Below are 68,718 nucleotides of genomic sequence, written 5' to 3'. Positions count from 1 at the left end.
ATCAAAGATTAGTGTAATTACACATAGGAAGGATCTGTTCACCTGTTGATAAGAGTCACAGGCCTAGCAGCACCAAGAACTACAACTACCCTGATTTAAAATTTTCAAATCAGTTAATTATTTAAAATCTGAAAGTCTTTTTCTTGTTACTGCTCTGTTATTGTAGTGAAAAGAGCAGGAAGAGACTTGTTGTAAATAGGCAACCCATTGTCTGACAAATACTAAGATATCAATTAAAAAAAAAAAAAAAAAAAAAAAAAAAAAGACCAAAAAAAAAAAAAGGCATAAAACATTTCCTCCTACCCTTGCACATTAAACTTTATCATATTATCTTTGATGTTTACGATAAAATCAATCCCAATCCCTCACCAACATACATTTCCATTTCCACCAATTTAGACAGTTATGCAGCACTGTCTCACAACATTGTCTCACCTTCCTGCCACAGCAGTAGCCGAGGCTCTGCATGACGGGGTCAATCTCCTGCTCGAAAACCTCGGCCAGCTTGGAGCAGTACTTGTACACTCGGGATGTTTTGCGGTTGTACAACCATGCGTTGTTGAACATCAGCCAAATGTCATCCACGTACTGCCAGGGATCCTGGTACTGACCTGCAAACAAAACACAAAGCATGGGATGATGGAGTAAGAAGACTCCTCTCCAAACTAATGATAGTAGCCTAACTGCAGAATTTCTTAAAAACACATCAGCTACTAGTCAGATGTACCATTTCCCATCATATAAAAAACTGTCAAAAAAATGTCAAATAAAAGACCTGAATTTCTGTTTTTAGTCTTTACTTGGACACAAATTCACTTCAACAAAACTGATCCACAAACTGATTCAACTTGAAAAGAAAATTCATTGTTTATTGTTTATTTAGGTCCATGGCCAGAAATGACCAAACCATCTAAGATTTAACAACAAGTACTAACCAGTGTCCAGCTTTCGCTTGATAGTTGATAAGTCCATTGGATTCTTCACAATGTCAAAGTAGTCCTGCAAGATCAAAATGTGTAAATGTCACAGTTGAGCTGTTAAAAAAAAGTTCTATCAAAAAAAGACTGAGCACTTAAAACCTGTTTTCGTGAGTTAATTATATACACAAGTAAAACAAGAGATAGTGAATTTCATCTGAAGTTCTTAAGGGCAATACATACAATCCCAAACACAGACAAAAAAAATGCATAACATGGAAGAGGAACAAAGACTTCAGCGGGGATACATACAGGTATGCACAGCAGTTGTGGGTCAACAGGCATTCTGAAGGGCAGAGACTCTGGATCTTGTCTGTAGAGAGATTCTAGAGTAGGCATCAGGGCCTGACGAAGCTCCTCTGGCTTGAAGACTGGGAGGAAAGGGAGATTAGAGTAGATTGGGATCAAAGAGGAATCAAAAAGCTCTTATTTTTCAATCAATTTTAGACTGCTTCAATGAACCCTTTGAATACCATGACAAAAAAATGACACAATCCAATTTATATGAACAATATAAACTGAAATGTAAAAAAATCGCATATATGATTCAGAAGTTTAGGTTTCTAGTAAAAACTCAAGTCCTCCTTACTCTTCTTTTTCACCGGGGCCTGTTGAACTGCTGCATCTGATGTCTCCTCTTCCTCTTTCACCTCCTTCTTCACCTCCGGTTTCCTGTCTTCTGTTTTTACGCCCGACGTCGGTACTGTTGTTGACGTGTCCATGGGAACACCTTTACCCCCCTCTCCAGAACACTCCTCCTTTTTCAGCTCTAATTTCACAGGCTTTTCCTCCGTTTTGAGGTTGCTGAGCTTCCCTCCTTTGGAACAGCTCCCAGCATCACTCTCCTCCTCTTCATCTTGCTGCTTCACCTCCATCTTGGGGTCGAGGTTGGTCGCTGAGGTATCTGACTGTGGCTGCTGGGAGGAAGTGTCCAGGCTGCTGACAGAGGCTGGAGTCAGGGCCTGACTGTCTGCTGGAAATGAACCCTTTTGGGACAACTGGGGAGAGAGACAGAAAACAAACTCAGGTGCATGGAAACAGTAAATATGATAGTGATGCATGAAGTAAGCAAACAATCAAATAACAGGGTGCAATGTAAAGATGAAGATCAAGAATAGCTCAATGGGTACAGCATGGCACGAAACCCCAAAAACCCCAGGATGACCAGTTTGGAATGGAAATGGTAAAAATGTTTGGTCTTATGATAAAGACCAAATGGTAGCAGAAGTTAACATTAATCCTGAAAGACATGAGTTACTGCTGCAGGAATCAGTGACATAAGATGAACTGGTTTTTATGTTAAACTTTGCAACATTAGATCACACTGACCGGAGTGCGTGGCAGCTGAGCACCATGCGGTGTTGAGCTGGAGGCCAAACCAGGGTGAGACGGAGTGGTCGAACCAGCTGGCCCTATATGCTGCTGCTGGAGGGACTTGTTAGAGCCCGGGCCCTGGCTAAGCTGGTTTTGCTGGGGGGCTGGAGGTGGAGCTAGCTGTGGTGCATTAGGGGTGTGTGGCTGTGGGGTCTGGGAGCCGGCTAGCCTGGGGGGTGTTTGGTGAGGAGTAGGGGATCGGCTATGAGCAGGGGAGGGCGAGCTGCCACGCATGGCTCCCAAATGAGGGATGGAGTTGGGTTGCTGGTTCGTGTTAGATGGAGTCATTGAGGAAGGAGGGGCTCCAACAGCTGAGTTGGGACCTCCACTACCCACGCTCTGAGGACCCATTGGCCCCACTGTCGAAACACCACTGGGACCACCAGCTGAACCTGGCTGCGCTAGAGGACTAGCAACTGGAAGAGAAGGTGGGGTGCCCATCTGCGTCTGTGGACAGACAAGGATGAAGGTAAAGCCACATTAAACGGGCATAGGGCACAGAGAAGCAGCATTCTTAGGTGTCTCTATGCATATTCATAATTTGCACTTTGCAAATTGGGATGCTATCATCAAACACTGGCATTTTACACTACTTTGCACAATACTACACTTATTTTTTGTTTTACTGTACCTGGATCAATAGAATCATTTTTCTCATTCAAAATTATTAGGACAAAAATATTAATAAACAATTCCTTATTCACAATCAACTTCTGTCCTTAGTAAAGACTTAAGTGTACCTTGCAACACGGGCCACCTTACCTGTGCCATGCCTGTCTGTGCCCCGGGCTGGGCCATCCCAGGCTGTGTTGTACCAACACCTGGTGCTGAGCCAGGAAACTGTACCTGGGGCAGATACTGGTTCTGTATCTGATTGACATTGGGCTGTCCTATCCTGGATGCAACCATTCCCATCTACAGGCGTAAAAGAGCATTGGCAGGGTTCTTAAAAACACATGCTCAAGTTTTTCTGCTGAGCAATTTTAATGGTTCAAGTAGCATTTTTATATATTAGTTTGTAACAATTTATTTTTCTCCTTATTTAAGTTGTGTTTCGATATGCATAAAAACCCCTAAGAGATAGATGTGTTCAGTACTGACCTGGTTGCCAGATGCTCCTATGGGTAGAGGAGGCGTGGACCTCTGGCCCATAGACTGCATCCCCATCTGATTGAACTGATTCATACCTGACAAAACACAAAGACTCTTATAATACATCACATAAAATCTCACATGGAAAATATTTATCTTAAACACATTTTGTGTTTGGGTTCTTCAATAGTTCCCATACATAAGCTTTAGTGAGGTTTCTATGTTTCTACGTTCTAAACACAATGCAGTGTCAAACCCATGTCAAAAAAAAATATCACAAGCCTACAGTCTACCACTAGAAAACCTTTCCTATGAAAAGGTTTTCTCTCTTTGACTTAGATTAAGTTATATTTCTTAATTTTTAAATTAACATTTCGGATGGAACAGTAAATGCTATTTGACAAATTTTTGGTTTTGTTAAAACTGGTGAATTAACATAGTGTGTCCCTGTAATCTTTACCTGGGCCTTGCATCCTGTTAACCATCTGATTTGGACCAGCTGGTCTCACCATGGATGGGTCAGGGAGTGGACCATCTGTAAAAACACAGGCAGGAGATAAGGAAATCAGGCTTTCATCTGCGCACAGTAAAGAAGAGGTAGAACTGTCCTAAACTAGCATGAGTGGAGATGTCTGTATATGCTCTCATCATCTCATTAACCTTTGTTCTGCTTGTTTGGTAAAGAAGGATTATTGGCATTTGGACTAATGTGGTACCAAATGACTGAACAGAGACACATGGAAATGCACCTTGAGCTTCTTTTAAAATCTGCCAAACAGTTCAACAATTTGTGAATAATCTGGACCAATTCAAAAAAAATAGCATCCCATGACAGGGAACTGACAGAAGCATCTCTCTTAGGGACATTCAACATGACAAAATTAACTGAAAAACACTAACCAAGGTATAATGCATGGCAAAAGTTTCAGCAAATAAAGGGAATTGCGAATGAGATTCACATTTACTCCTCTTCACAGTTTAACAGGTTGCCAAAACTGTCCAATAAAATAGCTACATGCAAGTCTGCCAAATGCAGTAAAAAGAGGACATCAAGATAACACAATACAATACAAATAATACTGCAGTGAGCAATATGTAGTCAAACACTGTAGCTGGCATTAAATCCAATGCATGAGTTTAGATACAAAACAGTGCTAAAATGTCCCAATGTTGCATTGCAATGTGTGCTGCCCAGCATAACATTAGCCCATCCAAGTCTACATATGCTGCATGTCAACTCACTTGGAGGCAGACCAGTAGGGGGCTGACCCATGCCGGCAGGCCCAAGGCCCAGACCCTGTTTCTGGAGCCGTGTCCTCCTCTTCTCCTCCAGCTCCTTCTGGATCTTATAGATCTTCTCTGCCAGGAGGTGATAGTACTCAGCCTGTCAAAAAAAGGGGAAAATGGGACCAAAGGGGTTAAACATCCAAAAAAAAGTAGACAGATAAAAATTTGAAAATGGAAGCAGTAGAAAAACAATAGTACTTCTACAATATGTGTATTGCAGCAATAGATATTTGTAGAGTTTTTTTAATAACTATAAGTCAATATAAGAAATAATGAAAAAAGGCAATTTAGCCACAGGATTATGTATAAGGCCAGTAATAATTCACTACTCCCCCAGGATTAGAGCCCAGACTAAACCTTTGCTTTACCAACTGCAGTAAATTTAGTACTTAACCTGTTAATTCACCAAACAGGCTTATATGCTCTAGGTTTGCAGCCACATCCCACAATGGCATATAAACTGTGAAATATTTAACTTTTGAAATCAAGTTATGACTGATGGAGTGACATAGCAGCTGGCTATAGCTGCCAAATGACAGGGATCCCCAAAGTCCCCCCCTCTCTGAGCAACTTACTCTACTGTTGGCTGACTCATACATGTCTCCCTCAACTTTTCTGGCATAGGCCACCAGGTTCTCCATTCGACGGTCCTTGAGAGCAGCGGGATCTGGAGTTGGAAAAATGGCCTGAACACTGTGGATGGGAGAAGACAAGGAGGAGAAAAGGAGAAGAAGTTGAAAAATGATGTAATTGTTAGCTCCCGTCTCAGACAAAGAGTTACTTAAACACAACATGTAATTTGTGTTGATAAGGCATCTAAACACTAATCATACTCCCCTGGAAGACTTTCTGTGTGGGTCGTAAATGGGCTGGAGACTCTACAAGAGGTTCTACCTGGTGTGTGTGTGTGTATGTGTCTTTGGGAAGTGCCAGTATATAGTTATCGCACCAGTGTTTATCATGGTTAACGGGACTGTTTATCAGCACTTAATATCTTGTCAGGCTCTGAATATGGCGCAGTAACCATCAGGGCTGTGTGCTATGTTGACTGCCACAGAAGAGGAATAAATCTCTTGTTGGCTTACAACATATAACAGGTTTGCTAACCTTACGAGCAGCTACGTGCAAGAGGCAAAAACTGGGGCTGTGATTTTATTTTAAAAAAAGAACAAAAACAAACACTAAAACACCAAAAACACAATATGTGTACCATTCAAAAAAACTGTATTAACATAATACAGCAGCAATAATGTGACTGTGTGCGCAGTTTTAAAAGGCATAATGCAGAGTTTTTCTCTAGTACTTACAGTTTGTGTACCAAGTGGTTTCTTAGGTCCTGCGTGATGTCCTCATGCCAGCTTTTCCTCATGCCTGTGGCAGAGGGAGGGGCTGCCGTAGGCAAGGAGCCGACCCCACCAGCATCAGTCAACAGACTGAGAGAGACAGTATGATTTTAATGATTAACTTAAAATCATAGATGTGTGCCTTGGTCAATAAAACAGAAGCAATGGGTGTTCTTCTAATCAAACTATCCAACAAATTATATGCTATGCGGTCTGTGTTACTTCTCACCCTTGGCTGTTCACATTCAGGTGCATCATGGTATCCTGTAGCAGGTTGGCTTGTTGGTTTTGAGGTGGAGCTCCCACACCTCCATTGACTCCCATCGGATTTGCACCTACACATATAAAAAGGACAAGACATAAGTTTTTATTCCTTGTGTTTCTCTGCCATTAATAACAGTTTTATACCCTTAATGTCTTCAAAAAGAAATTAAAAGCATATTCTTGAGGTGCTGGTCAGACTGTGTCGACAGGTCTCCTTGATTTTCTTTTTCATATTCTTTGACGGCTACTTTTTCTAGGCACATTTCATACTTGACAATAAGGCCACTAAAAGCATCTTATTCTCCAAGTAATCTCTAATTTTGAGAGCTGAAAGTTCATAAAATGCTAAACTCTCACTGATATTAGTAATAGTTAACAGTATGTCTTTCTACTGAAAATACCTGAAGAGGGAAGCAAGTGAAAACACAAGCTAACTCACCCATTGGATTCAGAGGCCTCATGCCAGCCTGACCTTGCAGGCCTTGGTTGGGCATATTGGGTTGGGCAGTCTGAGCTTGGATCTGGTTGCCCTGGTAAGTGAGGCCTAGGGCTGCGTAGGCTCTTTCTATGGAGCTAGGGTCAATCTGGCTCGGCGGGTTGAGGTTAGGAGCGCTTGGCTGGCCACCAGGTACGGCCCCAAGAGAGCTGCCGAGCCCTGCACCAGCCCCACCAAGTAGAGCTGTGAGAACATAACAAGACGAGAGAAGAGGGTTAATAATACATCTAATCTTTCCGACAGAATCGAAAAAAATTTAGTCTTATGAAAACCCTGTGACTGAATATTTATGCAAAACTAAAAAATATCATGCTGCAAATCATACTATCATTTAGTACACTACAGATTATCGTCTTACTAATACAGCCTACTAATACTCAAAAGATACAGCACAGAGTAATACTGACATCACAATATTAAAAGCATTATATCAATGTATTTTTAAAGTCAAATTGCTGATAATATAATAATGACAACATGATAAAATCATTAAGATGTACAGTGTTGAGTGAACAATAATAATATCCATGTATAGCATCATTTGGTCAGATACAGACACTCACACTGCGGGTTCCTCTTGTCCCCAGCATTCTTCAGTGGCAGGCAGACAGGACAGTCATGTCGCGTGCAGTTCTTCCAATGAGAGATGATCTGCCTTGATGATGCACAGTGAGCAACTGAGGATAAAAACAGCAGAAAGAGAGGAAGAGTTGGGGAACACAGAGGTACATAATGGGAGGGGAACAAGGCAGAAGAATAAAGAATAAAATAAAGTGAGGTCGAGGGAAAAAATGATTCAGTGAAATTAGAGATGCTTGGCTGAAAACTGTTAGGAAACTTAAAAAATAAGTTTGGTGGTGTTTCATGGTTTTTATTAGTATACCAGAAACCCAAACCATAAAATTCATTGCCATGTACTGTCTCTGTAGCCAAAACATGGTGTAGCTTATGCCTTTTGTGCATCTGCTATACAACTGCATTGGGTGACAGCTCTTCAGGCTGCAGAGCAGTGTAAACAGTAAACTACAACCGTGAGCATGCACAGTAACATCTAACCAACACAAAGCTACTCTATAGAAAATAAAAATGCAGCATTGTTTCAGAATAAATTTGACTGTTTGTGTCCACTTTAATCAAAGAATATATCAGCCAATAAACAATGATATGGATTCTTCATGTCTAACAACAATGGAATTCTAAACGAGGTACAAGCAATATCAAAGTGGGTCAACACAGACAATATTTGTCACCCAGATTAATACAGAATGACTGTTATCTCACTAGGTTTGTTGATTATAATATAAAAGATAAAGTACTTGCAACTATTATCCATGATAACACTTCAATATCTCTGTAGCAAGCCTGATTGTCAAACATAGGGACTAATCTTCGAGTGCAGGCGCATGTAGGATCCATTCTACTCACCCTGACAGGACTTGCCAGCCTGGCAGTGAGTCATGTGGTTGAGAACGTTCTTCATAGTGCGGCAGTGGGGTAGGTTGCACTGCCGGACTTCACCGTTGGCCTGTTCCCTCCGCTGGCACTTGTGTGCATGAAGCAAGAGTACCAGTTGCTGCTGGATTAGCTTGCGCTTCTCAGGGTCAGCTGTGGGTGGTGCACCAGCTGCAGCAGATGCTGCAGAAACCTGTGTACCAGGACCCCCTAGACCTGCCTGAGCACTGGGCACCATCCCTGGGGCCCCTCCCACAGGTGCACCAGACGGACCACCCACACCTGTCTGTGACTGCTGGGAGCCCTGGTAAGTAAAGGGAGAGGGAATAAGAAGATGTGAAATGGATGAGACAAGAGAAGTAAACATACAGGAAACAGGGAAAGGTGAGTAAGAAGCAATGGCAGAGTAAAAAGGAAAGAGGATGGAGAGAATAAGAAGAGATGAGGGGTGGTGAATTAACAATAAGAGGAGCATTTAAAAAAGAAGATTGGGTCAAGTGAAAGGAACAGGGCATACAGAGCAGCAGAAAGGTGGAAGAACAAGTTGGAGAAAAGAGAGATGAGGTGATACCCAAGTCATATTCTTGTAACTGACAAACACTTTTGCAGTCACTTGTATTGCCTCCCTACCATAGCAGCCATTCCTTGCATGGGTTGGTTCTTCTTGTCCACATTGAACTGCGCCAGGCTGTTGGCCATGGGGCCTTTATTCTGGAGCTGAGGGCCCAGCCCTGCACCTCCCAGACCTTGATTCCCCTGCCCTGCATATGGACCTCCAAAAGGGCCCCCTGGGTTCCCCATCATCCCCATCTAGGAGCAAAAAATGAAAACAATTAAAGACAGAGAGTAGTATGAATGATGAAGAGTAAAGGAAAGTGACATCAGACAAAGAAAGAGGACAATTTATTATGTAGCAACCACATTTCATTAATATTATTAATGACAGAATTGAACTGTACATGTAACATTACTTTGTCCTCTTCCAGTGTCTCCCTAAGACCTCAAACCTTAGCTGTGGATATTTCCTCACACCATGCACTCTATCAGAGCCAAAGTTAAAGGGACGCCTCCACCTCCCAAAAGACAAAATAACATTAAATCATGTTTTTTTTTTACCACTTGTATTTCCAGTTAACCAGGTTACAGCATCAAGTCATATGTAATTAAATCAAAAGAAAATCTAAATCATCATCTAAAAACATATGCAGTGAGATTTAACATCCACAGCATTAACAGTTGTCAGAGTGTGTGACAGTAATCTGACATGACAGCAATCTGACATGAACAGTTCCCCTTTTCTTCCTTCACACTACAGGGATTATTTGAACTTTTTAAAATGACTGATTATCTTCTCATCAGTATCTCTGTCTCTCTCCTCTTCTTGTTACTCGTTCTATCACCTCAACAAGATCCAGTACCTAACCTGGACACTCTCACTGCTTTTGATCTCCGCAGCTAAATCAAACATCAGCATCTCCACCACATTCATTGAGCAGTGGCAGCCTGCCACTGCAACATTTTTATTGTTACTCCCATGGGACTGTCAAAAACACAAGCAGAGCACTTTTTGCCACTTCAGCTACAAGCTTAAGCATGCTGTGCATTGCTTATTGGTGTTAAAATACAAAGACATGGTCACAGACACAAAGCACTACTTTGTCAAACCAAAGTTTAAAGAACAACAACATCAAAATATAATTTGTGAAACAGATTTGCACAAGCACTTGGTCATATGGTCTTGACCTGCAATCAATCATCAATCATGCAAAAAGTAGCTTCCGTGAATTCTACAAATGACTACTGAGGAGAACAAAATTGAGCATGTACTTGAAGTACTGGATTTTATTTTCACCAACTATGGTGTTTACAACTTTCTTGTTTCCGAACAATTGAGAAACATTTTCTTAAATAAAATGGATGATGTGGAATGTTAAACTAAGTCAATAGGAAAAGAACATTTCTATAAACATACCTTGTTCATTGCTCCTGGCTGCTGGCCTCTCATTCCGGCCTGGCCCCCAGGTCCCTGCTGTTGTAGGGTCTCAGCCAACAGGTTGCTGTTGCCACCCATCCCCTGATTCCCAAAGCCCATCCTGGGGGAGCCATTCATCACCTGGTTCCCAATCATTCCTGGTTGCTGCTGTCCATTATTGCCTTTCTGCTGTGCTCCCATCATGGCCCTGTTCATGCCACCTATCATTCCAGCTGCAGCATTCTGTTGCTGCTGCATCATGCTGGCCTGCTGTTGAGGGGAGAGGTGCTGCTGCTGCCCCTGGCCCATCATTTGTTGAGGTCCCTGGCCAGGGGATGCTTTCATGTTCGCCAAGTGTTGCCCCATGGCAGTGGGCCCTCCTGGGCTGCCCATGGCTCCTTGGTGCCCTTGCTGGGTTGAGGTGGGTGCCCCTGAACGCAAAAGCTCTGACAGCTGTTTGTGCTTGGCCACCGCATCCTGGCCTCCGCCAACACCCCCAGGACCCCCTCCAGGGCCAAGCCCAAGACCCATTCCTCCTGTCCCTCCACTGCCTCCTCCAGGACCCAGCCCTGTAGGTCCTCCTCCCAGAGTGGTGTGCAGCTGGTTGAGGTCCCCACCATTGATCAGGCCAGGTTCATTAGAGCTGATGAGCTCGTCTGGGAGATCATGCTCCAAGTCAAACAGTGAGGCGAAATCTGAAATGGAGAAGAAATGCAAAGTTTAGGAGGGGGGAGACAATACGATAGGAGACAAAACAGGGAGAGGGTGAGAGGAGGACAATAAGGGCCACAGCCGTGTTAAGCCGGTATAATCCTTCATTTTTCAGCATGACTGAGTGAAAATGCAATTGCATGCTTGACATTAAAAACTGATAAAAGCTGTTTAGAAGTGTATGACTAATTTTCTCCCATCAGAAATTAATCACGTCAGAAAACCAGAGGAACTAGCGTGAAGCTGTGTGCACAAACATATATGCAAACATACATGTCCTCCTGGCCTTCCCACACACAGATCCATAGCAGTAAAGTGATTCAACATATTGCAAAGACAGGTCTGTACAGACAAGGTGATGAACGGACCATTTAAAAAAAAAAAAAAAAAAAAAAAAAAAGAAAAAGAAAAAAAAAGTACTGGCACAAAATGGAGACAAGTTGGTTGAGATGTACATTCAGATTTGGCAGTCCGTATTCACTGAGTTCAACAGCACCTTGCTTAGACAATCAAGAAAGATACATGATGAACATGCATTAATATATTTTTCTCTCTTTTTTCATTGTTCACATAATTTTACGAGTTACCTTACATTTATTCCTTACAAAGAGATGTGCTGAAAATGACAACATTTTGGGGGTTTTTCCCCCGTTTTATTTTATTACAAACTGAACATGTTGGATTTTTGGTTACATGTCAGATTAACTAAGCCATGAAGATATAACAGCACAGGTCACTTATAATGGTCATGTGCCATTTCTTTTTATATTGTTGTGAATTGTGACTATGTCCAATTGTTTATTACAATGAAAATAACCGGCAGATTGCAGTCCTAACCTTTAATGAAGTAAATCTGTACCAGTTCTCGATATATGCGTTTACTCCTCAATTTAACTATTCACACTCTGTTTGGCAGCGTCACACATAATGTCAAAAGACAATAAATTTGAGTGCAATCAATTGCATCCTCATATACAGGTCCTTTCCTTGACAGCACCCAAAATATATCATGCAAGGTAACGTAATGTGTCTAACGTCTGGGCGATTTCATCGTAAAAGTCTTTCAACTGATGCTGACTGCCAGTGATCACCTAATGCTGAGTATACAGCCGAAGATGCAGCTGTTCGTTGTAAAATTATTGAGTGAATGGTTAAGTGATGAAATCTGAGAGACTATTTCGTGCTTGGAGAAGCATTTGCTTGCTAACTTTACTCGCTGGGTAACATCGCAGTGGCTGGACATGGCGCTGTCCATGCTCCACAGTTTTGTTCATAGGCCACTATTCCAGCTGCTGCCACACGCCATCCACAAAAAAACACACACACACCAACAATGGCAATTTGAGCTCAACAATCAGTAACCTGTGGGCCTAAATTTAGCTTTCCAACAAGACTAGCACCATCGGTAACCTCTGCTTTCGCTAACACTATAAACGGCAGCTAACGTTTGTTGGGAATGGGTCCGAGTTATGATGGGGCAAAACAGATTGTTTTACATGTTAGAAGCCTTAAAACTCGAATAACAGAATGGATGTAGCTGTAGCTGAATGCCAATTTGGCACAACTGTTTGACACCAAAAACTTTATCATAAGTTGGCTCGGCATTGAGCTCATTTTCAGCCCGGCTAAAGTAGCCATTAGACACGGGACCGTCAGTTGAGGACCCGCATTCAGTTAGCTTGCCTAGCGTTAGCCGAAGGGCTAACAGGGCTACCTCCGGCTAAAATGGCTGTTAGCATGCGAGCTAGCTGGGGGAGCCCTCCTCACGTCCGACACACACACTCACTACTAGCACGCTAACATTAGCAAGCTACGACAAAAACAGAAGAGTAATCCCGCGTCTTCTTCCTCTATCAAGTACACCCAAGACGCCGAAAAACAATAAACTTAACGAATAACACCGTAACAAATTATATCATTAAACAATACTTACCATTTCCATCGCTGGCGGAGGCGGAAAGTGCCGGAGAGGAGAGTTTAGGCCTCTTGGCTGAAGGCGGGCCAGAGTCCAGAACGTTCTCGGCCATATTTTTTCGAAATAAAAATATATAAAGTATCCACAATTGCAGACGTTTTCACGCCCTTAGAAGCTCATTCCTCTTCGTTTCCAATATTGCGACTTTTCCCCCTCCTTTGGGGGGACTAAGAGGGGGAAAGTCCCGTGTACAAATTACTCCTCTTTCCCTGGGTTCGCCTCTCGATTTCAGCCTCGGCGTATATCAACCCCCCTCCCTCCCTCGTCGGATTTTTTGTTCTTTATAAATTTCTGCCAGCGGAGGAGGAGGGGGTCGGTGAAAGTAAAGGGGGAGACACACGCAGCGGCTTCCCTCTAAACTTATACAACCTCTTCGGATGTAAATAAACCGTCCCCGGGTCTCTCTCCCATGGTTGCATCCGTCATTTCAGCCTCCAATCCAGCGGAGTCTGGATGAAGATAATGTCGGGCAGAAAAGGCTTGTTTGCCTGCGAAGTGATGGTGGTGCTGCTGGTGGCAGCGGGTGAGGATGAGGGGATGCAAATAAAAAAAAATAATAAAGCCGTGCAGCTGCAACGATGGAGAAAGTACAATGCGTATTCGCAATGCTATGCATTTAAAAGAAAAGAAGTTGTTTTTTTAAAACCATCTATACAGGAACATGAACTTGCATCAACTGTCTGTAGAGGTTTGGCTGCAAACCTTAAAGTTGGATAATGTTCAACAGTTATCTTAAATGCAAGCACTCAAATTGTCAATCCATTTTGCAGTCAGTGCTTTTAAAAAGAGCAAATTAAACACTTGCAGCAACTTTGCTTTTCAAGTGCAGGGGCACAGATGGATTCACACTTATAAGTATATGTGTGTATGCTTCTCAGGAAACACTTGGTTTGAATTACTCAGCAGTCAGCATTCACTCATAGGCAAAATGGTGGCCTCATGCACAAAGTTCTCAACACAAATACAATTTCCTTGGTCTGTTCATGTGTAAACGCTCCCACTTTGACTTCATGGCAAGCCTCATTCATTGACTTCTCAGTTAAAAATCATCCTCCTGTCCTGTTCTTACATCTTGAGACTCAACAGCCTTACCTTATTCTGTCTTTGTTAGGTGCACATCAAGGTCTGTAAAAGTAAATGTGCTGCTTAAGTATTAATTCTGAAGTGAGGCAGTTCAGGGAGAATGTTCAAAATCAACCCAGAGTTTTGCACAGTTCTTATTGAAGAGCAATTACCTGTTTGAAAAGCCTTTTTTTTCAGTAAACCTAACAATTGCAGAGCAAGAGCTGTTACTGTGTAGTCTTATTGATATGACTGCTCCACAGCCATTCATTCACAGTCTTATTCACACAAGTTAAACTATGCCTATCAACTGTCAGTGTTCTCAGAGTTTCTCACAAATTCTCCAAATTAAATGAAATTAATAGATAAACAGTGTCACATATATTCTCTGCTTGGTCAGTGCAGTATCATGCTTATGGATCAAATGAAAATGTGTAGTCTTGACAAGAGCATTCTCTTTTACATTTCCCTGCAATTTGGCATGATTTTTTATTTTTTTAAACTACATGGCCTGCCCTGCAATTTAGAATGAAGTTTTGTGAGTCCACTTAGTATCTGCAATGACTGGCCACAAGCTGTTTGTAAAAGAGGGAAACATATCTGTTTGATGTTGGCGGTGCATTTTACAGCTATAGATGCTCAATAAAGAGCAAATGATCCGCACACTATGTTTACTGTTTAACCTTGCTAAAAATGATTGATTCAAGACTTTTGTGAGGTGCATACTGTATGCATAAGTTATTAATTGAGTATAGAAATGTACACTGCATGGCGTCATTATTTTATAATACATGGGAAACATTGCCTTGTAGGTTTTTGGTTACCACACCAAATCCATCATTTTTAAGGTGACAACATTGTTCGAAAATGAATTCAGTGGGCACAGTCAACAGTTTACAGGTTTTGTCAGAAAATAGCAACTTGTTCAATATATAGATTCTCTACAACACATGGCCTTGAGGCCTCAAAGGCCCTCTGCCCAACAATTTTAATAATTAAATCCATCTGACTGAAAAAAAATCATCTGAACATGGCAAACATTACTCCCTCCAATCCAAAAAAAACTTTGGTAGCCAACAGATTACAATCAGAAGTCTGTCCACATTTCACCAAAAACTCATAAATGTCTTCCAGACAGTTTTATTCTTACTTTGATGGAGGTACTGTATGCAGTTTTAATGGCTGGCCAGTGTAGGTATGCTACCCAGAAGATCCCAACCATGGCTGGACTAGCCCACTAGTGGGCCTGAGGCCAAAAATCTACTCCACCCACACTTCTGCCAGTGATCAGCACTGTCCACTTTGTATATTGTTAATACATGTATACATGTATATGGCGAAGCAAAGTTGTCAGAACTTGTTTGTACAAAATCTGAAAATTAATCATTGTGGTGGTGACCCGATAGCTGAATGGTTAGGATGCATAGCACAAATGCTCTTAGCAGGTGAGTCGCTAGTTCGACTCCCAACCAGCCCGACTCTTTACTGCATGTCATTCCCCCTCTCTCTGCCCCTTTCCTGTAAGTCTCCACTGTCCTATCAAATAAAAGCCCAAAAGCCCAAAAAATATATTTAAAAAATAGAAGAAAATTAAATAATTCTGTCTTATCTCTATCATGCGCCAGTTACTTTGCCATAACTTTACATGCCAAGGCCTTTATCAAAGCCCCTACCATTGCAGTTGATATTGAGCCTATGTCAAAAATAACAGTACTGCACTATTACTTTGAATACCAACCAATTAAAAAGGGGGATGGGCAGACGAATGGTAGCTTTCTCTGAATTAATGTGAAGGCTGACACATCCACCTCTGGCCTTTTGTGATATCACTGTCATGTAGTCTGAAAATGAGTACCACTACCAGGCTATAGGTATCACATAGCGCATGAATAACATGGTTAGCCAACAATGTATGACATATTGTCTAAAGACACGACTTGTCATTATCAAATAACAAAAATGAGTGATGTATCCTTTTACCATTTTCCGGTTACTTAAAGTCATCTTTCCATACATGCTAGATCCTCCATTCACACATTCCCAGTGTGCTGTGTTGCACCTTTTAAGTGCAGACATTACTGGTAGTTTAGCACTCAACAGATACCCTTCCAATCAAAGTAAATCTCATTACATGCATTTGCAGTGTATTACCTCTGCATGTATTGTATACACATATGCACGTGTGTATGTTTGCATGTAGTTTTCTGCTTAATATGTGTTTTATGTATATGAATATTGACCTGTTCTGACGTCTGTGAAATGTGTTGAGACTTGTACTGGTGATAATGCAAAATAAATTCAATTTGGTGATATCATTTGTAATGATTTGACTTGGAAATGCTGATATATTCTGACAGAAGTATTGATTTTTTTGTCACGGTGGCATAAATTCCTCTCTAAATACTTGAGCCCAGTCTATTTTTCAATACATTGGATGATTAGTTAAAACTGGCAGTGCACATTTGGAAATACTATGTGTTCTGAAGGACCAGTCTGTTTTCAGCGATGGTAGCAGTGTGGCTCTAGGGAGAGCAGTGATGGTTTGTTAGTGTGATTTTAAGTGGTACACACATTTATATTCGTATCAATTATATTCCTATCAACTGAATTTTCACTGTGGTGTTCCCCGTTTTTTGATTTCTTGAAGTTATGTGTATTGCCCAAAACAACCCCAGATAACATTGCACATGTCATGCATCTGGTACCTGAACTGGTACTACGAACCAGAGGAACAGGTACCTGAGGCAAAAACATGACTCCCTCTTAACTCCCACCTGAAGCTGTGCAAGTACAATCTCAACCTCAAGACCTGGTACAGTGAATATAGGCTGGAGTATGATGAAAACCAATCAACTCTGTACACACATCCAGCATCTGGTAAAAGTGGTTCACCAGCTTTGGGCAACCCCATCTCCATCAGCATTAGAATAGGAGGAAGACCACATGACCTCACAGTGGGGAAAGATTACGCTCTGTCATCCCAGCAACTCCGTTGTCACTCCTCAGTACACAAAGACTTACCAGAGTGACGTTATGTTCGCCAATACCAGTATACCTGTATGCCTGAGAGACATGGAGTGCACTCCTCAGCACCCCATGACTCTTCAGAGTAATGCCACACTTCCTCCTATGAATATAGTTGTACCAAGAGACATTGTGTCCACTCTCCAGAGAGCTGCTACTCACCGCATTATGCTCACCTTTATGGGTACAGCAGCCTATCAGAGAGACGTTACACCACTCTCCCATGTATTGACATCTGCCAGGAAGACATGATGCCCCCCTAGCAATGTCACTCCAGACATCAGTCTCAAAGTCTGATCTGGGGTCAGGAGCAGTCAAAACAGGGACCAACTCCCACAATCCCAGACTTTATTCATCTGAACCTGAGAGAATTCTCAAGGTTGAAAATAGCACTGGACAATCAATTGACCATCCTCATTCTTTTATACCATGGCTGCCAGCAATTCGGGCAACAAGTTGGCAGTCCAGCATATTGCTGAGCTGATGGACAGACCCAATATCATCAGCAGAGATGTCATGTCATTCCTGACTTTTGCCCTGAAGGTCCATTCTCTAATCAGCATGCTGGAGCAGCTAGGGAGGAAGGGTGTAGTGGAACTGGAGTGTGGATGCTATGTTTCCAGGCTTCTGGGAAAGCTACAACATGATCTGAGATTTAGTTTTTGCAGGTTCATCCATCCTCAGCATGTCCCAATCTCCACACTCCTTGACCCGTCCAACTGACTGGAGTTTGAGATTCAGGTGCAGTTGGACATATCCAAGTTTAGCTCCCAAAAAGAGGCCAGTACCAGGAGGGAACCCTGCAGATCTGCCAAGCCATCTGGGAAATAAGCAACCATCCTGTTGGGTACCAAGCACCCACCCAAGTACTGCCAATACTGCAACTATGGGATTTCCTCCCTCAACAACTGCTAAAATTTCAAGCAGATAACCACAGCTCCGAAGCAGTGCAGGATCAGAGATAGTAACAGGTATTGGGGCTCTGGGTGAGCCCGTGAAGTGTGATCTGAAGATGATCTGTAAGAGCTGCAACAAAGACACTTGCTCATCCTCCATGACATCAACATCAGGGCTCAGAAGAAGCCAGATAAGTGTCAAGACAATGCCCCACAGCCTAACTCCTGTCTCCTGATCACATCAGAGGAGGTCCTGTATGTTGACCGAGCACCGGGAGGATGGAAGATGCAGTTGAAGGTCATCAACATTTGGAGTCATATGCTGTCCTGGATGATGGCTCTGAATGGACAATTCTGTTGCACTCTACCATGTAGCAGCTTGGACTTGATGGCCAACCTGAGAACCTGCCCCTCAGAACCATGCCCCAGGATCTGCTAAAGACCCTGGACTGGCTGAACACACGCATCCTGCCAGCATCCTGAAGAAGTATCGCCATCTTTGAGGGCAGCCTTTACAGAACATAGAACCAGAGATGGACAGAGTACTCGACCCCAGTACTTGAGTAAGAGTACAAATACTACCGGTCAAAATTTACTCCGTTACAAGTAAAAGTAGCTCAGTCTAAATGTTACTCGAGTAAGAGTAAAAAAGTACTTGCTTTTAAAGGTACTTAAGTATCCAAAAGTACATGCTTTTAAATTTACTTTAAGTAAAAGTAAGAGTAAGAGTAAGAGTAAACTTCTTATTTTTCACATCAATGAATTACTATAATTTTTTTCGAAATGAATTTAAGGACCTTTTAACTCTTGTTTCTGAGAATTAACTCTTTGAAACTACCTGCACTTATGTGCTTGCTTTTAGAACCACAATGTTATATAAAGCCTGCAGAAACACCTATAAGAACAAATAAAATGAATGGGATCATAAGAGGACAGCAGATGTTGCAGATGCAGTGTTTATTAACAATCATTAAAACTGTAACCAAATGAACCTGCACTGTCCAACTAACTCTCTATCATTTCGCTAAGTTGGGAACTAGAACCCCCTCGAAGACCAATGTTGTCCCCAGACCACTGGTTGAGAACCACTGCTTTACAAAAAACTACATCTCTGCTTTCAATAACTCAATGTTGAAGTCACTTGACTTTACAGGAAGGACATGTACCAGTACAATATAGGAGCACAACAAACTCTGTCTCCCCATGTCTGTCTTGTCTGTCTCCGTGCCTGTCTCCCAATGTCCGTCTCCCCATGTCTGTCTTGTCTGTCTCCGTGCCTGTCTCCCAATGTCTGTCTCCCCATGTCTGTCTTGTCTCCCCATGTCCCGATATTATTATCCGCTTTTACGTAGATCTCAGTGGAGAGCGTGCACTGTGATAGGTTTTCATTCTTTGACAAACACAGCTTGTGTCCAATAGTATTTTAGAATAAAAAAAATTAAAAAAAAGAGCAGACCTGAAAGTAACGAGTACTTTTCAGCCTTCCTAGAAATTTACTCAAGTAAAAGTAAAAATATTTGTCTTGGAAATGTATTCAAGTAAGAGTAATAAGTACCAAAGAAATCTAATACTCAAGTAAAGTACAAATCCCCTGGATATGTACTTAAGTACAGTACTCAAGTAAATTTACTCCGTTACTGTCCACCACTGCATCGAACAAGTTCATCCAGTTCTGCTTATTGGTTCTGACTACCCCCATCTTATTACTCCAATTGAGCCTGTCTAACTCAGTCTGACTGGTGGGCCAGCTGGCATCAAGACCCTGAAGTGTCCAGCCTAACCTGGTTCACTTTTCCACAATACGGTTTCACTTCCACAAGGGTCCTGCCAAAAGAATTACATGTCATGTTGAGTGGCTTAGGCAGATGGATGTCTTGCCATGGCACAATGCAAAGCCCAATACAAGGTCATGCCAGGACCAGCAGGTTAACCCGTTTTGTTTTTTTTTCAGTATTAGCCAGGTGATGATCAGTGCCTGGTGTTTACCAGACATAGTGTTTGTAGTTCTGCCCATAGGGATACATTTTTGTCTCAACAGATCGCAGAATCTCATTCTGTCAGAATCCTTAGAGTGCCGTTTGGCAAACTCCAAGCAGGATGTCAGATGTGTTTTACTCAAAGTGTCTTCTGTGTAGCCACTCTACCATACAGGTTTGATTGATGGAGTGCAGCTTAGATGGTTGTCTTTCTGGCAGGTTCTCCCATCTCTGTAGAGGATTTCTGAAGGTCAGCTGAAGAACAGCTGGATTCTTGGGCCACCTCCCAGGCCAAGCTTACTCTTTTTGGCCAGACTCAAGGAAGACTCCTGGTTCCACACTTTTCCATTTCAAAATTATTAAGGTCAATGTGCTCCTGGGAACTGGGAGCTTTAGAAATGGTTTTATAACCTTGCCATGCTCTATACTTCACCATGATTTCATCACAGAGGTCTATTGGTAATTCCTTGGATTTCATGGCTTAGTCCTTGTCCTGACATGCAGTATAAATAGTGGGAACTTCTATACACAGATGTGTGTCTTTTTAAACTAGATCCAGTAAATTCAATTTGCCTATAAGGAGCTCCTAGGAGGACTTCATTCAAGTTTGACCACTGTAAGTGGCAAAACAGACACTTAAACTTCAAAATATATTCAAAATGACCCTCTCTTGGTTTTAGGGTATGGCTCCAAGAGACTTTTTTCATAACTATTGGGATGTTACATGTGCCTACAAATTTTGATGCATTTAGGTGAAATATATCATGAAGGCAACTTAGTTGAAACTTTATAGGGTGTGCTATTGAGCCATTTAACCACACCCAATCGCAAGATCCATATCAGATATCAAGTTACACCACTTCTGATGCATGTGCCAGGTTTTGTGAGTTTTTGAGCATCTGTAGCATCTCAACAAGAACTTCCTGTTTCATGACAAATGTTAAGGATTTTATGACCTTGTTTGAGGTGGAGGAGTAAATCATGTAAAATTTGTCCTGATGAAGGCCTGAGGCAAAGTCTTGGGTTCATCTTCTGGTAAGCACAAATATGTTCAGAAAATCTGATGCCAGCTTCTATCCATCAGCTATACTGCTTATACTTCATCGCAGCTGATCCCAGCTAACACTGGGCCATTCTTGCTTTGAGGAGACACTGCTTACCACTATACCCAGACTTACCCAGACTTTCAGTACGCACGAGATAATGGACCCAAATCCTTAATGAACATGTGAATATCCTCAGTTCCTGTTGAGCTCACACTATTTTTCAGACTTTCCTCTTTTTTTTCTTTTTTCCTTTTCATGTCCATGGTCAGCTGACCTTTTCTTGAAGTTACACTGGAATAGATTACTTTATGTCTCACGATACTTGTGGGATTATCATCAATCGAACAATCTGTTGTCTTACTAGTAAAGATTTTTCTCAACATTTCTGACCTTACTATCTTGGGAGCAGCCAGGATAATAATCAAATGATACAGAAAACAGAATTCCAAAAAGTGGTACATTACAACTTATGCATTTGTTGCATGTTTTCGCTAATTGTATAAGCACACAAGTCAATTAAAACATTGAAAGAGACAAAAACAAAAAACAAAAAAACAAAACAAAAAAACCCGACCACAAATACTGAAGATGTAAACAGAAAAATGGGCATGCATAATATAATATGCTGTTATTATGATAATGTGGCTCAATATTAGAAATATACGCCATATTGCAGATGCAAAGCCTCAGAGAGGTGTAGGTTTCAAAAGGCTAATGTTTCCTAATTGAACAGGCAAGACAACCACTTAAACGTATTCTGTTGCAACTACTACCAGTACTACTATTACCAACTTCTACTGTCATTATTGGTAAATTACCTTAACATTTATAGGCCTGTTTATTTATTTTTTTGTGGCTGGTGTTGCCCTGCAACCCAGATGTGCTAAAACATCATCTCCCAGATTTCTTTGGCCAACTACAATGACGTCAAATGTGGGCGACCCCAGTTCAGTACAGTACAGTGCCGGGGAGCAACGAAGATTTAGCTCCACAACTTATGTATTGGTTGCTATACGAAACACTTAAATTAGTGTCTAGATATTAGTAACTTCTGCAAGTAGCCATTTAAAGTGATAACAAGTAAATTGCTGCTTCATAACTGGAAAAACGAGGGGTTAGCAGTGTTAGCTATTAGCTTGCGTGTACAGTAGCATGTGAGTTCTACACACTTTTGTTTATGTTTTGACTCGCTTGTTGTTAACCAACAGTTTGTTTCTAACAGTGAGTTTAACAGCAAGACTCAATTAAATTGCTCGGTATTGTGCATGTTAGGCCTGGTTACTTTGTCTTGTCTTTACCAAATATACTGTATCAGTTCTCGTTTGTAGACGTTTCTCAGAAATGAAGAAACGTTTCATTGTTCGTCGTACATGTTTGTTAGAGTCTGTGTTTAGGGTCTGATATTATTGATAAAACAAATATAAAGATTTTTAACTAATCATTTCAGTATAAATGATCAAACAATAGTTTCATGGAGGTTATTTATAGAGCAACCATCTTTTTTTATGTGAATACAGTGGTCAGACAGCTAGAGGCTATATTCACTGTGTGTTTACATGGACCAAGAGTTAGCATAGGTATTAAATGACCTATCATTCAGCTCTGCCTGTCCTGGTTGACCAGCTATTTAGTCTTACCTAAAAATGAATGTTACAGTGCATTGTCTGTAGTAGCAACTAAAAAACTCTGCAAGTTGTAACACAAAGTTATTATTTTCTCTGCAGAGCTTATAGAACATTGTCCTACACTCAGGAGACGAAAGGATGCATCAGCTGTATGTCCTTCTTTGGACTCTGTTTCATTGACAGTCCCTCTGTTGACCACAAGACAGGATGCCCTACCACTGTGTGGCCTATGGATGTGGCAAAACCTCAGAAGATGGTGTTACATTGTTTAAATTCCCTAAGGATCCTGAGGAGTTTCGCAAATGGGAGAAGCAGGTCCAGCGCACCCGCACTCAGTGGGTTGCCACACCCAACTCCCACCTCTGCAGTGAGCATTTTGGCAAAGAGTACTTTGAACCCAGACCACCAGCAGGGTCTCTGAAGCTTAGGCCAGGAGCTGCTCCTACAGTGTTTGTCCGTCCGCTCTGTTCCTCCTGCAGTGGAGTTGGCTGTAGTAACTGCCTACCTGCTATCCAACGCCGGGGCATTACAGCTGAGCCAAGGGAGCATAACATTAGCGTGAGTAATTATTATCATGGACCAGTAAAGGTCACTGCAGAGAAACGGAGAGTTCCTGCCGCTGTGAAAGTTTTAAACAAGTCTCTTGGTTGTTTACATGTGTGTTGCTTTTTTTTTTTTTTCTCTTCACAGGATGAACACAATGAATTGGCACCCATTCAGTTTGATGATAGTGATGGAGGAGGTGACAAAGAACACCTGACAGGAAGAGTAGTGAAGCCAGGAGAAAAAAAACAAGATGAACGACCAGGTGAGGTGCAAAAAAGAGGAGGAAGAGCAATGTGTCAAATGAAATTTTGTTTTTCTGTTCATTTAAATGTCTTTTCATACTGTCATGTGAATCAGAAGGGGTGATGCCATCTCAATACAAAACACCTGAACTAACAAAAATCACATCAGTATACACTCTTAAGACTTGTTAATTAAGTTGGATAATGTTTTATACAATATTTATTTACTTTTACAGTTATGTGTGAGATGTGTGGCACCACTGGCAACATTAGCACCTTCTTTTCGAAGACCAAGCGGTTCTGCAGTATATCCTGCTCACGCTCCTATTCATCAAACTCCAAGAAGACCTCCATACTGGCGCGTCTGCAGGTGAGGAAAAGATGTGATGTTGCTGACCACAGACTTTACCCTCTGATTCATTCGTTTGCTACCATGTTATGTATGTGGCATTTTGGGAAAATCTGCTGAGAATGTCTGCTGTTTTTTTTTTTTTTTTAGCCGTTTTGGAGGACCTTTGCTCTTGAAAGTAGCCAAAAAAAATCTTTTCCATATTGATGATTTTAACAGTGCACAATGTCATCATTACGTTTTTAAGCATTTCTTGCTTGATAAGTGAGAGATGAAACAAGAAAATGAAGTGCTAAAGAAAAGCAAAACAGTATGACAGAAATATTGTTAAGACTTAAGGGGAACATGGGATGTAACTAATTGTTTTAGTACTGAAAAGTAACAGGGAAGCAAGCAAAGGGAAAATCCATTGAGATTGTGTGATCAAAGTGGTGTAACTTGTTGAGATTTGAAAATTTTAGGTGGACCTCACCAAATTACAAGTTTGTGTGTGGTGAACCAAAAATCTGTCTTAAAATTCTCAGCCTCTAAAAATCCTGTTTGTTTGCCCCCTTTGTTTTCCTTTACGTAGCTTTATTGTTGGAAAAATGTCATTTTCTTAATTAATCAATTGGTCTAAAATGTCAGAAGAATGTTGAAGATATTCATTACAGTTTCTAAAGCAAAATATGATGTCTTCAATTTGCTTGTCTTGTCTGACCAACGATTCAAAGTGCAAACATGTCCTGTTGATTATCACACAAGACAAAAAACACAGCAAATATTGATCGGAGAAGCTGGAACTACAGAGTGCTTGGCATTTAAAAATAACCCCCATCTATTAATTGACGAACAAAATGTCATTTTCTTTTATATTTACGTTTCCACGAGTAGTAATTGCGAACATGCGGTGGCAGTGTTTAGCAAAAAGCTGTTAGCAGGTCACCTCTGCTCAGCGAGTGGGTGGAGAAGAAGAAGCGGACCGCGCTGGACTTGAAATCCCAGAACCAACCTGCGGGACTGTTTGGGTCGTTTCAGTCTGTCATTTATCGGAGAGACCCCCCCCCCGCCTACTCAAAACCACCGCGATGGTAAATTCGTGTTGCGTTGATACCTGCTGGAACATAAAACGACCCGACCTCGTCTTTCATCGGTTTCCCCTCGGACACTCAGGCAGACTGAGGCGATGGCTGTCCGCTCTCAACATGGATGTAAACACTCCTCTCTCCGTCCTCAACAAGCTGCATGTCTGCCAGAGGCACTTTAAGTCCGACGACTATTACAGTACCCTGGATCTGAAGTCCCGCCGGGCCCGGCTCCTCAGGGCCTCCGCCGTCCCCACTCAGTCCATACACACACACACAGAGACAGGTGGCCCCGCTCCCAGTGTTATTTACCTGGATGAGCTGGTAAGTTAGTGTGCTACAGCCAGTCTGATGAGTGGGTCAAAACCACTATTTGATCCCAGTCACTTTATCAATTGAGTAAAAAAAACAAACAAGCGAAAAAACCAAAACAGAATTTATGATTTGTTATAAACCAGTTGGAGCTGAATATGAGATCAGAGGAACAATATGGTTCTTAGAGTTTCCATTTGTTGTTAGTTTTATTGAACTGTATTAACTGTAAAAAAAATGGATCTAGAAAATTAGATTTCATTTTTGTCAATATGGATTATTTTGTCGTAAATTGTGTAAAAAATTAAGTGTTCAAACTTGGGCTGAAAAAATGTATCAATTAGTAAGTGATTGAAAATAAACTGGCAACTATTTTTTATAATCTACCAAGCATTTAAGTCTTTTTTGCAAAAGTGACAACATGCTGGTTAATAATGGTGAATATGTGTGAAATCTGAACCAAATAAGTCAAAGAATTTGCATTCACAGGTAAATGTCCATGCCTTTCTTCGTTTTGCAAATCAGGAAATATAATGAAAATTCATCAGACTTGCAGAGAAAATTTCACCTTGGACGGCTCTTATTGTATCATGACTTATTTACACACAGTTCACACAGTATATAGGCAGTTTGAAAAAGAATAGTCCGATGGATGTTTGTGCCTCAGATGTTAAATGGACACAACAGTGAGACAGGTGTGACACTTTAGCTCAGTCTTTCTTTGTGCTCCTCTCTGCAGGGAAAGCCCCCCACAAAAAAAGCTACAGTGCTGAACAAGGTGAACAAATCCCTTCCAAACTCAACAGGACTGGATGGTAAGGGCACCGATCTCAGACAAACACAAGCATGCATAACAAGAACTGAAATACATTAATGGGCAGTAGAATAGACAGTAAATGCCCCTGTGACAAAAGAGCATGACTTGATGTTTACACATGTGCACTTTTTACTTTTCCTGTTAAATAGCAGTTACTGTTTCTCATGCATGAAAATCAAATGTAGAGAGAAGCCAATGCCACAGGCCACAGGTGTTAGGTGTGAACCATAATTTGACCCAACAAGATATACCTAAACAGGGCCTTGACGTTTGCAGCCTGTATGAGTACTTGACATTTATCCAGCAAAGACGAGCTTTAGTGGTATTTTGGTGCTTGTTTAGGAATATTAGAGTCTATATACTGTATGCAAACATTGAACAACATCTTACTTCAACTGTATGATTCCTCTTCTCTCTTCTGGAGGATCAGGTTTTGAGTGGGGCGCTTACTTGGAGAAGGAGACATCCCTGGCTGCGTCTGTCTCCTGCTTCAGACATGTGAGTCCTGTGGAATTAGAAACAATTTTCTTCACTCACAGATAGTGAAACCTCAGGTCAAAGTTCATTACGAGTTGCATGTAATGACATTAAATACAGCACTTGTCTATTCATATTGTTTTATGTTGGATTAGAGCAACACAATTCGTGATAATATTCAGTATCTTAAACCTGAACTAGCAGGATGAAAGAAAAGGTGAAAGAAACAAATATTTCAGGAGTTACATGCTGTTTTATGCAGTTGTGGTGAGGAAGAGAACGTCCATTATATTGGAGGCAACACCCGATATATAATTATAGCATCATATTTCTAAAAGGGTCAGTTAAACACAAGAAATAAGCTGGTAATTCTTGAAATTCCTGGAAGATATTGGGCGTGGAGAACACACGTGACACTGATTATCTGTAGAAGAAGAAATATCTGACTCTCCATTCTGCAGGCTCCTCTCTGTGCCCAGTGGGACGACATCACTGTGGGGATGAAGGTGGAAGTCCTGAACACTAACGCTGTCCTGCCCAGTAAAGTCTACTGGATCGCTACTGCTATCCAGATTGCAGGTGTGCACATCTGTCTGTCGGTGTTCATTTTTACAGGTCACGACACCATTAAACAATTTTTTTGGGATTATGAATTTGACTGTTTACTTTCTTATTCTCTGTAACAGCAACAGTAACTTTACTCCTCCTCTTCCTCCTCTCCATTGTCTCCAGGATACAAAGCTCTGTTGAGATATGAAGGCTTTGAGCACGACAGCAGCCATGATTTCTGGTGCAGCCTCGTGTCAGGGGAGCTGAAGCCGATTGGATGGTGTGCCATGACGAGCAAGCTGCTGGTGCCACCACAAGGTGAGGAGTCGCACTCGAGTCTGACCTGCAGACACAGAACTTCCTGTGCTGGTTGTTAAAAAACAACAGATATATTAACAATAGGATATGTTCTCATTCAACAAATTGTGCGTCCTTAGATGTGAAGCAGAACATACCAGATTGGAAAGAGTATCTGATGAAAAAGCTGGTGGGCGCCAGTACTCTACCTGTTGATTTCTACCTGAAGGTAAAACTTGATGCAGAAGTGTGATGAATGACTTAAATTTTAATGGCTTAATTAAACACATAGTCAGCATCTCTGTCCCTCCTAATGTCCTTTCCCCAGCTGGCAGAGAACATGAAGACCTCTTTCAGAATAGGCATGCGTGTGGAGGTGGTGGACCCCAAGCATGTGAGCCGGACCCGTGTGGCCATGATAGACACAATTATCGGTGGGCGTCTGCGGCTGGTGTACGCAGACCAAAGCGACGCCCCTGAGAACGCCGTCTCTGATTTCTGGTGCCACATGTGGAGTCCCCTCCTGCACCCGTTAGGCTGGTCCAGCAAAGTGGGCCATGCCATTAAGGCACCTGGTAAGTAAGATTTAGTTTATCAATACGTCTGACTGACAGTGTGCGATATAGACAGAAAAATACATGGAAGCCGACATGGGTAATAGAAGAAAAACAGCGACATGCTTGAATAACATACAAGAGACATAAAATAAAGGGAACTAAGCTTGATGTAGGGAAAGAGAGGTACAAACCAGCCGAGTGGTCGGCAGTGGAAACACTGGGGATGCAAGAAGACTGCATCTCTAGTGGTTACACTTCAAGGCCCAAAAGTTCTCCCAGTCCTGGAAGAAAGCTTGATGCTGATCAGATTGGCAGCTTTGATTTGAGGTTTTGTGTTTGCAAAGGCTGCCAATTGCACTGGTTTATTTACAGGAGGCCATTTGTGATAAGACTGTCCTCACTGCCATACATCCTGACAGAAATCATGGTGCTTATAGTGTTCTGAAAATCAAAAGCAGTGATCAAACTTGATGGAAATAGACCTGTGCTATTAGTTCCTTCCCCCAGGCAGAGGAAGGAATATTTTGTTACGCTCAAATTAAAAAATGTTATCCTTTAGATTTTCTTATGTTACAAAGGATTTCCTTCTTTTTTTTCTAGCAAACTCTGTGGAAGGTACTGGCTTGAGGGGTAACTCTGACAGCACATTTCTTCTCTTTAAAAAGGTAAGAAACATTTTACTGCTTGAGTTCAAGCACACATCAACCCAACAACAGTTTTTCTTTGAAACTTTTTTCATTACTAAGGTGTCAGCGCTCAGGAACCTCAGCAGTAAATCCAAACTGGGTGGCAGTGCAGTTCTTTTAATAGCCCTGTTTGGAGATTTGTTAGATGTGCTGATGATGTTTTCTAGATTCATGTCTCAACCAGTTTCTACAGTGTCGCTTAAGTCTTTACAGTTTGTACTTTATTGCTTTAAACTGATAGAACAAGTGGTGTCATAAGTTTAAACACATGATGATGGTATAGTTAAAGGAGTGATAATAATGTGTCTCAAAGAATATGTTGAAAGTAATAGAAACACAAATCTGAACTCTGTATTTTGGTCTCAGATCATAATCACAGCTCAGTATTTGATGGCAGTATAAAGGAGTGACTGTGAATTTTGAGGCCATTGCTGATGTGACAGTAATTTTTACCACACAAGTCTCTTGTCAACCACTGTGTGATCTGCAGCCCAGGGTGGTTTACATGGAGGGATGTTTCTTTGAAGAGGGAATGAAGCTGGAGGCCATTGACCCTCTCAACCTGGGAAGTATCTGTGTGGCCACTGTACACAAGGTAAGATGGGAGTTTTTTGAATTGGTTGTTTTTGGTCTGATCTGCTTGAACAGTTGAGTGGTTATGGATTAAATTACATTGCCAGCAGTCACTGAAAAAATCATCTAGTTGGACACCAACTCCTCCCACTTTTCTCTGTTTCCACTGTGTCTCTGACGCTGCCCCCCTTCCCCTCCCCAGGTGCTGTTAGATGGCTACCTGATGGTCGGAATTGATGGCGTCGAATCTAACAATGGCTCTGACTGGTTTTGTTACCACGCTGCCTCCCATGCCATCCTTCCTGTAGACTTCTGTAAAAAGAACAACATCCCCCTCACTGTGCCTCAAGGTAAATATTAACACACTTATGTGTTGCGTTTCTACACACTCATCTTCATTCTGCCAGTGATGGAGCTCACACTTTGTCGGCACCACTTATATGCTGTGTTTGACTTTACCATCCTGTTGATGGAGGATGTCTCTGCTCCCTGACAGGTTATGACTCTCAGACCTTCACCTGGGAGAAATACCTGGGGGAGACCAAAGCTAAAGCTGCACCGGCACGACTGTTCAACACTGTAAGACAGGAAGTCCAAACCTAGTGTAGCCTTTCAAGTTTGTAATCGCACCATTAATTGTAAATGCACCCACAGTTTGTTTGCCTTAGTCACAACTTGAGCATATTGGCAGAACAAGACACTCCCTTTCTGAACCCATCTATAAAACTACACACTAGAGGTGCAATCTTCAGTTCAAAACTGATCAAACAGTATATCAACCTGCAACGTGTCTTTCCTCAGGACTATCAGGGTCACGGCTTCTCTGTAAACATGAAGCTGGAGGCAGTGGACCTGATGGAACCACGCCTGGTTTGTGTGGCCACCGTGAAGCGTTGTGTGGGCCGCCTGCTGCTTATCCACTTCGACGGCTGGGAGGATGAGTTCGACCAGTGGGTCGACCACCAGTCCCCAGACATCTACCCTGTGGGCTGGTGTGAGCTCATGGGCTACCAGCTCCAACCGCCTCCGGGACTCGGTAATCATCCTATGTTACTAGAAGAACTCATGGTGCTACAAGATGTAGAGTGTCAGAGCAGAGGGCTGGGTTAATCCACCTAAGCCAGTCTATTCTGATTGAGGTGTTTAGTTTTGTTTGAATTCTAAATCAGCTCAGACTCCATGTAAACACAGAAAATACATACAAACAAGGTAGAAAACTTGCTAACATCTAGTCTGTATCACGACGTTATTTAAAAGTGACAGATGTTTTATTCTGTTTTCCAGTAGATTTAATCACAAACCAGGTGACACGGAACAAGAAATGCAAGCCCTTTGTATACGGGAAAAAGAGTACGTTTTGTCTCAGAAATGTACATCAGCTCTCGTGTTTTCCCTCATATGAGGTTTATTAAACATGATTCATTCAGCTCCTTGTTTTGCTTTTCTGTAGGAAAGAAGAGTGCAAAGAAGAGGCTCTCTGATGAGCAAGCTAAAGATGATGTGGGTCAGCAGCCTGAGGTCATTGGCACTGAGAGTCCTCCTGGGCTGTTAGACCTCAGTCTTCCCCCAAAAGTGCCTCTCATCCAGCCCAAGACTGAGCCAGAGGAGCAGGAGAGTAAGTGGACAAACTCATACAACATGCTCTTCACTTCCTTCTAATTTTCGTGAAACAATTTAGGGTAAATGTCTGACTTAATTATGTCTTTGTAGTCTTTTCAGTGCAGGTGAAAGTGGAGGAGATGGAAATGGAGACTCCCATTAATCCTCCAGACAACCCTCAACAAGCCGGTGTAGGTATTATCAAACAGGAGGAGGGAGGAGAACAGAGTAAGTCAGGACAACATGAGGTGCCACAGAAGACCAGCCTGGAAAATGTAACGCATGAAAAGACAGAAAAAAATAAAGCCGCAAAAGACAGACTTGAAGAGCGGGGATCATTGGAAGAGAGCCTTACCGGTGAAAGCAACATGGAAGAGAGTGGAAATGAAAGGCAAATACTGGACCAAGAGGAGGGGAGCCGAGAAACTGACTCTGCCAATACTGAGCAGGAGAGGCTGGAGGAATGAGAGATGAGATGAGTATAGAGAACCATGGAAAAGGCGGAGACACAAAGAGACTGAGATGACTATATGATGGAGTCAAATAAGGCCAATGTGGCAGTATAAGAACAGACAGGAGACTGACAGAAACAGGCTGGGATGTGTTTAGAGAAAATAATAAAGGAACATTAGTAACGAGAGCTAGTGCATCTTTGAAACCATAAGATTTTAGTTAATTTGGTGTCACTTGTGGTTGCTGCTGGTAGCAAGTTTGGTTTCATACAACAGGTCACAGAATTGTGTGAAGGCATTTGAATCCAGTGTGGGAATGGCAGACTGCACTTCTTACAATGAAAGATACTGTTTAAAGGGGTAAATTCAGCATTTACATGCTAAAAAAGTAAAGACTTTAAATGGTATAAAAAAGAGGTCTGGTTTCATAAAATTATTAGGGACCATAACGTAATAACTTGATGCTGATATACATATGCTATATACAAATACAAATGCTTGATATACGTTGAACTCATGACTGCACATAGTTCATAAGGAGCAGCTTAGCCAGTTCTAAAAGTACCTCACTACCTCCATGATGGTTCCACTGCACACTAATGCCATTTGTGCTGAAGTGATTACTTTTGTCTTTTGTTTCCGTTGAGCTTAACTTTTCTCATCATGCTGGGACTTGAAATCTGACTCTGAAGGTCTTGGTGTTTCATCATTTTGGGTTGTAATGACACAGCAAACAAATATTACTTTATAATGTTTTATTTTTTCCTGTTTTATATCCAAATGTTTTCTTTTTTGTAAATATGCAATCACTGATAAAAAACAGTTTCCTCCATTTACTGAAAAGACGTTTTCTTAAAATATCTTTACAACTGGGATTTGAGGTTATAATGTAGTGGTTAAGAAAAACTAGCAAGAAGCCAAAGTGTGTATCATTTCTAATCAAGTAACAGCAGAGTTGCATTTATGCTAATGACATTCACTTTGTTTATGTCCTTCAAGATGCTAAAACTTTCAACAGAGCTGCTGAGGAGCTAAAAGCCTTAGGTCTAACCAGCATGAGCTTAACTGGGAATGTGAATCTTATGTTTGAAGCAAGGCAGTGCTGACACAGAGCATGTGTGCTCGGTGTAGGTTCCCTGAATAAAAATTTAAAAAACTCTTTTTGACCTTTTACAACGCTGTATAGATAAGACAACGAAAAGGGAATACTGCAAAAAAATTACAGTGCTATGTTTTGTATGAAAACACAAATACAGCACAGCCTCAGCAGTTTTCTGATTTGATAGCTGGTAAAGATTACAGCTTTTTAGTCAGTTCAATTCAATGTTAAACCTCAAAATCTAACCGACTATGGTCAGTTATTGTTAACTGTGGCCTAAAACAATCAGTACAGAAGCCAGACGACACTCCAAAGGCATCAGGTTCAAGCCATGATGCGTCTCTTGGTTTTCTTGGCTGCTGCCTGTTTGGTGTTTGGACTCTTGCGAAGTTTGGATTTGGCTTGGAGCATTTTGACATGCCTAAGGCCATTGAGGTGCATTGGTTTGGGTTTGGTTGCCTTGGGTGCCTTAGCAGACTTCGGGGTGACCGTAGGGGGGGAGGGGAGGCTCTCTCCTCCAGGGCAGGCTTTGAAGACGTGGACATCCTTGACCCTGCGACCCCTCAGCTCAGGGGGATTGGCACAGGTGGCTCGTACCTTCAGGTTGATTTTCTCAATCCACCTAGATGAAGAGAAAAGAAAAATAGAGATGGGCAGCCCAGTAGCCTAATGGTTAAGGTGCAGGTCACATGGCTGCAAAGCTTATGGTTTGACTCCTGGCAGGGGGATCTTTGTTGTACGTCGTACCCCTCTATGCTCTCTCCGCACTGATTTTTCAATCGAGACTAAAAGAAATCTCAAAAGGCCAGGGGCCAGTTGCACAAAATGCCTTAAGTTTTCTACATATGACACTTAAGATTAAATTTCTCCTTAGCTGAGGGAGTTGCCTAAGGGTGTTGCACAGAATGTCCTCAAAAGTTTCCTTCGTTAAGGAAAAGTGAAGCAGTAATAGAGATTTTACAGTGGTAAAGTTCCGCTGTTTCCATGGAGACTCTTTGCTGGCATTATCTTGTGATACCTGTTATCACTTTCAGGAAACCAGTAACATTAAAGGAGTGCACTGCTATCTCATCCAAATGTTGGTGTTGTTGGAACATTGTTCAGCAGATGGTAAGTGTTTAAACTCAGTGAAATGACCCGGCATACCACTGATCTGTGGACATGAAATACCTCAATTGTAACTGATCGGAAAGATCCATAGCATGAAACTGTAGAGCAACCATTAAAAAGGAAGGAGCTGGAAGAGCACAGCTGTGGGAAAATAGGGTGATCCAACTCTAGACAGTTGGACAAATCATAAACTGACTGCTGGTCAAATATAGAATCAATTCCTCATTGTTAGGGTGTCCATTGGGTTCTCCCACTCTTCTTGGGATGTGTTCTTTGTCTTAATTTATCACCATAAACTTGGTCATGTTGAGCTTAACGTAGATTTAGAGGTACCTTTAGTGTCTTAGTTTGGTCACTTAGGTCTTTTGTGAAATGGTTGCAAACTTTAAGTGATTCCTTAAGGGTAGGACCAAGATAAGGAGAAAACCTTAAACACTCTAGCCAACATTTTAAGGAAACCTCAAGGAGAAGACTTAAAGGTGTTTGTGCAACCATTTTTATTTTAAGAAAACCTTAACTCAGACTTTAAGTAAAATCTTAACTTAAGGTGTTCTGTGCAACTGACTCCTGATACTAAGTCAGATTAGTAACAAGTGTTGCTAGTTGCTAAAACAAGGCCATAGTTACAACTGAGTGAAGTGTAATCACATTTTCATGTCATTAGGTTATTAGGTGGAATATATGATGGGTCATAAAATTTGTCAAATATTGGTAAAGAACCATGTCAGATAAAAATTCATTGTTTTAGGTGTAAAACATAGTTTGTCCTTAAGGGGTTGCGTACGCACCTAATGAAAATGTTCAGGCCTTAGACGCTCATGTTGGTCAAACCCTGATCATTTCCACCTACAGTCTGTGTGCTACAATTGTCTTACAAGCGTAGTGGCAGCAGAGGGCAGTCACACATCAGAGGATTGTCGGCCAGGTTGATGACCTCCAAAGAAGTGAGAGGGTGGAGGTCAGGCACCTCCTCCAGCTGGTTACCCTCCAGGAAGAGACTTCTTAGACCTGGACCCAGGCCCGCCAGGGAGTTCTGCGACATCTGGAGTGTGAGTGATATTGTCAGAAATTTGCTGAAATAAAGGGAAGGGTTTGAAGAGAAAGATCTAGACTGCTGATTTAAAAAAAACAAAGTGATTAGAGTTAACAGACAAGTACCTCACAACTACAGGCCACTCACCTTCTCCAGTCCCATGTTATCCAGATAGAGCTCCTTCAGTGACCTCTCCAGTGGTCGAAAAGCATTTGGCCCCACCCAGCGAATTGAATTCCCAGACAGCCTCAGGTCTCTGAGGTTCCCCACCTTACTCAGTGCTTCGGTGGGCACCTCCTTCAGCTTGTTTCCTCCCAGGTGGAGTGTATCAAGGTCACTGGCATGGTCCAGAGCCCTGGGCGACACATGATCAATGGCGTTCCCAGTGAGGTAGAGTGCTCTGAGACCCTCAGCCCCGGTCAAGATGCCCGGCTCCAGCCTGGTAATAGCGTTGTTCTCCAAGTGAAGCGCTAGCAGGCTGGGCACCAGTTTGAAGGCTCCTTTGGGGAAGCCGGTGAAGCGGTTTTTCTCCAGGTGAAGGTAAGTCAGCTGAGGGAGACCTGTGGATTTAGACTACAGGAAGTCAATGTGGATATTAAGACACATAACCAAGTCAGGAAAATGCAACAAAGAGCCGTTAAACGGAGACCTTTAAAGGCATCAGGACTGAGGGACGTGAGATCATTCTCTGACAGGTACAGGTAGATCAGTCCCTTCATCCCACTGAAAGCACCACCTTCCACTTCCACAATTTTGCAGCGCTGCAAGTGCAAGGACACAACCTGAGCGACACCTGGGAAGCTGTTGCTGGGGATGTAGTGGAAGTGGTTGCCACGCAGGTCGAGGAGGCGGGTGTTGGGAGCGAAACCCCGGGGAACTTTGGTGTGACCGCGGTTTTCACATGAAGAATGGTGCGTCTCAGCCTGGAAACAGGGAGGTAATGTGGGTGTAATGGACAGAGGGGACAAAGAGACACACACTGCCAGCACAAATCATAGTCTTTTACACACTCCTGTTTTTTTAATAAACATACAGGTGCCTGTATACACACTCAGCTCTCCTGTCGCTACCAAATTGTAATTTGGTTTCTATGCCAAATTTTTTTTTTTTCTTTTTCAGTGACATTTCACACACCTGGTAGTAATGTCTGCTCACACAGTTTGCTTAAGTTTATGGGTTGCAAGCAGTTCAACCAAAGGTTATGTTCCCTTTTCAGACTGTTGTAAAACTGTCAAGTATTTCACAATAAAAAGTTTTGTAAAAAGCACAGAATTTGGATTTTACAAACCCCTTAGATATATTGTGTGACCTCTTGGAGAGTTGCAACCCCCAAAACTGGAACAACTGTCATGAACATCAATTTCAATTTCAATTTTCAATTTCAATTTTTATTTATTTATAAAAAACAAATATACAGAAACCCAACAATTCCCACAAAGAGCAAGCACTTGGTGACAGTGGCAAGGAAAACTTCTTTTAAGAGTCAGAAACCTCAGGTTTATTATTTTTATCTTAGGTGCAAATAAAATAAACCTGAAGCTAAACTACAAAACAGCATTTAGCAAAGAAAGTACTGAGGGAAATATAAACAACAAAGGGGTGTTAGCAGGAAACTGACTTAGTCATGTCAATATCGATCTAAAACTAGCAACCATAAACTACTGGCTATGCCAGACCTTGTAAGGTTGTAGCAATAAACCCCTGTGTATATAATGGTGCATTTTATGTCTTATGAATTCATCTTTTCATTGCAAAGAGGAAGACCAAGTTATGATGACATAACATGATGACATCATCAGCCACAGTGGAGTTTAGTAGTAGAAAATGTTTCAGTGATTTGAAGGTAAAGGAATTTATGAGCTACACTTGTTAGTTTTAATGCTAGAGGCAGATGAGGAGATTGATGCCACTCTGCTGTCTGTATGTACGAAGCTATCAGAAGCCAGCAGAAGGGTTCCTCAAAGTGAGTGAGACCATGGTTAATATGCAGCTATAAAAATATATATATACATATATATAAATAATCATGTCTGCACTTAATGTATTTTACTCACCTCACAGACACAGTTGGCAGGACACTTGACTTTGTTCTGCGGCTCTTCAGTGGGTGGTGGTGCGATCCTGGTTGCCTCCTCGAACTCAGCCTTCAGCATGGCCTCCTGGCTCTGGCAGCGCAGCTCTGGAGGGTGAACGGCCTCCAGGTTTTCTCCAGAGAGATGAGCTGGTCCTCCACATGTCCCCAACAGCTTCACCTTGCTACGGATAGCCCACTCCCTGCAGTGTCATAAAAAAGGTCAGTGGGGGTGGGGATCAGTCCCCTGTGGCAGATGGAACGCCATCAGTTCATAATCTACAAAGGTCTGATGTACCTGAGTGGACGCAGGTAGCAGTTACAGTAGATGGGGTTTCCAGCCAGGTTGATGCGCGCCACCTTGGGTGAACCTTCAGAGAGGGGCTGAATGACACGCAGCTGATTGTAGCTGATGTCCAGGTGGGTGAGGCTGGGGGACTTTAAAACAGCTGTGTTGGCCATGTCCTGCAGGGACATGTGGTCCAGGAAGAGGTGGGTGAGCTTGGCCATGGACACCGCCTCTTCCCCAAGGTAAGTCATGGGGTTATAGCTCAGATCCAGTCGAGTTACCTCTGGCAGCCTGAATAGCAGGAGGGAGAAGTGTGGGAAATAATTTCAATGTTATTACTCAAATCTTACTATATCAGAAAGGTTGGGTTTTCCCACCCAAACAGCAGGAAACTGTGAGATCAACCAGCCATGCCAGCTGCATGGTTCTAGGGTTGGCAATTAATGTTGGTCAGTTTGTCAGTCCACCACTTTGGTCCAGACTGAGATATCTCAACAACTATTGGATGGATTGCCATGGTTTGAGCAGTCTTGGCTCCAGAGGATTCGGCCTACTGACTTTTCCTTTAGCGCCACCAGGAAGTTCTTATTTGTGGTTGTGAGAGACATGACTTGAAAACCATTGGATTGATTGGCATTAACTTTGGTACAGACATTGATGTTTCCCTCAAGATGTATTGTAACACCTGATCCTATAACCTTTCATCTAACGCCATCATCAGGTCAAAATTTTAATTTGCCCAATACTTTGCTTTTTCACCATATACCTGCAAAACTAATTATACCCCACCTCCCCAGGTGTACTTTGTTTTTATTGCTAATTAGATAATTTTGGCAGGGTAACACAACACTAGGACAGCGACCGCGGTAAATATTATACCTGCTAAACATGTATTTCAGGCATGTTACTGTGAGCTGACATTAGCATTTAGCTCAACACAGCTGTGCTGAAGCAGCCTCACTGAGCTGCTAGCATGGGTAGACTTTTAGTCTTGTCTACAATGTGACAGTTTGCTAGTAATTTCCCACATAAGATCAATTTCTTTTCATTAACTATTTCTGATCAGATTTAGTTTCCCGATGATCGATTGTAATCTCACAGTCAGTGTGAGGGTTCTGTGGAGCTCTGTGGCTGAGAATGCCACTGAAGCCCAGGCAGTGGCATACTCTATACAGATGTTAACTGCTTACCAAGTAGCCTACCTAGTCATGGTCTCAGTGGGAAAGAACTGCAGCTCATTGTGGTCCAGACTGAGACGTGTGAGTGTGAACAGACCAGCAAAGGCCTCAGTGTCCAGGTAGTTCAGAGAGTTGTGACTGAGACGAAGCCATTTGATATTCTGCAAGCCCTGGAAGGAGAAGAGACCGGCCGTTTAGTTAACGTTCCAATAACAGGAGACATTCAAACTCTGCAGGTCTCCTGTGAATTGTTGTCTTTCTACCTGGAAGGCCAAGTTGGGGATGTAGACCAGCTGATTGTGTGAGATGGAGAGCAGGTTGAGGAAGCCCAGCTGAGAGAAAGCTCCGGGCTGGATCTCCTCCACGCGGTTACGGTCGATCATAAGCTGCTTCAGTGAGGACAGACCATCGAAGGACTCCTGCACTCGCAAAAGACAAAGAAGGAGAAATGTCTTCTTTCTGCTACAGTCAACGTGGTGAGAAAAGAATGCAGAAAATAAAGACCTGAAGTGGTGATGGACTGAGGGATGGTTGGGAGAACAGCAGCTGGTGAGATGCTGACATTAACTTTTTTTTGGGATATATAATTTGTTACTTGTGACCACCTGGTAGAGGATCTCGATGTTGTTGTTGGCCAGGTTGAGGAAGACCAAGCGACCAAGGCCACGGAAAGCCCCCTCCTTCACCCTGCGGATGTTACAGCGCTGCAGTGACAGGTGAGTCAGGTAGGGAGTGTGTTTGAAAGCCCCAGTGGGAAGTTCCTGGATGTCGTTACCCCGAAGATCCAATTTCACTGTGATCTACCATGGAAGGAGATTACATATTAGATGGAACAACATGTGGAATTAAATATACTGTAAAAACTGCTCGGGTGTGTGTGTGTGTGTGTGTGTGTTTATTAAAAAAACCTCATCAACAGTAGGAGGAACTTGGGTCAGGTTCTTGTTGACGCAGGTCACAGAGAGCTGGATCTGGTCACACACACACTGCTGTGGACATTTAGCTGTGTGTGCTGCAGGGATGCAGAGGAGCAGCAGGCTGAGCAGTGGGACCCAGAGGGCGTCAGGACAGAGGTGGAAGTACATCTGAGAGGGAAAATAACAGCGGTGACTTCATTCAGACGAATGCATGAGCTGGTAATTTACGGTTAACAGGATTTACAGAGGTGCCATTTGGCAAGTGACAGAGTAAATAATTTTTTTTTTTCCATTAGCTGAGCTCCTAACACGTGGCAGATGTTTTGATTTGCCCTAATAGATCAACTGCTTTTGCATTAATGAATTATTTCACTTATGCACAGTTTACCCATGTCTTTGGAGAAGGCGCTGAATCAAGATCACTCCTCTGCTGAACTTCACATCTATGACAGTCTGTTTGTTAGAATTGAACTGTCTCAGTTAAGTTTCCATTCATAACTTCCCTAGTAGTTAGTTGTTTTCTATAAACCTGTTGTCCTGTCTAACCCGAATGGACCCCATTTCATATAACTTAGTGTAATACTCTAGATCAGGTAGGCCATATGTTTACGACCCAAAACTGTCTGGCTCAAAGCTGTTTGGTATGATTTCCCTCTACTTTGCAGATTTCTGTTACTTCATACTTCAACTCACTACATTTAACAATGAAATAGTGTACCTTTTACTCCACAAAATATTATAAAATACAGTGCTTGGTTAAAGGTTACAATCTTTTTGGCTTGTGACCTCTTACAAAACGCAGTCACACCCCTTCAGGTGTCTATAACCCAGACCTGTCTTGTCACCTTTTGGTTGGGAATCACTGGACCTAACTTCAAACTGAATTAAGAATTATATTAAGAATTTAAAACTAGCTCCATCTTGAGCAGCTACAATAAAATGATGCATCATTCCTAATAATCTAAGTAGGATCTTAAATGTTGGACATTGTAATTGAGTATTTTTACAGTTTGGTGTTGATAATTTTACTTAAGTAAATGACACTAAGTACGTCCCCCACCTCTGTATACATTATTATTCATTTTAAGAGGCGTGATGCTGACACAGGTAAAATAAAAATTTAAAAATTATCCCATGTTTAGAACCAATCAAGAGCCTTTACTTTGAGAAACACAAAGATTATTGTGCTGTGAAGCTGAATGACGTACAGGATATTACAGGATTTAATCAATAACAATACATTTACCACAACTTCTGAGAGAGAGAGGTGTGTATAACATTGTTTTGCATTTCCTTACTGAAGTTCTGTTTGATGAAAAATGTCTCCATCCTTCTGTACTTTGGGGGATTAGTGTCATTTTGGTCAGACTGGGCTGCCCAAGTCTCCACTGGAATGCCTTAAAACCACATTCCCATCCGGGATCAACAGTCTTGATCCACAGGAATGGACACAAAAAGCTTCACAGCTCCACACTCTGAAATTTCTCAAAATGTTGACAAAACGGTACCGAGCCTGCACCTGACTGTCTGTCAAAACTGCTGCACCAAATCCTGTCAGAGATGGACCTGACAGAAACCATGAGCCGATTCATTTACGTTCGTTTGAGATCAGGTGTAAAGCAGCATGGAAACCAAGCCGACTGTACAGTAGCTATATGAAAACCCGTGATGTTTTACCAGCACACACTTTTATTTGTTCCTACGACCCCCTGTGCAGAAAGGGGCCAAGAAACTAGAGACGGAGGAATTTCCTCTGGCCGGACTATTTGTCCGCGTCCCCCCGGGGATCAACAGTCGAGACCGCAGAGGAGCTGCCGCGCCGCCCGGCACAAAGACGCGCAGTGTCTCTCCGATGTTGCACCAATCTGCGTTTCCTCTGAAAAAATGTTGTCCTCTGGCCAGGGCCGGTGAGAGGACTGTTCTCCATCGGCGCTTTACGAGAAATTACTGCAACATTTTTCATATATATATATATATATATATATATATATATATATATATATATATATATATATATATATATATATATATATATATATATATATATATAATATATCTCTTTATATCTTTTTAGCATTTTGTTAATGTTCTGTGCGTAAACACAGATGTTGATATAAAGAAATTTTGGAAATGACAAAAACGAATTTATCTAATTTGGACAAATTTCAGCCTTTGTGCACATAATAAGAAAAAGTTTTCAATGTGATAAAACTTTAATATTTTTCTGTTTGGAGACTTAAATTCGGGTCTATACGACTGGATAATCGAACAAGTTATCATTCAATGCGTTCGAGGTATGTGTTCCCATCATAACCACTCGACTGAAGTTTATGTGATTGGAATCATATCTTCGGAGCGGTGACAGTGAACACACCGCGGCCCACTCCCCGCACAGACTCACCATGGTTTGGTCGTGGTTCCGTCCAGCTGCAGGTCGGTTACTGGCCGCTGACTCTCTCACGGTCTCGGCTCCGTCTGCGGCTCTTCCCCCGGCTGTCCCCCCCATCCAAAACAAACTCCGTTTATCCCTTCATTCACCGACACTCCCCCCACACATACACCTCCAGCTCCCGCCTCTGGAGTCTGCACACTGCTTCTCTGAGCCCGTTAAAGGAATAGTTCCATCTAAATTGAGAGTTATTTAGCTCTTTCACCTCAGCATCATGCCTGTTCAAGCTCCACTGGATTCAGTAGATCCATGTAAGCTTTCTTATTCTATATTTACAGCTTCTCCAAACAACTATTCAGAATCAAATACGTACATAATAATGTTATTATATTAATATATTAATCATATTTGTGTTTGTAAGAAGAGCAGTCCCAGGTTATTACTCAACAAACACACAGATATGCACACACAGACTTCACACTTGTTAGATTTGTTATATTTAAGACAGTGCATTCAAATAAACAACACATCAGGAAAACAAAAATGATCCTGACAATATAAATGCAGTCCACACAGTCTAATGTTATTCAGAAGATTATTTAAATGCCATTTAAGTGAATTCCATTGTCATCCTATTTCCCTTAAATGCTCCATCACATCACCAACACATGAACAGTTATGAGGTAAACACTGCGACTCAGTGTAAGTAACAAAGTCATGTAGGAGCACATCTTCCAATACAACAGATTACGGATCAAAAAAAAAAAAAAAAAAGAAAAGAAACATCAGGTAAAAGTGATTCTGGTCCCCTGAGCTCTGCAGTGTTATGACTGTGCTCAGTGCAGGGCAATACACACACATGCTGTGTATTCAGGTTGATGGGTGAGTGTGTGGTGCAGCCCATTCCTGATCACAGTCTGATGCACACAGTGCTCTGACTTGACTGGACCGCATGAGCAGCAGTAGGATGATTGTGATTGGACAGGCTGTCCTCTGTTCAGAGTTTTTCTTCTATCCCTTCACCATGGAATTTTTCAAATAAGCAATGTCAAAAACTACAATAAGCAAAACAGCATGTGAAGCAGCCTATCGCTAAAACTGAACAATAAAGTCAGCTCTTCATTGCTGACTAGTTTATTTTGATTCATAGATTGTAGTTTTATGTTCAGTATAATTTACCTGTATAGTCGTCTGGGCCTTTCCATTTCTCAGCACCCCAAAACCACGTATTCAATGCGACAAATATCAGAGAATTTGAGATACAGGTTTACAAAACCTGTAGTTGTGTTTACCAGAACACTGTGACAATACCCAATGCCAAAGGTGTTTGTACAGTTTCTAAATTTATCAAGACCTGGAAATAACCTTAATCTGTTAATCCAGGCGTTTCCTTATCTGTGTACGGAACCTGTTGAAATAGATGCATTGTTTTGTCGTTGTTTAACAGTGAATTTTGAAACTATCTGTAACTAAATACAAAGCAATATGTTGCAAAAAGTGCCAGATTGACATCATCTAATGTTAGCTCCACTCACAGTTCTTTTTTTTTTTTTTTTTTTTTTTTTTTTACACATTAACCCTGCGGTTATTTGATATTTGTGTAGTTTGATATTTTTGTCATTTGTATCTACATTTTCTATAAAAATATAAGTCACAAGCATAAGTAGAAAAATAAAGATTAGGTGATTATGGACAGTCTTTGTCATACCTTCATAAAATATACAAATCAGGAGCAGAGATCAGTGGTTGTCTGAGTCCCTTGTTCAAGTGTAAAACATCCCTGTTGGTTTTGTTGGAAAAATGAATGTCAGTGCTGTGTGTGTGTGTATGTGTGTGTGTGTGTGTGTGTGTGTGTGTGTCCCAGTGTTGGTACTGGCAGTGGCTGATCAGTGGGATCAGTGTTAGTCGTGGCACCTCATCTCCAGAGCAGAACTCAGCCTCTCTCTGGCACCACCGCAGGACTTGAAAGCTTCACTATTCCTGCAGATTCACACAGAAAACATACACAGTTAAGACCTCATACCCCAAACACTGCAACATAGGAGCAACATGGAACGGGTTCCACACTGTTCAGCTCCACTTTTATGCTTTAAATGATCTTTACAGGCATCGTCAGAAACACCAAAGGTCAGATGTAATGAACCTTAATAAGACAGACACATAGGAAGATAAAGTAAGATTTTCTTACTTGGACATGAAAGTGTGAAGCAGCGAGGCGTGATGCTGGGGGAAGTAGTCCTGCTGGACAGCGTGTTCCAAACACAACAGCTGCCCTGGGACTAATGCCACCTTTTTCATCTTCCCTTCTCCCTGAAACGTAGAACAGAAAAGTAAAAAAACTTTAATGAATCAATCCTGATTAAATCAGTGCTGAGTTATATCAAGCAGTGACAGAAAGGAGCAAAATCCAGCAATAAATTCAGCAAAGACTGTGGATCATCCACAAATTTATTTCATCATTTGTAGTACTTCTTAGACAACCGGGAAGAAGTAATCTGTAGCACAATACATGCAAAGAATGGTTGAATGAAATCCTGCAGATGCCCATCAGCTTCTGCAGCTAGGACTCAAGGAAACACATGCAAACAAAGCCTCTATAATAGAGAGTGGAGTTGCTGTGAGCTCCAGATTCAGCACAACATACCGGTCAGATACACTGACAAAGAATTTTCTTAAGGGAAATTTGAACATTTCACTCTTTATACTTGCTTTCTCATCACATCCATTGGAATGGCAGGAATTGATTTGACAGCATTAAATTTTAATGTTTTGTACATCATTGTAAAAGGTGACAGTCTGCACTGAAACAGATAATGAAAGGGGACTTACAGAGCCCAAACACGTCTGCTGTATTACAGTCTAAAGATAATTTAAGTCACTATGTGAGGAAATTCTGTGTGATTTAACTTTTTCTTCTTATTTTTCACTGATTCTGTGTCAGATTCTTGGAAGATGAGGGGCTGGGGGCACTGTAACGGCACTGTACCTTAAGGACTCCCATCTTGACCAGCAGAGTGGAGTGGAAGCAGTATGACTGGAGGGCTGAACCAGAGAGGAGCTTTTTCAACATATCATCTGTGGACAGAGTGGTACAGCTCAGTGAAATGAGACAACAGAGGTAATTCTTTGCATTGGATCCATCAAAACTAAACAAATATTTGAAACAATAAGAGAGCAACAATTCATGCAGCAGCAAAACACTATTGTGTGTCCATTTTCTTCATCATTTGTGGTCAGATGTGTGGAACCACAGTTGACAGTCTGTAATGTAGCAGACCTATGAGCCTAGACCACTTCAGTTGTGTTACAGTCTAAAGATAATTTAATTTTTCTGAATCAAATCAGTCAGTAATGCTAGCCTTCAGAGTGACTTCAGGTAGGCTGTATTCTGCAGTTACATGCATAATGCAATATTACAGACTGTACATCCAATAAAATATTAAAATATAAATATAAAAAGTGAGAACATGGTCAAAATGAGAAAAAGAGGAAAATGGTGAGCGACAGTGGAGCTTTATTTACCAATAGTTTCGAGAACAGCCGTCTTGGTCTCTGGTTCATCACTGTACAAAGAAGCAATTTTCAGAAGGACATCAGCAGCCTTGTGTGGGTCAGATGCATCAACCTGGTGAGAAAGAATAAGAGTCTCAGCAACAGATTATATCCACTCTGCAAAGAACCTGCTGGGACAATTTATAGCCATTTTTTTTAAATTCCCACCTGTTGCGACAGGTTTGTCCTCTTCTCTCCCAGCTGAAGAAGCTTCTCAACAGAGGGGCAGCAGAGGAAAGACATGACCTCTGCCTGCAGGTGGACACCAAGTCACAATCACAAACATGGCAGGAATCCTGATTTATTTTGCAGTCAGTGCAATATAACTAAGTCAGTGGTTGAACATATAATGACTCATTTGTTATTGAAAATCAAACCTTGGCAGGGTGTTTTCCAGTATGAAGCTGTTTACTAAAGATATTTTGAATGCATTTCCAAAATTATGTACAAGCTTTAAATTTATGTACAATATGACACTAGTTTAGAGTTTAGTTAGAGTCTAAATTAAGAAAGTAGACTCAGTGTCAACTAGATTCATTCAGTTAGTATAAAAATGTGTTTTGTGTCATCTTACTGGGCTCTGTTTAGCAGGACTCTCTTCTTTTCTTGTCACTCCATTTTCCTTCACAATTTCTCCGTCCTCCTCATTGTCTTCATTACAGTCGTCACTCACATTCTCATCATTCTCATCGTTTTCATCGTCATCATCATCTTCCTCATTGTCTCCCTCATCTTCAGGTTCTCCCTCATCGTCACTGCAGTGAATTCAAAGGAACAAAACTTTTGCTCAGCTGTTTGCTAACTTGTTATTGTGCAGGTCAACAGCTGGAAGCTAGCTTCAGGACAGATTGATTGGATTTTATACATTATGTTAAACAGAGACACATGTTTTACCTGAGTGATGCCAGCATGTCGCCTTTATCCATGTTCTCCATAGCCTCTCTCAAAGCCTCGCAGCCTTCCTCTCCCAGACAGTTACCTGTTAGAGTCATGAACAGATTAGTTTCAACCTTTACAACTCTTTAGAATAACCAGTTTCCGTGAACACATTTTTCCTAGAACATTTCTGTTTTTGAGAACAAATTTTCTAATTCCACAATTTATTCAGGATTTTTATGACAATGAGAACTTTGCATGTAACTGCTACTTCCACAGTGAGTGAAGTTCCAGTTCTGCCGTCAGTGTGCGTACCGTTCAGATCCACTTTCTCCATGTGAGGTTTGTCCATGACAGCCTGAGCCACCACTAGAGCAGCCGCCTCAGTGATCTCACCAAATGACAAATTCAGCTCCTAAAGACAAGGTGCACAAGACAGCACTGTAATCAGGCTGGTGACAGAGCAGACACAGACATAAAATGCTCAACTTTGATACTGAACTCACCTTGAGGATCGGCAGTCCCTCTCTCAAGACTGCAGCGAGGGCGATGGCTCCTTCAGAGCGGACCAGACAGTCGCCGAAGTTGATCACCTGGACATTTCTCAGATGCTTCAGAGCCTGCGTGGCCAACAGGAGAAAACCATGTACAGAAACAGTCAGCTTGAAACACACACACATACCTTTCCACTTGTATCATAAGAGAAGGTCTGAAAAATAAGCAGGCCATACCTGTGCCATTGCCAGAGTTCCCTTCTTGGTGAAAGTGTTGTCATTGAAGTTGAGGACACGGAGCTCTGGGTTGTGTCGCATGGCTGAAGCCAGCGCCATCACACCTGTATGGTTGATACCATTCTGGGGCATGTGGACTTCCTCCAGGCTGCCGATCAACTTACATGGCAAAATAGAGAGGAGTTTAGGGTTAAAGCGGCTAATTGATTAATCTGATAATTGCTTCAGCTCCACTTGAAATGTCACCATAATTATCAGATGATGTAACAATCAGTCAAGTGTTTCATATGTTATTATTTTCTAAAAATGCTAATGAAATATATTCAAACAGTCAATATATAGAGTTAAAATAACAGAAAACATAAAATTTTCAATGGAGTATTTGTTTTTCTTATCTAATAATAATAATTGTATAATAATTATTGATAATATTTACTCAGTGTAATTTCTCATTTGTTGACACTTATTACTAATATGTACCCATAACAGAATCAGAAAATGTTAATAAATTCACATGTAGTCATCTAATGTCAGTCCATATATTAAAAGACCTGTTAATCATCTTGGGAGTATGGCTTTTCTACCTGAAAGGCCTTGGCCAAGGCGCTGGCTCCTTCATTTTCCAGGCGATTCCTTCCTGCGATGAACACTCTCAGTCTGAGTGGAGCCCCGAGGGCTGATGACTTTCTGTGGCACTCAATCAAAGCTTCAGCCAAGATCTACACAAACCATACACCACAGTTACTGTTTTTTTCTAAATCTAGAGCTCTAGATGAGTACCATCTGAAGCCTTCGATGTCAAACTGAATGACAGAGTGATAATATGTCGAAAAGGTGTGTGAACTCACCTTTCCTCCTCCAATCCCCATACCACAGTTGTTGAGCCTCAGCTCCCGCAAAGTGTGGCAGGAAGGGCTCTTCAGTAGCTGCTCAATTCCCTTCACGCCATCAGGCCCAAAGGCATTATCGCTCAGGTCTAACTCAGTCAGCCTGGCCCCAGCACTCATTAATGCACTGCCCAGGGACCTCTGACAAAAACACAACAGAGAACACATGAAGCAGGCATGTTCTGAGAGTGGAAATATATTCCAACACTTCATCACAAAACGAATCCTGAAAACCAAATGAACTGCATAAACCAGTGGCTGAAATTCTCACCAGAGCTGTAGGGATTTCAGAGCGCAGTCTCCCCGTAAACATGTCGCTCCAATAGCATCTCTGAAACACACAAAGAGTTTTTTTATACAAAGAAAACAGTGTGGTATGTTTTCTTTACTGCAACAACGGGGATATGAAATGTGAAAAGTATGGAACTGATGTGAAAGAATTAATACTGTTAGACTGGGTAATAAATCACACTAGGCCCAACCAAATTTTGTTTGTGGTACAGCATCAAACTGCAAAGATCTGAAAGAAATGCTTTGTCAGAATTAATCTAATTAACAACATATTGCTGATTTAAATATAAATTTTGTTTATTTTACTGTGCATTAAAGCAAAGTTATTGTTTGGCTACTTGCATAACCACAAAACAATGTATTTGACAAGTTTCATACAAGAGGAGTAAAGCATAAACAAAAGATTGGTCAGGGTTGTGATACTATTCAGTGTGAAAGTATTTAGATTTAAAAAATGGAATTCTCTAGTGAGAAAAGGTTGAAGCTAGTTCTCTGCACACTTAAGAGTGATTGCATACACACACACAATCCTGCTTTTGCTGCCATCCTAAATCAATGGATTGATATTTTTTCAACATCCTTCTTCTCTCATTAAAATACATTCAAAAATATTTATATTTAGGACTGTCAGTTATATCATAACAACTTCCCTGGTTTTAAACTACTGAAAAGATGTGTGGTATGGCTATTATCTGCTTCAGTGGGAATGAAAACCATAAACTGGGGAATACCTGGAGCAGATCTTTGCTCTCCAAAGCCTTGGCAATGGCTTGGGCTGCCTCCACACCAACAGTATTTCCCTCCAGACGCAAAGCCCTCAGACCCTGGTACTGCTCTATCTCACGGACCAGCTCCTCCACTGAAAACACAGAGAACAGGTGATCATGTCCGAAGAGAAAACAGGGTCCAGCCCTGTGGTGATGGCAGTGCAGCATGACCACTGAAACAAAGCTCAGCACTCTCTGCTGCCCTGTTCAGCATCTAACCTGATTCCGCGTTGTCCAGCTTGAGTCCCAGGCCTTTATAGCTCAACTCTCCATCCCCGACGTGGGTCTTGGAGAGAGCATCGGCCAGCTGTGTAATGTCATCTGAGGCCATTATGACTATAAAAGAGATCCAGAAGTGAAACAATACAAAAATATAACATTCTAGCGACGTACTTAACATATAAATGAGCAGATGTGGCATTTAGAGTACTAACTATACCTGTAATTGACAAAAGACGTTCAGTGAGAGTTGATACGTTACAGACGGATAATTTTCTAACGTCAGTAAAAGAACCATCAACAACAGTCAGGTTAGCTATCTAGCTTCACCGGTGCTAGCTACTACCAGTGTGCAACTTAAGTAATATTAACAACACTGGCTAAACCACGCCTGATACGACTATAAATTCAGACTTTTCAATTCACTTGTCTCTCAGCCATTTGTTGGCCATACAGCTGTCATTACTATACCGAAAACTGTTACTAACATCGACAACTCACCACAACGAGTAATTTCCTGGGAAAAGATAGCGAACACACTTCGCTTCTTCCGCGCGGCGCGCCGGTTGCTAAACCATGTGATGTCATCGTCATGCTGCCCCAGGTTCTTCTTCGTTGATTGTGTCACCGTCAGCTAAAAATGACGTACAGGGGTGTTTTGCCGCCACCTGCTGTTATCTGACCCTTTATCCCCGGTTAAAAACGTATTAATAATTTCTGTTTTTTTTTTATTTTTTATTTTTTAGTTAATAATGTATCATTCTTTCTACAAAGAAAAATCGATAGACATGAGTTAGCTAGCAATTTTGACTTATTAGGGTTTTTTTTTAAATTTAGTACATTTTAAATGTATACAATTTTTAAAAAATACAATAGTTTGACTAAAATGTTTTAATTGTATGCCAATACATTATTATTATTATTATTATTATTATTATTATTATTATTATTATTAGTAGTAGTAGTAGTAGTAGTAGTAGTAGTAGTAGTTGTATATTTTAAAGTATATTTTCTCTAACAAACCTTTCTCTTAATTCCAATCTCCAGCAACTATACATCCTTGTATGCAGGGGCATCAGTGCTTAACCTTGTAACTAAAATGCAGCGGATTTGAAAAGTTATTATTAGCTTAAATTTATACTCACACACAATCCTGAAATGACTGCACCAATAATAAAAAAGTTACTGAAATGATAAAGGCCTTACTGGGTCTTGCATTGTTACCTGTCTTGTTTTACTGTCATGGGAGGGGGCCGTGTATCAGAATCTACTTGTGCAAAGACTCAAATAAATCTCTGTTAAACGAATGCATTGTATTAATCTAACAACTTAACTATTTTTGTGTCCAAAATAAAAAAAGCTTCTAAATGGATAACAAGTGTATGTGATGGCTCACTGTAACTGTATACCAGTATACTTGTGTGTGGTTTGTGGTACTTTTATGATACTTTGATTATTATATTATATTTTGAGGTTTAGAATACACTACACGTAATTTGGGACAGACAGGGGGGTTAGTGTGCATTTTAAAATGTATCAGCCTTCACATGATTGCAGTTAAACCTGTGTGTATGTGTATGCGTGGGGAGTTATTTCCACCTCAAAGGAGTGAGACCAGAGATGGAAAGTAAATACATTTAATCAAGTAATTGTTAGAAGTTTTGTAACTATACCTCACAACAAATACTGCACTTTTTACATGTATCTGACCTGACAGATACTGATTATTTTTTCACATTAAGAGTTTTCAGTAGAGACGGTGGAAACTATAACCTAACATTGACAGTGACAAACAGTGTTTGCTGCCCTCTGGTGAACATACATATCCTAGAAAACTTGTTGCGATACGGCACTGGCCAAAACAGCTAGCAACTAGCTATCTAACGTTAGCCATTCAGTCTCCAGTAGCAGTCGTAGCGCAGAGAAAGTCGTGCTCCGTCCACATACCAATGACAGGGACACTAAACTTACAAATATGCGCCTGGATTTTGACTGATATTTGGCTGGCTAATTTTTCCTGTCTTCATCGCCAACGCTCTGTGAAGCTATCTCTGATCTGAAAGGCGTAGTAACTTAACTCTCGGTGAGTTGCCGTGTTGAGGGAGGGTTTTGGCTATTAGCTGGGACTCCACTAGTAAATTAAGTTAGCTAACTTGCCAGGTAGCTGGTTAACACTGGGTTTATATGCAGTAGCCATATCTGTCAGGTGAACAGTAATTCTTTGTAAATGATACGTGAGATGATAAATTGCATGCGATGAAAAGAATCGAACATTTTAAACTCCAACTTAGCTTTTTTCATTTCTGCAGTTAAGGTATTTTATGGTGATTAGCATGTAGCCTGAGAGTGCAGGTAGCGTTAGCCGATTGAGCCTAACCTCCGGTGGTTAAACTCAGGTACCGTTGATATCGTCTACATTAACGGCATTAGCAGCTAACTCGATGCAAGTTGCCTATTTTACATGCATCGCTGTCGCTGTAAGGTTTAATTGGAGCTGACGAGCTGTACGCCTGCATGTCACGCTAACGTTAGCTAATCATTTACCCAAAAGTGTAATGGCTAACGGTCAAAATGTGTAGGTAACGTCCCCCTTCCCTCGAAAATTCACAATTTATACGTCAAATATATCGACGTACATGTCATCCCCAGACGAACAAAATGTTGCCGCAGTTAACGCTAATCTGTAGCCGGCTTCACCGTTAGCTGTTGCCGCTGTTTGTTTACGCAAGTCCGATGATTGCTTAGCTTGTTTTGGTGGCAGGCCTCAGCTCGTCTAGGACGTCTACAAGTAGTAAGAAGTGTTTGAAAACGTCTTTAATAATTGCAGAACATAACAGTGTCCCTTAGGATACCAAAGTTATGTGTGGTTAGTTTGTTTGTAGCTGTCAAAGCTGTTAATACTGTTGTGCAAGAAGTGGAGTTTTAAGCTGTTGCAAGTCAACCTTGTCCTCACCCTCAGGGTATGGATTCTGAACGACTGAAACGAAGAGAGGAGATTCAGAAAGCAATGAGTTTTATTCAGTAAGTGAACAACAACTATTGATTTTTAATGCCCTAACAACTAACAAGAGATAATGCGATTGAACCTCTTGTACATATTGAACACTGACAGCCGACTTATATTTCTGTCCACAGGTCATCATTGCCTTTTCCAGAACCAGAGAGTTATGAGGTTTGCGATTAACCCCTGTTATCTCCATTTTTTGCTCTCAACAATGTACCCCTACAATATTTACTCACACACTTCGCCATGACCATACTAATCTTGTTGTATTATTTCCTGGACCTAAATTTGAGCTCATTGTATCTTGTCCTCAATCTTTCTCTCTCGCTTTACTTGCTCTCCTATTTTCCCTTCACTTTCTGTGTCCTTCTGACCATCTCATATTACCCGTCCCTTTTCTGTCCCTTTCCCATTATTCAATCTTTTCTCCCTCTTTATAATCTTTTTACACATTCCCATCAGGCATTTCTGACCCAGTTGGTGTGTAACTTGCTGGATGAGGGCAATTCTTGCTTTCGAGATGGGGACTGGCGCCAGGCGACCCAGCAGTATGGGGAGGGAATAAGTGTTGCCCGCTATGCCCAGGCTGAGGCCCTTGTCATCCCTCATGAGCTGCTGGAGAGCCTCTATGTCAACAGGGCTGCTGCCTACTACCAGACGGTGAGGGAGACGGCGAATAGTGGGGATGTGTCACCTGCAGATGTACATGACAAGATGTTTATGTATGTTAGAAGAAAACTGTAGGGAATGGATAGTTACTGGCAAACCAATAACATCACACATGGTGACCGAGTAATTAGGACATTATTTATGAGGCTTATCTGTTGCATTTGCTGTAAATTCAACTGCAGAGTTTCGGTTTGACATCAGCACAGCTTCTAAGCTTTTATCGAGGATTTTGTTTGCATGCATTGTGGTAATCTGATTATTTTTGTGTTTGTCAGGGTGGAAGCAGGGAACCAAATCATTTTTGTGACAGCAAGTAGTGGGGTTTGTGGGAGGTGTTATCATTTGAGACACAATATTTGTATTAATCCTGGGTGAAATAGAGGTTTTTAGTCTTTGTGAGCATGGCGTTTTTTGTGGTTGATATATCATGATATTTGCCAGTTTGATAATTCTGTGTTGGTGTTTTTCAAAGCTACATATAGCACATTCACCAGCAGTAATGATCTGACACGATGTGGCCAATCTGTACCACAAATTTGTACTGGGATTTTTTGACATAACAATCCGCTTTTGCAGTGTCAGTGGAAATCCTGCGTAACTCTTGTTTATCTGTGTTCAATGACACTCTGTGTCTTTCTTTCCTGTCCTAGAGGGAGTATGAGCGAGGTGTTCAGGACTGTGACAGTGCACTGTATGTGTCAGAAGGCAGTCGCAGGGCTTTGTACCGCAAAGCACTTTGTCTGAGGGAGTTGGGACGACTCAGAGAGGCCTATGAGTGTGGAACCAAATGTCTCCTCACAGCACCGCACGTACGTGATCAGCACTGAAAACACGGACACAAATAATTTTTTTTTTCCGCAGCTAGTTTAAAATGAAAGATTGCCTCTCATTGTTTAGTAAGTAGAGATAGCACTACACTTTAATGAATGCAGAAATTTGGATTCGACTAGACTATTTCAGTGTCAGTGTACGTTTTGAGCTACATTGTGTTTCATACTTTCAAACTTATCATCAGAAAGTGTTAGCTCTTCTCCTTCTAATTTATCTTCCAGGACAGACAGGTGAGTGACCTGGCCCAGGATCTAGCCAATAAACTGGGCCTGAAGGGCCGTAAAGCTTACGTGAGCCCTCAGACAGAGTCCACAGCCAATGAAGGGGAAAGTCATGGGGAGACTTCCCCACCCACAGGAGAGGTGGGTGCTGTTGTCTCAGTGTAGAGTATGTTATGTGGTGACTCAGCGAGAGGCTAACAGGGTTATATTCTCTCTCTTTTTCTTTAGATGTCCTCCAATGGGCTGGAATCTCTGGGTGACATTGGACCAGGTATGGCAAACTGGCAAACCTTGAACATGTCTGATCCCACACAGACTCCCTTCTCTGCTCCCACATTCATCCCCTCCTCTTCATTGCTGTTTTCCTCCTCGTCAGCCGACATGTCAAGCGCACAGTGCATCCCAGCTCCTTTGGCCACACCCATCCCAGTCAGCGATGAACCGGCGACCCCTGTAGAGACTCCATGCACCAACTTGTCAGAGAGCCCCAGCAGCCAGGGCGTGCCTCCCATGCCGTACTCTGTCCCAGTGTCCGAGCACATGGACGAATGCAGCAGCGTCATCAAGGACGAGCTCGACAGTCTGCTGGCATGCATCCCCAAGAAAGTCAGTGAGGCGAGTGAAGGACAGAGACAGATAAAAAGAAATTATCTAGCTATACGCCCTTAATGGGTGACCATTGTTTTTATTTCCATTATTATTTCAGCAACAATGTTGGTCTTAGTAATTTTACTGTGATTACATTTTTGTCACCTGCTCCAGAGCCCAGTCCAGGGTGCTATCCCCACCAACCTTCCCAACACTGCGGTTGCTCTGCGACCTCCGTACTCCCCCAACCTTCCAGCCCCATCACCCCAGCTTCCCTCAGTCTTTTTCAGCTCCCCCATCAGTGACATGCCCCCTCTAGAGCCTTACCCACCGCTGGCCCAGCGGGACCAAAGCTCCACCCAGGCGCAGGACGCACTGGGAGGCTTCTCCACTGGGGCTGCGGATGGAGAAGGGAAGGCAGGAGTCGCCGTTGGTGGGCTGGACTCGTTGTCTGAGTACACTCTCCCAGGTGAGCTAAGTCTTCATACTGTGTTTTTATCTGATTAAGTGGAAAATGATCATTGATTTGTAATGTTGCACTGAATTTTGGCATGTCAGTAGAGCCAAATGGCAGAGAGAGAGAGATCATGTGGACATTTTTAAACTTTAGTCACTAGAAAAATGACACATGCCATATGGTGTTTTTCCGAGTTGGCCTGTCTGTGATGATTTGCATGCAAGAAAAAGATGTATTATCAGTGGACACCAGAAATGAATTGGAAATAGGACTCACTTAATTTTTGCAGCTCCACTTATGCTGATGAGTCACATGAACAGTAAGTGAACCCTTTGGAATAATCTGCATGTGTATGTGTCAATATGTTGTAGAGTGTGGTCAGATCTTCATCAAAGTTATGATTATGAACAAATAACACACAAATCACTGTGCGAAACCTAAAAACCTGGAGTCCAGTCAAGGAAATAAGATTGGAGGAGTGGGTTAGAGCATCTTTTTAAAAAACGCTCAAAACAAACAAAACAGTTTGAGTTTTCTATTCACTAGAACCATCTGCTGTTGTGAACCATGCCTGCACAACAAACTGTCAAACTAAGAAAATCCACCTTTTGGAGCTTAGTCCAGTAGAAATGCTGTGGAATGACCTGAAGAAAGCCGCTCACATCGGACATCCTGAGAAGCTAAACTTGTATACATTTACCACTGGTAGTTGTGTCTGATAAGACCCAAACAAGGAGCAAATGTGGGTGTTTGTGTCATCATTTCCAGAAGTCTCAGTTTCTACCTGTCCAGACTAAGTTTTCAAACTAAAACTGGACCAGCAGCGTTTCCAAAAGTCTCTGCTTTAGGGGCTCAAACCCCAGAGAAGTGGTGACACCAGGTGTAAACAATGCAAAAGTGATGTGTTTTAAAACTAGAAGGTTTTGGTGGGGATGTAGCCTTAGATGAAGATCAGATCACATTTTATGACTCTAAAGGGTTCACAAACTCTTTCTTTCCACTGTATTTTAAAAAACATATCTAACCTAATGACCCTTTAATCCTCATTTTCTATTCTATTCAACTGAGTTTGAATAGAATAGAAAATGAGGATTGGATTGGAGGAATGGATAATTTAAGTCTGTAAAATAATATTGAAGGAATGCAGTAATACAGAGGAAGCACGATCAGTACAAGCTGCTTTGCTCGCTCTCGCTCAGTTACCAGAGCACAGTTCCGGGGGAGTTTTAACCTGAGATGTGCGTCAGCAGCAGACAGTGTGAGTCAGCATCATTACAGTATGGTGTCTGACACCACTGTCCTTGTGTCTGTGGTCTTCAGGGGGACGAGTGTGTCACAGCTTCATCCCGGGAATGCGTAACAACAGTGCTGCACATGCAGTAAGTAACATAAACACAGCATTTAATTCTTCACCATCTTCTTCATCATTCCTCATCACTTGCAGAGCAGACTGGTTTTAAATAGTTGCATGAACAGCCATTTCTGATGCAGTTATGCTGCTACATAGTTTTTTTTTTGTTTAATATCACATCTTCTTATCCTCTTCTTCTTTTTCAGAATGGCCCAGCAGGAACAAACCTGTCTCTGCTCTCCAGGAATCCTCTGGCAGCCACACATGAGTTTCGGCAGGCCTGCCATGCCTGTTACAGCCGAATAGGTTAGTTCAAGTCACCGCCAGTTTTTCTTACCAGCCTTTGACTGTCAGTTCTCTTCCCTCCTTTTTCTAAATTCATAATGGGATGCTGCATTGTTGCTTTCTCCACCAGCTCATAAACTGGGCATGTTGTATCACATGTGAAATGTCTCCATTATTATAAGCAGTGACAAGTAGGAATTCTGATGGCACTGTAACTTAACCTTCTCTTTCCCCCTCTCACTTACAGGTCCACATGTGATGGATTACAAGTATCAGCCAGAGGCAGCACACCGCTGCAAGCGAGATGTTTTGCTGTGTCGCCTCAAAAACATCGATGACCCCACCTGGAAGAGGATCCGGCCCCGGCCTGCACGGAACAACTTCCTGGGGGCATTTGTACTCTGTAAAGGTGTGTTTGCACCATGAATTATACGTACAGTGTGTAACTTCTGCCGCTAGGGGTCTCTCAATCAAAACAATAACAAAAGAAGGTGTTTGGTGACGTCGTGAAATAGTGTGGGATCATGGGAGTTGTCTGCACCACCATTGCCATCAGCTTCTCCCATTTTGGATTCCTTCAGTGTCAGTCGTACAGGAGGTTTTTACATGGAGCTGAATTATCCACAGAGGTCTACTCCTCTCCAAAACAAAGAGACAAGGGGATTGTAACCAGTAAAACAATAAAAAAAAGCACTTTCACATTAAAAATCTGTGATTCACCAATGCGCTTCAGCAGAGACAGGACATCTCGGTGTGGCTGGGATTTGAGCTGCCAAACATTGACTTGTCTTTTTTTCTCTGATAACTTAGGATCCAGACGTCCAATGACTAAAGTCCCTCATCCAGTTAAAATACATGCTTGAAAAAGACCAAGGATTAAAAAGTGTAACGTATAAATGTGGCTTAAAACTGGATAAAAGTCAGTTTTAGCCTCTGGCAGACAACCAGAACATTGAGGCATGCACATAAAGAGTATGACATCATTGACAGGCAACCAAATGAAACGGACCATTACTATGATTAAAATCACAGATATCTGTGAGTTTGAGAATTGATGGAAACATTTGGGATAATGTAAGTACTCAACTCCAAAAATATGCAACATAGTTCTTGTCATTGTAAACATTTAATATGGAAAAGTTACAGATTATAAGTTTAAGATTCCTGTGTATGTTTTAGATAAGAAATACAAGTTGAGAAAGAGCAGCCAACAGACACAGATGATGTGTTTTTATATTGCCCTTTACATACTCACTCTCCCTCCTCTCTGGGTCCTGCAGAGGTGCAGGAGCGTCAGGAGTGCCAGTATGGCGAGAACTGTACGTTTGCCTACTGCCAGGAGGAGATTGACGTGTGGACGCAAGAGAGGAAGGGTGCACTGAGCCGAGAGCTGCTGTTTGATCCACTGGGCAGCACAGAGCGCCGGGCGCTGAGCGTCACCAGACTGCTGCAGCTCCACATGGGCATGTTCATGTTCCTCTGTGAGGTAAGAGCACAGGGTGTGAGGCACTGCTATCTTTTCTTCTTCTTGTCTTTTGATCCGCACCTGTGGCACGTTGGAACTAGACCTTGACATTTCTGCATCTCTGTCCTCTTTCTACAGGAATGTTTTGACAGTAAGCCTCGCATTATTAGCAAACGCAGCAAAGAAAATTTAGCAGTCTGCTCAAACCTCACAGCTCGACACCCGTTCGACGATAACAAGTAATCAAGTGTTTTCATATCTTGTTTAAATACAAAGTCCTACAATTGTGTTTAGTTAGGTTTAGTAGTAATGTGATAAAACACAGAATGGATGAAGACTCATGACGCACCTGTACCTGCTGCAGGTGCCTGGTGCATGTGGTGAGGTCAGCCAATGTGCGCTACAGTAAGGTGCGTCCCCTGCACCCCCTCTGCCAGTTCGACGTATGTCGCCATGAGGTTCGCTACGGCTGCCAGCGCGAGGACAGCTGCTCTTTTGCGCACTCCGTCATAGAGCTCAAATGCTGGGTCCTGCAGCAGGATACTGGTGGGTACAACACACACACACACACACACACACACAGTTTGTTATGAAATGTTATTACATTGTTCGAACAAAATAAAAAAATTAAATTAAATTTTAACTGCAATGAAATGTAATCCAGTACCCAATGTTACTGTCTTTCATTAATAATGAAATGAAATAAAGACTAAGATGTTGATATGGAAAAGGTACTGTTGTAAACAAGACAGCAATCAACACCAACTATTAATACTATCAATACAGTGTCTTGTAAAGCAAGTGAGAAGTCATTGAAGGTGTTTTCACAGAGCTGCTTCCTGACATTTTCTACAGGTATCACCCATGAAGAGATGGTGCAGGAGTCCAAGAGACATTGGCAAAGGCTGGAGCAGAATGCACAGAAGCAGCAGAAGGTGAGGCAGGGAAGGACACTGACACAGTTGGAAATCTTAGTCTTTTTTTCCCCTCTCTTTTCTCACTGATTCTGGCCAGTTCCTCCTGTACTGCAGCAAATTTCCTGTGTTGGCCCTGATTGGATGAGGACAGCTAAATACTTCCTCTGATTCTTACGGCAGCCAGTTGTTTTTCACCTGATATCAAATAGCTTCACCTGCTCTTGTACAAAATTTAATGTGCACTCATTGTGATGTTCTCACAAACATCTTCTTCACCTTGTTTATTCAGGCCATGATTGTGTATTCAGTTAAGGGTTATTTGTGAAACTTTGGCAAAATGGCTAAAGCAAAAGTGACTGATGATTGTCCTGTCATTGACGTTAACTTCTCATTTCTCTCTCTGTCTTTCAGCCACTCCATATCCCACATCCGAGCAGCAGCGTATCTGCAGGAGGAGTAGGGGGAATGGGGGTCGGGGGTGGAGGAATGGGAGGAGATGGCCTAGGTGGTGGTGGTGGTGGTGTGAGCCCAGTGGGAGGGGTTGGGGTGGGAGGATTAGGAGCGGTAGCAGGACGGGGACGACCCCTCAACTTGAAGATGAAATTTGTGTGCGGCCAGTGCTGGAGAGAAGGACAGGTCAACGAGCCTGACAAGAACCTCAAGTACTGCACTGCTAAAGCGCGGCACAGGTGAGGCCCGTCTCCCACCCCCACAGGTAGCACCACACAATGTGTTGTTGCAGGGGCGAAGTATTGACTTTGTGTTAGTTTATAAAGATGGCCAATTAGGGTTTTGTTTTCAAATCTGATCTTTATGGCCTCAATTATACTTCCTTGTGGACGTGTCCGCAGACAGCTGTGGACACCACAGACATGTAGTTGTTCTTACGCTTATTTGTAGTCTGCTTGGAGGAGCGCATGTTCAGTTTGTGCCATAGTAGTAGTGGCAAACAAATTGAAGAGTAACAGACATCCACACAGAGCCTCACGTGTGTGTGCAATTTGTTGGTGAAGGTGAAATGTGTAACAACAGACCTTAAATGAAGCACTGTGGTGCTACAGAAATGTCCCGGCCTACAAATCATATTCTCCAGATGTTATGGAACAAGCTTGTTTGGTACAGGCCCAAAGAAAATCACTTTTTTTTTTTTTCACTGAAAGTAAAATGTAAAAATGAGCATTTCAACTGAAATCATGTCTCGTATCACAATCAGAATATCTCTGGAAATAATTGCAATATGACTTTTTTTTGCAAATCATTCAGCTCTTACAAAGAACTAAATGAAACTTCTGACTCCTGTTCATTTTTTCTTTTTTCTTTCTGTTATCTTGCTTCTCCTCTTAGGCTTAGTTTGTTTCCTTTGTCTGAATTAACACTGGCTCTCTGTCTCTTTAGCTGGACGAAGGAGCGCCGGGTTCTGCTGGTGAAATCATTTGAGAAGAAGAAGTGGGTTGTTGTTCGGCCTCTACCTTTCTCCCGCACCTACCCACAGCAATACGATGTGAGTACTTCCATTTTTTTTTTTTTTTTCCCCTGCAGTCGTTACTTAGTCTTTCCTCTCTGCTCCCTCCACCCCTCCACCCCTCCACCTCTCTCACGTGCTGAGTGCAGCTGACTGTTCTTGCCCTCTGGGACAGGTGTTGTTGTAAACCTCCTTACCCCTGCAGCTCTGTCTTCTTGGTCTGTAGTGCTAGTGAGTCTTTGGCAGTGTTTCCATGTTGATTTCCACGTTGAAGTTCCAACTGGTTGCCTTCAATCCGCCTTTCAGATGATTTGAGTATTGGTTGTCAAAGTAATTGTCAGTAATTTTAGGATTACCACATCAAAGTGATTAGAAAGTGTTCATTGAAGTTTTAAACAAACAGTTCATTTTATCCAACTCTTTCTAGCGACCACAGCAGTTGTCCAACACCGTGTAATCTATAATTGACTAACTGACATACACAAAAATAGTATCAAGTGACACATCACAATACAAAGGTCCAACAAAGATCCACCAGAAAAATCTGTTGCAATATCACTCTGGAACCCCTGACTTTTGTATGTCTGTCACGCAGATGTGTGTGCATGTGATGAAGCAGAAGAAGTGCCACTATATTGGGAACTGCTCTTTCGCTCACAGTCTGGAAGAGAGGGACGTCTGGACGTACATGAAGAACAACAGCTGTAAGCTTCTGGTTCCACCAAACACAACATCTTTTGTCATTTAACATTTCTAATATATCAATTTAGAAAAAAAAAAACGTAAATGAACACATTTATGCTCAGGTATGTTTTGGACCTGTTGTGGACCCGTTTTTCGATTTCTAATCATGTCCTCCTCCTGTGTCTGGCTTTACCCGCCATTACAGTCATGACAAAAGCCTGTAATTACATTGATTTTTAAAGTGCCTACCCGACTCCACTTGAACTGATAATTCTTCCACTTAACACACTGTATTCAAGGTTACTGAGTTTGTCTTCCTTTTCTGTCTCTTTCTTATCCACGCCCCTCTGCAGTGAGAGACATGCAGCAGATGTACGAACTGTGGCTGCAGCTCACCAATCAGAGCAGACGCACAGATAGCTCTGCTGTGACCCCGCCTCCAGAGGACAAACAGGTCACCATAACAGCAGATTACACAGAAAGCATGGTGAGTGGTAAATTAGACTTACATCAGAGATCAGATGTTTCAGATGGCTCATACATTTTCTCCACAAATGTCTCAGGAGAAATTGCATGAATAAAATGTTGATATAGTAATATATACTGGCAGATCCCGCTCTAGATGTACAGTATATCACTAGAGATTAGACAGAGAATAGAGCAGATTAAGTTGTGGCTGCTAAGGGAATTCAAGTTGTTGTTTGTCAGTCTGACAGCTCATTGTGTTTGTATTTGACACTGTTAAACTTAAACAGTAAAAATCAGAGGAATACAGAAAAGGAACAAATTTACGGACAGAATCTTCTATATTCAAGCTTAAGTCCATGATTGTTAGCGTGAGCTGTGTTTGTGTTTGGTTTCAGGGAGGCCGGCGGTTGTCAGATGGAGACGACCTCTGAGTGTTGCTGTGTTGACCAGAGGCAGCTGATCGCCGCTGAGCTACAGCCAGAGACAGGCACGCCACACCAGCTACAACTGAACAGTCTGTCACCTTACCAGTCTGACCTCCTCTAGCATCTAGCCAGCAGTGCGAGAGATGGACACACAAGAGAACAGTTGAACCCCCTCCCCCTACACACACACACACACACACACACACACACACACACACACAAACACATTCACTCAGCACGATACACAAATTACAGGCACCAATTAATGCAAAGAGAAAGCTTTGTTAGTAAAAATACAGGACTTGGCTTTAGCGTTTTGTTTATATCAAGCTGCAGTTACACACAGCACCTTTAGGTTCCCCCTCAGCACATTTTACCACAGAACTTCCACAGACAACTAGTTCTACTCTGACTAAAATAATCAACTAGTGTCCCCTAGTGCTCTCTGGACTTATCAGTTATGTGTCCACCAAGCACGTCTTTTATTTGAGTTTTTTTGAATCCTCACAGCACTGAAACAATTCTTGGTTGGGCGCGCTGGTCGTAGCTCTTAAATGTTGCTTGGTGATAAGTCAAAACTCAATTGAAGCTCAGCGCTCTTACACAAAAAGTTAAAATTGTAACTTTGGAGTGCCACAAATGCCAAGCCCTCAGTGCCGTCGATGGAAGTCGAGACTGAAGAATCTATGAAGCATAACTGAAAGAGGTTCTTGGTGGACACTCCTCGTTAAGCTGCGTAACAACCAAATCCTACTCTCCTTCCTTCATGGGAATATAGCGAGAGGATCAAAATAACTTTTTGGAGATGAATGATTTTAAGCATCATTTTTTTTTCCAAGGGGAGTTGTACTTCCTTGTTATATTGTCTGCCATATTGGTAGAACGCTATGAATGTAACGCCTGCATGGGCCTTTAAAACGAGGAAATCAGTCATTTAATACATTGCTGTGGTTCTGGAATGTATGCGAGTATACTTACATGCCCAAAAACAAACTTGTGTAACCTTTTAATTTCCCCCCAGCCCCCTCTTCATTGATAGAAAAACGGTCCTTTAGCTGGTTATGTAATTATACCAACTGTTGGAGTGAGGGACGAGCACAGACATGCACACACACCCTCACACATTGTAGCTGCTGTCAGCCAACGTCCAAGTGAATCAAACATGCTTGAATTTCACCTCCTTTAAGGTTGACAAAAAGGGGGATAAAATATGGCAACAAAAAATCTCAACGAAACAAATGGGGCTAAAGTAGTTGTTGCGACCAAGGGGCTATGCAGTGTCATGTGCTTTAAGCAGCTGACAGACGTGAAGCTGGTGTAGGGGGGCTACAGAGGAGTGACTGCAGCACACGTACAAAGTCCTGCCTTGAGCTGCTCTCAGCAGTGGATCAGTTCGGACCGCGGTTGCTCATTAAGAAATGATGACCTCACTTGGACTGAAGCACAGTGAAAATAGAGACTGTGCAGAAGACTTAAGTTGTGAAAAAAAATAGATCAGCTTTGTAGTAATTTAAGAAAAAAAAAAGATTATTATTTAAAGACTTAAAATCTGGGAGAAAGTTATTGAAGAAAAGATTGAAGATAATTAAAAATATATTTTTCTATAGACAATCATTAGATTGTTTAAGATAATTTGAATGTAAAGGCAAGTTGCCATGTGTTCAGTTGAAGTGGGGTCATTATTTCACTGAAACCCACCATGCTCCCACAGCCTTCAAATGGAAACCTGTGTTCCTCATACACACCCAAATGTTTTGTTCCAGATAGCCAACGGTAGCCCTGAGATAAACCTTTTCATTACGTGAAACATGCTAGCTTGAGACAGGGAAACGATTCGCACCACATATTGTGCCTATAAACAACACATCCTCTTGTGATACACACACACACACACACACACACACACACACACACACACACACAGAGGCAGGATATCTGTTGTTACCATATTCTAGCCTTTAATGTGGATGGAGACACGATGGAGGTATGTTTATATTCAAATACATATACACACATATTATGCATATTTACAAATATTGGTATATTACTAATAATAATTGATAACTTAGCGGTTAAGCTTAATAAATATATAACCTGAAAAGCTGTATTGATTACATAGAAGAACTTCCTGTTATTGAGGTATTGCTATATGACATGTATCGCTGAACTAGATGACTATAGTGAATTTTTTTTTTTTTTTAAATGATTCTTTTATTTTGTAATTTTTCCTTCTGTGCGGGTTGTTCCAGACAGGGTTTGTTTGAGGGGACTGCAGCAGAGATTGATTTAAGTTTCAGGCTGGGTGTGTAGAAATGAATTACTGAGCGTTAAATCTTTACATAAGAGCAGACAAGTGGAGTGAGGCACCCAACTGAGAGAGCTTTTTTTTTTTTTTTCTCTTACTTCACAAGTGCAGCATCTACACTACGTGTACACAATATGGAAAATTTTCTGTGCAACTAATTTTCTATCCAGAGTGGCTTCAGCTCAGTGCATCAATCCAGGGAATGGCTTCACTTCCCATAATACTATAGTGCACTCAAGCAGTTCTAAGAACATTATGGTTAATGGGTGTAAAATGTTAAAAAATAAGTTGAAAGAGGAGACACTTTCCCAATGGATGAGGTTGTTAAACCACAGAGTAGTCTGCATCTGTTTTGTGCTGTTCCAGCTCTGTCTGCAGTCCCTCCATCGAGGTCATTGTATAAATATAGAAAATAGAGAAATGGTTGCAACACCAAAGGTGTCTTAATTATCCAGCTCCTTAAAACTGACTTAATCAGAATTTAGATGGGCAGCCCAGGCTGGGCTGAGCCTAAAATGCAGATCTCAGATCAGTTTTGCTGGTCTCTTAGCAGCAGTTTTGGGGATTGTTGATTGAGCCCTTGTCTGGAACAGCCCAGGTATTAGCTTCTTTGAGGGATCGTATTACTACTACTCCTAGTATTATGATGAATATGATGACGATAATGATTGCTATCTATTGACTATTTCTATTTCTCTTCTATATGCTATTGATATATGTATGTTAATTGCAATGTATAACTCTCTCTTTATATATGTATCCATGTATGAATATAATAATTTACAGTAAATATGCGTCTGTGTATGCAGCAGTGCACAGCTCTGTCTGGGAGGCAGTGAGCAGAAAACATCCAACTTCTGATAGTTGCTGTAAGGTTCTTGAGTTTTTTAATCCTACAGGTGGTGACATCAATTATCAGCTACCACCAGCTGTAGTTTGTCAGTAGTACAAGATATTTTATAGAGTATTGCAGACCTGCTATATATTAATATTGTCTGAGCTCTGTTTGTAGGCCTTAGGATGGTTAAGGCACTGGTCAAAGGAAGAAAAAAGGATGATTGAAGTATATATACTGTTTCCCCTTGTCAGTGTCTCAGTGTTAACCTACCAGCAGAGCTCTTTGCTCACTGCCTGTGCTGTGTGTCTTTGTGACATTTGGTTCACCAGACAAAATGACAGCTTTGGAAACAAAAGCATACATAGAGGCCTATATACTCCCGTATAGCGCCTTATACGATATACTACACCTATAAGATGATACATACCCCTATTGTATAATCCTGCTTACTATATACAGTATATGATACCTGAAACCTATTATAATATTAGACACCCTTATAAGGTAATTTAGATAAGAGATGGTGGAGCTGTTTTTTTCTGTGGCTGTGGAAGAGTTCGCTGTGGTCAGTAACGTGTTCCCATCTTGTTTTTCAGGGAGTTTAAAAAGGACAAGTTGTTAGAGTGCCACACATTCAAATGCTCTTTATTATTTGAGTGGATGAAAAAAATTGTCCATCCTTGTTTGAAGTCCTGCCTTGAGAGACCTGCTGAAGTGAAATGATTTTGCAGAAAAAGAGCATTTGGGAGGAGGCTCCTCTTCCATTGTTGGAGAAAGACGAGCGTTGATGATGTAACTGACACGCACAGAAAAAAAAACTGTAGATGTTTGTGCTGCATGTCGTGTGTGTATGTGTGTGTGTTAAAGGCTGGCAAATGATGACACAAATCTAAAGGGGAGGCAGGTTGCTGCTACTGCATACACGTGGCTAATCTCACGTAGAAATTTAATTACATTAGTTCAGATTTTCCATCTTATACAAATGTGGATTGCACTGTTGTGTGCAACAGTTTACACTTTATCAGTTTACCTTATCAAACACAGCTGATTGCCATTCATGCTGAAAAGATGAGGAAACCAGTCCTTGAAACCTGAAGTTTGCCAGGCAGCAGACATTGACCCTAGTGCAGAAATCACTGTATCGCTGTCCTTATCTGTGGAAGAGACTAAGTTGTTCAATTTTTGCCTATCTTTTCGTCTTCCTGATCCAGCACAGCATGACCAATGCCACACACTGCCAGCTAGAGTCAAGTAAACAAGGTCTTTTGACTTCAAAAGATGAATTACTTATGCTTATATAAGTGTCTCTTTTCTGACGTATGCATTAATGGAATAGTGCTCTGTAAGTATGGCTTAACTGAAACATGTTTTGTATTACTCATACCCACCATACTTAGAGCTTTTAAAGGGAGAATCTGACCTGACATTAACATGCATCTCAGGTGATCTGATCACAAGTGGACAGCTCTAAGTACATCGGTTCACACCTGACACTAAAATGCATCTCGAATGGCCACTTATGATCAGATCTCACTTACCTGCTCTATACGCAAATAAAACGGGGGGGCATGGAGGGGCTGAGCAAATCAATACACTGTGCTCAGCTCTACAATGAAATAAGTTTTTGGCCTTTTGAAATGTTTGTGGCTCATTATGAAACTGACTACTTACGAGTGTGGCAGAGGACGTCAGTAGAGGAGACGGTCCTTAAGTGTGGCCCAGGACGTTTATGTCTGCTGTGGAGACGGGCTTCGGTGCTTGATACAGCAGGTATAAGAAAATATTGTTTCTCTAAACATCACTTGACTTAGAGGTCTAAAGTGGCTTATGTCTTGTACAATAGTTCTGGTTTTTACATCCTGCTGTGGTTTATTGAAATGACATGGCTCTCAGCTGTGAAACTCAATTCTGCTCAAGTATTCATGTGACCCCACCCCCCCTCCAAGATTTTTCCCTTCCTGCCCATTGTGCTGTTTGTGTCATGTGATTTGCAACATTAAGACACACCTACACAGCCACAAAAAAACCTTAATAAATCGGTTTTCAATCAGTTATAAAATTATTGGTTATTTGAATTGTTTTCAACAACTCGGAGGAAGAAACCAGGGTTGTAAGAAGTGGAAAAAACAAGGCCTCTTTTGTACTGTATTTTTACATTTTGTTGTTTTATGATTTGTTTTATCTTCTTGACTTTGTTTTCTCTTTTCTCCTCCCTGGTTGGAATTTCATGATCACACAAGTGGACCAAATCTCTTGAAAGCATTTAATAAACAGACTGTTTTAGAAAAACATGTTTCTCCATTTTTCAAAGTGCACAATTCACATGACTGGTGGAGGACCCTGACATCAAGACACGAGTTGCTGATAAAATGGATCAAGTTATTTATCCTGAGTTAAGTTCATGATTTTTTTTTTTTTTTTTTTTTGCTGTTCTGAACACACTTGATTTTGGTAGCTTTATGTTTTGGGTACTCTGCATGAGCAACAACAGTCACCATGGTTCAGATAAGAATACCGCAGTTTTGGATGACAATTGAAAAGGACGATGTGACCTCTATGTACATATGTTTATCACTGTCAATACAAAAACATCATCCCTCCACAACAGGTTGTGTGTACACAGACTGATCTGATTACTGATTCATAAATATAATAAGCTAAATTATGGAGTCCTAAGCATTACCTTTAAAGGTGTTAGTTGACCCAATTCACAGACAATAACGTCTTTTGATAACAAACCATACACATACACTGTGTGGCGTTAAGTATGTGCACACTTGAATATTACCCTGACAGGGAATTATTAGATAGCACATCCTAAATCCATATGCACTTATAGTAGAGTTGTAGTAACTGGTCAATCTACAAAAAATTAAAGAACTCTTGACAAATTTGATTTTTTTTTTTTTTTTTTTTTTGTGCAATTTTTCCAGCAAAAATGTCAAATGTTTGATGAATCCTGCTTCTCAAATTGGACAAATTGCTGCTTTTCCTTTTCTTACATTAATCTGGAGGATTAACCAATAATGAAAATAATAGTTAGTTGCAGCCTTAATGAATATGCTGATATGACAGCTCTCTGGGAAGGCTTGGGAAGAACAGTTCACTGATTTGCATTTGCACTGTTAAGGAGGTCGGTCAGCCACTGACATTTGGTGATAAGGACTAACTTATAGATTTCAGTTTATCCCTGAAGTGCTGGATAGTGCTGAGGCAAAGGCTGTGTGCAGGCCAATCACGGTCTTCTACAAAACTGTGTCCACATACATTTATTTCGTATAACGTACATGTTGATTTGTTTGCTCAAGTTCTGGGAACTTCCTAGTAAAATCCTGTTTGTGGTGATAAAAAAAAAAAAAAAATCTGGAAAAAAGTTTTTGATATTCAGCATAATCCACAGACCTCACTGTGATTTTCTCCTGTTCAGTGCAGTGTATCTGTTATTCCTTTTTTTTTTTTTTAATCAATTTTCCCAATGTATGTAAGTAAGGGTAAAGAAAACTCAAGAAACACCACAATGCAACGCAATATAACAACAGCATTACCTCTCTGGCTCAGTTTCGACAAAAAAAAAAAAAAAAAAACTGGCATGTTGTCAACAAAACCTCAAAGACTAGGACTGAAGTTGACAGTGATGGGTTGGACTACAAACTGGCCTGACTGCCTCTCCGAGGACCTGGACGTCTGGGAGCGTTTTCACACGTGTCTGCGACGGTCTTACAAAAACAGTGTTCCACGTGTAAATACACCCGGCGACCCACGCACAGCCCGAAGCCACATCAGCACTCTGTACCCACAGCCACCTGTTAGATGAATTTTGTTTAATTTGTTGTTTTGTTTTTTTTTTGTGTGTGTGTCTAAGCGGAATGATTTGCCAAACTTTTATAATTGGCATCGTCCGTGCAGGTGTGGTGGTTGCAGGGCCTGCGTGATAACCCTCCGCCACACCCAGAGAGAAAAGGGAGCGTTATTGGTGTTAATTACTGTCACCTGTGCACCAGTCCAAGTGTCTGTCGTGGGCAGTACACGTGTTTCATCTTGTTTTTTACACGTGTATTATACAAAACTGTCCGTGGGACGTGGGTTCACCTTTCAGGGAAAAATGTCCAACTCTAATTTATGACTTGAAATGTGCTTTAGCTTAATGTCAGCATTTTGTAGTCTATATGTTGGGTTTTTCCTATACCAGCATCAGTTTAATGACGTAGCTAGATTTCATTGGCGATATTTGGACAGTATCTCTTTCA

At 41.6% G+C, this 68,718-nt stretch overlaps 5 protein-coding genes across 17 annotated transcripts in view; 2 read left to right on the top strand and 3 right to left on the bottom strand.

The window, feature by feature from the left end:
- The window catches only part of ep300a (E1A binding protein p300 a), a 24,466-nt gene extending 10,772 nt beyond the window's left edge, over positions 1-13,694 (bottom strand). The window contains exons 1-18 of one of the 4 annotated variants that reach the window (XM_071462182.1): positions 12,902-13,694; positions 10,258-10,952; positions 8,916-9,095; positions 8,259-8,589; positions 7,391-7,510; positions 6,777-7,016; positions 6,303-6,408; positions 6,038-6,163; positions 5,306-5,423; positions 4,686-4,827; positions 3,904-3,978; positions 3,453-3,538; positions 3,114-3,266; positions 2,307-2,798; positions 1,567-1,975; positions 1,230-1,348; positions 936-999; positions 436-611 (exon numbers count right to left, since the gene is read on the bottom strand). In XM_071462182.1, coding sequence (XP_071318283.1) covers positions 436-611; positions 936-999; positions 1,230-1,348; positions 1,567-1,975; positions 2,307-2,798; positions 3,114-3,266; positions 3,453-3,538; positions 3,904-3,978; positions 4,686-4,827; positions 5,306-5,423; positions 6,038-6,163; positions 6,303-6,408; positions 6,777-7,016; positions 7,391-7,510; positions 8,259-8,589; positions 8,916-9,095; positions 10,258-10,952; positions 12,902-12,995 — 3,726 coding nt within the window. In that variant the 5' untranslated portion in view covers positions 12,996-13,694. The remainder of the gene's footprint in view (positions 1-435; positions 612-935; positions 1,000-1,229; positions 1,349-1,566; positions 1,976-2,306; positions 2,799-3,113; positions 3,267-3,452; positions 3,539-3,903; positions 3,979-4,685; positions 4,828-5,305; positions 5,424-6,037; positions 6,164-6,302; positions 6,409-6,776; positions 7,017-7,390; positions 7,511-8,258; positions 8,590-8,915; positions 9,096-10,257; positions 10,953-12,901) is intronic. The other 3 variants (XM_071462183.1, XM_071462185.1, XM_071462184.1) reach the window with 3 other exon arrangements.
- An 8,177-nt stretch (positions 13,695-21,871) lies between these two features.
- l3mbtl2 (L3MBTL histone methyl-lysine binding protein 2) lies at positions 21,872-31,924 on the top strand. 7 transcript variants are annotated; one of them, XM_071462465.1, is made up of 18 exons: positions 21,872-22,101; positions 22,672-23,130; positions 23,263-23,380; positions 23,597-23,730; positions 25,825-25,900; positions 26,333-26,400; positions 26,841-26,958; positions 27,112-27,246; positions 27,366-27,454; positions 27,554-27,800; positions 28,383-28,447; positions 28,959-29,063; positions 29,244-29,391; positions 29,538-29,620; positions 29,843-30,077; positions 30,326-30,391; positions 30,492-30,656; positions 30,752-31,280. In XM_071462465.1, the coding sequence occupies exons 2-18, from the start codon at positions 22,780-22,782 to the stop codon at positions 31,105-31,107; spliced, it is 2,559 nt and encodes an 852-aa protein (XP_071318566.1). In that variant the 5' UTR covers positions 21,872-22,101; positions 22,672-22,779; the 3' UTR covers positions 31,108-31,280. The 7 variants fall into 7 exon arrangements, with proteins under 7 accessions (XP_071318566.1, XP_071318564.1, XP_071318565.1 ...); XM_071462463.1 differs by having other exon boundaries at positions 21,893-22,101; positions 26,327-26,400; positions 30,752-31,924; XM_071462464.1 differs by having other exon boundaries at positions 21,961-22,101; positions 26,327-26,400; positions 30,329-30,391.
- chadlb (chondroadherin-like b) lies at positions 31,837-41,314 on the bottom strand. Its single transcript, XM_071462470.1, has 11 exons — positions 41,191-41,314; positions 38,781-38,957; positions 38,478-38,672; positions 38,136-38,291; positions 37,897-38,042; positions 36,704-36,985; positions 36,389-36,608; positions 34,984-35,257; positions 34,482-34,894; positions 34,177-34,343; positions 31,837-32,813 (listed from the first exon to the last, which is right to left on the bottom strand). Exons 1-11 carry the CDS (start codon positions 41,293-41,295, stop codon positions 32,516-32,518), a joined length of 2,433 nt encoding a protein of 810 aa, XP_071318571.1. The 5' UTR covers positions 41,296-41,314; the 3' UTR covers positions 31,837-32,515.
- Positions 41,315-41,652: 338 nt separating this feature from the next.
- On the bottom strand, positions 41,653-49,128 carry rangap1b (Ran GTPase activating protein 1b). 2 transcript variants are annotated; one of them, XM_071462471.1, is made up of 16 exons: positions 49,003-49,128; positions 48,502-48,618; positions 48,247-48,374; positions 47,496-47,555; positions 47,186-47,365; positions 46,922-47,056; positions 46,338-46,496; positions 46,113-46,226; positions 45,922-46,021; positions 45,625-45,709; positions 45,305-45,485; positions 44,899-44,982; positions 44,701-44,803; positions 44,165-44,253; positions 43,367-43,488; positions 41,653-43,158 (listed from the first exon to the last, which is right to left on the bottom strand). In XM_071462471.1, the coding sequence occupies exons 2-16, from the start codon at positions 48,611-48,613 to the stop codon at positions 43,080-43,082; spliced, it is 1,731 nt and encodes a 576-aa protein (XP_071318572.1). In that variant the 5' UTR covers positions 48,614-48,618; positions 49,003-49,128; the 3' UTR covers positions 41,653-43,079. The 2 variants fall into 2 exon arrangements, with proteins under 2 accessions (XP_071318572.1, XP_071318573.1); XM_071462472.1 differs by lacking the exon at positions 49,003-49,128 and adding an exon at positions 48,722-48,861.
- Positions 49,129-50,389: 1,261 nt separating this feature from the next.
- On the top strand, positions 50,390-62,853 carry zc3h7bb (zinc finger CCCH-type containing 7Bb). Of its 3 annotated transcripts, none has more exons than XM_071462749.1 (21): positions 50,390-50,584; positions 51,461-51,522; positions 51,637-51,673; positions 51,968-52,165; positions 52,825-52,983; positions 53,227-53,367; positions 53,455-53,497; positions 53,603-53,841; positions 53,989-54,283; positions 55,592-55,650; positions 55,829-55,928; positions 56,155-56,316; positions 57,188-57,393; positions 57,511-57,611; positions 57,737-57,918; positions 58,228-58,307; positions 58,701-58,978; positions 59,685-59,790; positions 60,347-60,455; positions 60,789-60,922; positions 61,299-62,853. In XM_071462749.1, the coding sequence occupies exons 2-21, from the start codon at positions 51,464-51,466 to the stop codon at positions 61,332-61,334; spliced, it is 2,724 nt and encodes a 907-aa protein (XP_071318850.1). In that variant the 5' UTR covers positions 50,390-50,584; positions 51,461-51,463; the 3' UTR covers positions 61,335-62,853. The 3 variants fall into 3 exon arrangements, with proteins under 3 accessions (XP_071318850.1, XP_071318852.1, XP_071318851.1); XM_071462751.1 differs by having other exon boundaries at positions 50,445-50,584; positions 53,603-53,832; XM_071462750.1 differs by lacking the exon at positions 50,390-50,584 and adding an exon at positions 51,242-51,292.
- The last annotated feature ends 5,865 nt before the right edge of the window (positions 62,854-68,718 follow it).

Source organism: Trachinotus anak, unplaced genomic scaffold (genome assembly GCF_046630095.1).
Source record: "Trachinotus anak isolate AG129_WGS33_773 ecotype Australia unplaced genomic scaffold, CSIRO_AGI_Tana_v1 ptg000025l, whole genome shotgun sequence".
Taxonomy (NCBI): Eukaryota; Metazoa; Chordata; class Actinopteri; order Carangiformes; family Carangidae; genus Trachinotus; species Trachinotus anak.
Note: the sequence above shows the minus strand (reverse complement) of the source record. Positions and strands in the feature narration are given on the sequence as shown.

What these genes read in the sequence shown, in the direction of transcription:
- l3mbtl2 (XM_071462463.1), top strand. Translation starts at nt 22,780, where the DNA reads ATGCCCTACCACTGTGTGGCCTATGGATGTGGCAAAACCTCAGAAGAT. An exon ending in CTGTCTCCTGCTTCAGACAT is followed by an intron (nt 26,401 to 26,840) that starts GTGAGTCCTGTG and finishes TCCATTCTGCAG; the next exon opens with GCTCCTCTCTGTGCCCAGTG. An exon ending in CCCCCTCACTGTGCCTCAAG is followed by an intron (nt 29,392 to 29,537) that starts GTAAATATTAAC and finishes GCTCCCTGACAG; the next exon opens with GTTATGACTCTCAGACCTTC.
- chadlb (XM_071462470.1), bottom strand. Translation starts at nt 41,295, where the DNA reads ATGGGGGGGACAGCCGGGGGAAGAGCCGCAGACGGAGCCGAGACCGTG. An exon ending in TCCCCAACTTGGCCTTCCAG is followed by an intron (nt 38,043 to 38,135) that starts GTAGAAAGACAA and finishes TTCTCCTTCCAG; the next exon opens with GGCTTGCAGAATATCAAATG. An exon ending in ATAACATGGGACTGGAGAAG is followed by an intron (nt 34,344 to 34,481) that starts GTGAGTGGCCTG and finishes CTCACACTCCAG; the next exon opens with ATGTCGCAGAACTCCCTGGC.
- rangap1b (XM_071462471.1), bottom strand. Translation starts at nt 48,613, where the DNA reads ATGGCCTCAGATGACATTACACAGCTGGCCGATGCTCTCTCCAAGACC. An exon ending in GACATGCTGGCATCACTCAG is followed by an intron (nt 45,486 to 45,624) that starts GTAAAACATGTG and finishes AATTCACTGCAG; the next exon opens with TGACGATGAGGGAGAACCTG. An exon ending in GGACAAACCTGTCGCAACAG is followed by an intron (nt 44,804 to 44,898) that starts GTGGGAATTTAA and finishes CTTTCTCACCAG; the next exon opens with GTTGATGCATCTGACCCACA.
- zc3h7bb (XM_071462749.1), top strand. Translation starts at nt 51,464, where the DNA reads ATGGATTCTGAACGACTGAAACGAAGAGAGGAGATTCAGAAAGCAATG. An exon ending in CTTCCCCACCCACAGGAGAG is followed by an intron (nt 53,368 to 53,454) that starts GTGGGTGCTGTT and finishes CTTTTTCTTTAG; the next exon opens with ATGTCCTCCAATGGGCTGGA. An exon ending in ACAACAGTGCTGCACATGCA is followed by an intron (nt 55,651 to 55,828) that starts GTAAGTAACATA and finishes CTTCTTTTTCAG; the next exon opens with AATGGCCCAGCAGGAACAAA.